The 72,089-nt window shown below is 41.5% G+C and overlaps 1 protein-coding gene and 1 pseudogene across 3 annotated transcripts; one reads left to right on the top strand and one right to left on the bottom strand.

The window, feature by feature from the left end:
* Positions 1-18,652: 18,652 nt before the first annotated feature.
* On the top strand, positions 18,653-44,742 carry LOC147459645 (putative aquaporin NIP-type). Of its 3 annotated transcripts, none has more exons than XM_086510856.1 (5): positions 18,653-18,994; positions 42,859-43,089; positions 43,277-43,471; positions 43,678-43,778; positions 44,307-44,742. In XM_086510856.1, the coding sequence occupies exons 1-5, from the start codon at positions 18,848-18,850 to the stop codon at positions 44,560-44,562; spliced, it is 930 nt and encodes a 309-aa protein (XP_086366982.1). In that variant the 5' UTR covers positions 18,653-18,847; the 3' UTR covers positions 44,563-44,742. The 3 variants fall into 3 exon arrangements, with proteins under 3 accessions (XP_086366982.1, XP_086366984.1, XP_086366983.1); XM_086510857.1 differs by having other exon boundaries at positions 18,660-18,994; positions 43,717-43,778; XM_086510858.1 differs by lacking the exon at positions 43,678-43,778 and having other exon boundaries at positions 18,655-18,994.
* Positions 44,743-45,061: 319 nt separating this feature from the next.
* LOC147459644 (uncharacterized) lies at positions 45,062-58,750 on the bottom strand (annotated as a pseudogene).
* Positions 58,751-72,089: the final 13,339 nt, after the last annotated feature.

Raw genomic sequence — 72,089 nt, 5'->3', positions numbered from 1 at the left:
GGTATATGGCCAAGAAGAAGTTATGCCATGGGAGTTTGTAATTCCTAGTCTACGGGTAGCTTCACAAGAAGGTTGGGATGGTAAACCCTTTAGTGAGCGTTTATATATCCTTGAGAGGTTAGATGAAGAGTCAAAGAGAAATGCTAGCTAATGGAGCTTAAAGACCTTAGGGTTAGCTTCATCAAAGAGCTCCAAAGGTTAATGTTAAAAGTCCTTTGACCTTAGGCAAGCTAGCTTTGTGCTTGAGGTGGGAACCCGACACAAGCTTGAGGTGCTTGTCGTGCTTGCTCACTAAGGTGAGGTTGAGGTGCTTGCTAACTAAGATGATTGTGGTCTTGTTGTGCTTGCTGACTAACGTGCTTGAGGTGCTTGTCGTGCTTGCTGACTAAGGTGCTTAAGGTGCTTGAGATGCTTGAGGTGCTTAGTGACTAAGGTGCTAAGGTGCTCCATGACTAAGGTTCTTGAGGGGCTTGAGGAGTTCCAAAAGTCAAACAAGATCCCTATTCAAGGGGGGGCGAGCCCTCACTCTAGGAGCATGAGAGAGAACACACACACCCTCACATGCATGCAGGTTGGTGTGCAGGTGCACTGCAACAACGAGGGGCAGAGAGAGAGAGAGAGAGAGTCGGATTGCAGAGAGGAATACCCACGACTGTGTGTGTGTGTGTGTGTGTGTGTGTGTGTGTGTGTGTGTGTGTGTGTGTGTGTGTGTGTGTGTGTGAGAGAGAGAGAGAGAGAGAGAGAGAGAGATAGGTTGTGTGTATGAGGTTGGGGGACTTGTAGTGGTTGGATTCAGAACAAACCATGGAAGTATTTGATGTGCCTATTATACACCAATGACTCGTGCTTGTTGGTGAAAACGATGGTAAAAAAATTAAATTTAAAAAAATAGACAATCGTCAAAATAAGAGGGAGATAGAAAGAGTTTCTACATGAGAAGATGGTAGGCGTTGCAGTGTCCCATGCTCACACCTTTGTGCCAAGTGTTCACCACAGGACAAATGTTGGGTAACTCTCCCACAGCCAACACTCTGACTTGTCCATGCTTTGGCTCTTTCTTTGGATTCACTAATGACTTTCACTACCTCTTGAGTTTGGGTACCATATTCATCAATTGTCCAAAATTACAATCTACTTTCCTCCCAATTAGGTCTTCCTTCAAACTGTAAGTTGTTTGGCCTTCTCCCAAAGGTAAATCTGCCATTTCAAACCGTCCGAGGTCTTCTCTTTCATCTTCACCCTCTTTCTCTTTTCCTTTCTTTTTGAGGGTGAAGATGCAAAGAGGGTGAAGATGTGAAAGCCAAGAGAAAGACTGGAAGCGGCATAGCCTTCCCTCTCTCTTTTGCCTATGGGCAACATATCTGCTTCTTTCTTCATGACCACCAGAGGTTGAGGCATGATTTTCCTGTTCACTACCTTGATCTCCCGTATATCCAATGCATAATCATTAGCCCTGTTAGGAATGTCTGGATCAGGTAGGTTGGAGGTGTCTGGCTCGCTCTCGACAAAGTGAAATTATCTTTGTCCATAGTAGAGTGGAAGTGGATGGGTGGACCGGTTAATCCCTACATAGGGTCCAGTGCTCTGCTAGTCATTTTATATTTTTTATGTTATGATATATCCAGATTTTGTTATTGCATCAATACATGGTTACCTGGTTCATTTAGATGGGGCGTTTAAAGATTCTCTCTTGTCATTCTCATGTGTTTGTGAACTCTATTTCACCCTCCACTATTCTCTCTCTCTCTCTCTCTCTCTCTCTCTCTCTCTCTCTCTAAACTCCATGCTAGGTCGGGTGTTTAGAACTCCTCCCCTATGCAAATTCTTCCACAACTCTGATGTATATTGAAATTTTATGTATTTTGTGCATAGACCCCTGGGGAGAGGTATCTCTCATATGCCATATGGCAGGTGGCCTTCTCTCAGAAATCTCGAAGAGTTATAGATTTTCTTGGGACTTGTAGGTTTTTATCGAAGGTTTGTTAAAGGCTATACTCACATTGCTGTGTCGATGATGGACCAGCTGAAAGACAAGGGAAAAACCTTTCAGTGGAGCCTCGCTCAGCAACAAAGTTTTGATGCTCTCAAGGACGCATTAGCTAAAACTCATATTCTAGCTATTATGGATCCTTCCAAGCCATTTGTTTTAGAAAGGATGCCAATAATCATGCTATTGGAGCAGTCCTTCTATAGGAGGGAAGACCAATTGCATTTGAAAGCAAGAAAGCTTGATTCTACACAGCAAAACTACTCTGATTATGAACGCAGACTCTATGTAATAGAGTTTTCCTCGAAGACATAGCATCATTATTTGTATGGAGCTCAGTTTGAGCTTGTGTTTGACCATGAAAGCATGTAATGGAAATGGCCTATGAACTTTGAGAGCAGTGGAATTAGGAAAATTAGAGAAAGCACTTTTGCGAGGTTACTTTGTGAGCATAGAGGGTGAACTTAATTGATGGTAGCAGCTACTTGATTGTGCTTGCCAGCAATGTGAGCAATATGAAAATTGAATTGAGAAAGAAAATTTTCCCACCTCATTTGTTTGTCGGAGAGTACTTAACACTTTGGTGATCCGTTGGTAGGATGAATGGAGTCCCCAAAAGGTAGTGCTTCCATGTATCAAGGGCATGTAGGAAAACTAGTAGCTTCTTTTTGTAGATGCCCAAGACACGCTCATGAGAATTGAGTCTTCGACTCTCATATGCTATGGCATGCCCTTCTTGAAGCAAGACTGCTCCAAGGCAATCTCCACAAGCATCACATTGGACCTCAAATGGTTTTGAGAGGTTCAAAAGTATAAGCACAGGTTGAGATATAAGCTTTTCTTTAAGCTTATCAAAAGCATTTTTCTCCTTGGCAGACCAAACGTACTTAACATTCTTCTTTGTCAAATCATTGAATGGTCTCTCTATTTGGGAGTACTTAGCTATAAAGCGTCTATAGTATGCACACATACCAATAAATCTTCTTAGCTCATATAGATTCCTTGGGTTAGGCCATCCGTTTATTACCTCTAACTTTGTTAAATCCATACGGATACCATCTTAAGAGATAATGTGACCTAAGTATTGAATCTCTTGAAGGAAAAATTCACTCTTCTTTGGATTAATGAAAAGTTTATTCTCCCTCAAAGCTTGAAAAATTACCTGGAGGTGTTGCTTATGCTCCTCAATGGATTTGGAGTAGATGGTGATATCATCAAAGAACACTCCACTAAACATACGGTAGGGTAGAAAGATTTTCTCCATCAGGCAGTTGAACGTGGCTGGAGCATTTGTCAAGCCAAAAGGCATGACAAGATATTCATAAATACCAAACGTTGTGTGAAACGCGGTCTTTATGATATATTCATTCACTATCCTTATTTGATGATAGCCACTTTTAAGGTCAATTCGACTGAAGTAGGTCGAGCTTTGTAGCTTATAGATCTTCTACCCGTGGTACAGAAACCTGTTTTTGATAGTGATACGGTTTAGTGCTCGATACTCCACACACATGCGGTATGTGCCATATTTCTTTTGCACTAGAAGGACTAGTGAACAAAAGGGAGAGGAACTAGGCCTCACCGTCCCTTTATCTACTAGTTCATGCACTTGCCTCATAATCCCCTCTTGTTAAGCTTGTGAAGCTCTATAAGGAGACTTATTAGGTGGTGATCTCCCAGGTAGAAGCTCTATGTTATGGTCATCATCCCCTCATTTTGGAGGTAGCTCTCCAGGGATGTCTTCGATAAAAACATCTTGGAATACATTTAAGAAATTAGACAACTCTAATTCCTCTTGATTTCTATCATCTTTACCTAAAACATTAGGGTCATTAGTGGTTTCTTTGACAAAAATCATGTACGCAAAAACCCAATTTTTTATTGACTATCAAAAGAAGATGAATTTACAAGTGGTATAGTACGACCACACTTATTAGCATCTATATACATGCTCTTTTCCCTGTAGGTGAAGTAGATTCTCCTTTCACAAAACTTTATGTTGGCAGCTATGCGATTGAACCATGGTACCCCTAGGATATCGTCCTCTTGTTAAAGAGGTGAAATAAAGAAATTCTTCTTTTTCGACATAGCTTTGGACATGAACCCTCAACTTCCCAATTAAGGGCATGATGGAGGCTTGTTGTCCCTTGAAATCTCCATCAGCAGTGACCATATCTTCCATCTTGAAATCTTGTATGCCAGCTTGGTGCCCAACTCCTTTGATATAAAGTTGTGAGTAGAGCCAGGGTCAAAGAGAATAAGGGAATCATGCTTCCTCACCTTTCCCCAAGCATAGGAAAGGGTTGAGCCTTTGCAATGAGTATCCTCTTTTGGAGCTTCAACCATGGAAGCTCTAGGAGTGTCATTGCGTAAATTTCTTTTGGGGCAAGAACGATAACCATGTCCTTGCTTCCCACACTTAAAGCATTTATGGTCTTTATGAAAGGCCTCTAATTCTTCAGAAGAGAGCTTATTTTTACCTTTGTAAGCTCCTTTCTCCTTGGCCTTGTTGTTGTTGGTGTTGCCTTGGGAAGATTTTTGAGCATTGCTCTTTCCTTTAGCTTCATTTAGATCCTTGTTTTCCATGGGCTTGAAATTTCTTCTCACCCCTTGTTGGAAATTGATCCCTGAAGAAACCATAGTGTGGTGAATGACTTCGGTGATAGTGCTAGGCCATTGTGAGTTGACATACTCGATCATTTCTTAAGGTAATCCCACACAAAATTGTTTCTTTTGCTCGATGAAGTCTATCCTACTTTGCCATTCGGTGAGCACTTTGTCCTTGGCATCGCTTGCAAGGAATTTCTTCATTATGGAAACTCGTAGAGTTTTCCATGTTCTTGGGGCTTCGCCATTCCCATGAAGACTAGCCCACCATTGACGGGCAGACTTGTGGAAGTGCAAAGCTACATGGTGTAGCTTGGAGAACTCTATGAAGCCCTCATCTCCAAAGGCTGCATCGAACTGTTGGATGAAGGCCAAAACTTTGTTTGTAGCACCAAAGGTGCCATCATAGGTGATAAAAGAGATGCTCTTTCCTCCCTCCTTAAACTTCTTTAACTTGTAAGACCTTTTCCAAGTAGCATGGGACTTGCGATGTCCTCTCCTCTTGTATTTTTTAGGAGAATAGCCGCTGCTTTCATCGAGAGAGGAGGAAGATGATGAAGATGGAGAAGAGGGTGACCTCTTTCTCGTCTTTTTCTTCCTTTGGTTCCTCCATTCTTGTCAGGATGACGAGGAGAAGGATTATGCGGTGATCATTTCCTCTTAGGAGGAGTTGGTAATCATTGATACTACTGTCTTTGTGGAGCCACATTCTCCAAATCACTTTTTTCTCTTTCAATGGTTTCCTCTTCTTCTTCCTGCACTGGAGAAAGTCTTCTTTTGGAAATCTCATTAAGAGGCTTCCTAAGCTCTCTCTCGTCTTGGGGAGTTTGAAAGGAGTCCATAGCTGCAAAGTTGTTGGGTAACTGGCTTATAGGGCAGGGTTGCCCATAGCTTGCCCATAGCTTGTTGCAGCCTAGTGACAAGGTAGTTCACAAGCATGGGTGCAGTAGCACCTTCATGTGAAAAATCAAAGTTATCAACATTCATTCTACTCTCTTTATCATTGTCACCCATGCTAATTAAACTTATGTAAGTAGTATTTTGTGATTTGGTACCCTCAAACCATAGTTGCTACCCTTCTCGACTCTTGAAAATCAGCTCTCAAGCAACCACACCCTTGGTTTAGAGATTGTTGATTGCAAAGAGTAGTGGAGAGGGTCTAATAGTGCCCGATGGATTATGGTTTCTACCGAGTTTTCTATTAGCTCAATAGTGGTTAAGCCAAAGGCCAAGTCTCAAAAGACTCCATTATTCAGTCTATAGTTCTCAACGATGTACCTCTAAGTAACTTCTTCCCATCGAGAAAATAGATCCTTGTCCCACTTACCCTCTTGCAATTAACAAGTCCAACCTTTCGTGGAACACTTAATGACCTCTCTTCTTAAGCAAGAAAAGGGAAACCAATAGCTCTGATACCAATGTAACGGAATTGGACTTGTAACATGGAAAGTAGCAGAATTAAAATAACTATAGTGATCATTTTGAAGATAATTCTTCAAGAGCATAAATATAAGACTTGATGATAGATAGCAACATATTTATTATATCTAATTAGCTTGGCATTAACAATACTTTGCAAGAGAGAGAATTAGAGAAGTTGACAACAGTTGAGGACCAAATTTACTTGGAGCCGGTCCCCCCTCCAAAAGGCTTTTGTATTATAGATTCTCCCATAATGAGAGACTTGGTACAATACAAGCTTTGTGTTCTTTAAGACCTAATCCATCTTCATTGCATCGAAATTATGCCCTTAATCAACTTAATGAAAGCATTAGCTTGTCCTTGGTCTTAGTCCCAAGACCTCAAACACCTTCAAAGGTGGAGAGAGCTAGCTGGGAATGAGGGTAGGGAAGATGAAGAAGAAGTAACATACAAGAAAGAAGTACCTTCCTCACCATAGATTACTCTTGTAGCTTAGCTTAGCATAGTAATATAGATGGTAGAGAAGATGAGCATGCCGTTGAAGCTTGGCTCTTGCTTGGATTTGCATTCCATAGCCAAGATTTGTTGGTGTAGGCTCTCAACTTCTCAAGCTTGGAGAAGGAGATGGAGTTCGTTGCTTCACACCATCAAAGTGTGTGTGTGTGTGTGTGTGTGTGTGTGTGTGTGTAGGAGGAATTCAACCATCAGAGCAAAAAAACAGCCAATCATCTATAAAAAAATCCAGCAGCTGTATATTTATCATGTAACTTGGGCAATGTACAATCAAGGAAGAAAAAAGAATCCCGTTACACCACTTGCATACGAGATATGGTAAGTCCTTCAAATTTTACATGCCACCATCACAACCAACAGCAAAAAAGGAGTTAGAAGTGGAAGGCAGGTGTCATTAATGAAGGACACTTGTTATCGATGTCCACCATAGCTTAAGGCAAGAAATTTTATGGGGAGGTAATCCTATGATGAAAGCCCATACCTGATTGGGGAGCTCCATATTGAAATGGTGAGGGAGGTATGGCCCAATCACAAAGTCCTGCAAACTTAAGCTCTCAACATCCCACACTGCTACCTTCATATAGATTTGTAGAGCTTCCATTTTTGAAAAAGTAGGCAGGGGTGGTTTTTTTTCACGTAGAGTGGGGTGGTGGGAGCAAGGGGCGACGTGGGAGAGGTGGTAGGGTCACCTTCTTTGATATAGCCTTGCTTCAATACTCGTCATGTAAGGCTGCATGGCGTAGTGGTCTAGTGGAAGTGTGTAAAGGTGATTTGTGGTACTTCCTCTCTGGCAGACAAAAATCACCCTTATGATATTAAAACCACTCATATTAAGCCTTAGTTTCCATAGGAAAACAAATCCGAGGTGTGTGTGGAAAAAACCTCGTCTTTTACACTAGGTCCAATTTGTTTGTAGGAGGGTCCACTAATAAGGGCACTAGGCCCCCATTAGGGACCTAGTGCCCACCCTTTGAGGCATAAGTTGATTTTTTTGAAGTCTATACATGATTGTAGATTTTCTATGGATTATAAGTATTGGTAGATGATTCTCCATAGTCTAATTCTCTCGAAGCCATTCAGACAAAAGGCTTGTACAAGGGTTTTTATATCAAAGCAGGTTTGTTCTATAGAGTGGTTACAAAAGATGATGGGTTTGATTTGGGATAATATGACTTTGTGAGACTAGTTAGAAGGTCTATTGCTACCTCTGTGGATAAACTTTAGAACATGGGCGGGAACCACCAGACTTTTGTCTATCCTGGATCTATGCAGTTCCCCGTGATGTACTTCAAGCTTCATGCTAAGAAAAGTTGTGCTGATACCTTTGCCTTTGAAAAAAATGGTACTGCTGTCATCTATGGATAGGCAGGGAGGATAAATGGGGTTGGTGATAGTGAAATACTTGGGTTGCTTGTTGTTAACCCAAAGAATATCATCAAAGAACCTGAAGGGAGTTTTTAGCTGGAGAAGGTGATGTCGATGTAGAGGATCTTTTAAGACTGAGTTAATGTAATTGTACTCCAATGCATGTAGGTAAAGGTTACACCAAATGGGAGAGCACGCCAATCCCATGGGGATTCCATTGATCTGCCTGTAGACATTCCCATTACATTGGATGTACATATTGTTAATCAACCAAGAGTTTAGTTTTAGGACTTGTCTTTTGTCAAAGGATAACTGATTTTTGTAAGGTTGTTGTGACCAGCTTCCACTTGTACATTTGCTTGGGAAATTTTTAAATGAGATGAAAGGTCCACACTGATCAAAGACATAGCTAATGAGGGAGTTCATAATGGTAATGATTCCGATGCTGCCTTGATGGGGAATGTTCTCATAGCACTTTTTGACATCGGCTGAAAATACAGAGTCTACTTTTCTTGGTAGATTTAGGATAACCTCATAAAGTGAATCCACAACCCACCAAGATTGTAGCTTGATATTGCAGCATAATAAGGCTTTTTGGTTGAGTGAGTGTGCCCTATTTTTTAGGCAAGGGACACATGTTTTGAGAATACATGCTAAGAGCAAAGAAACCTCTGAAAAACAACAATTAGACCCACATGTGATCCACCTAAAGGCGTTTTTATGGGCTTTATAAATAGCCGTTAGGTAGGGTAAGGAGAGAGGGTTTTTAACTGATACGTGGTGAGGAAATCACCAATTGCTTGGAAAATGTCAGTATGGGGCATATGAATGGGCAAAAAATCAGATTCTGCTAGCCTCTTCTTGGCTTCTTAAGTCATGAAGGTTTGGCATATGAATACAGGGTTATTGGCAGCTTTGTCTAAGCATGTAATGAAATACTTGCTTTTGAGGGCATCAATATGTCGATCCATAGGGACAATCAGTTTTGTAGAGTGTTTGGATGGTAGTGTAGTTTCACAGTATGCCCAAAATAGGTTTTTGCTCCTATCTTCTTGAAGATGGGGAGGTAGGGGTAAGATGCCACTTTTAAATATGCTAGAAAGACAAATCCATAGTTCATTTATGGCAATATGTTTGCACAATGGTTGGGAGGGAATATGATTAAGCCCTTTCATGAGAATGTTTCTCATATTCTGATCTTCAATGTACTTGAGATCAAAAAATAGTACATGCTTTAGACTGTTCAAATAACCGGGTGTAGCATCATTGCACTGACATAGGTGAAATTCAGTAGCAGAAAAAACTTCCTTAGCATTGCATATCTGTAGTTTAACGGGGTCCATAAAGGACCAACCAAAACAAAGTTTGTCCCAAAGCTCATTAGTTGGAATATCTACTCCATACAAAAAAAGGCCAAAAAAGGCATGGATAGACCTTACATCCATAAAGGCATTTCTGTAGGTAAGATGTACGAAGGTACGACACTTGGCTGGTTGACTGGATACCAGACAAAATCTACCAACTTCATCCTTGATAACATCCTGCAATCATTAGAAATACATCAGATTCTTAGCACTAGGGGCACAACCTGAGGTGATAGCAGAGCGAGCCCGAGAAGTAGCAGTAGGGGTAGGGGTAAAGCAAGGGGTAGTAGGGGATGGTCTAGTAGCTTGCACCATAGGGCGGTTAATAGTAGAATAACTGGCAGAAGATTCAGAGGGAGAGAAGACTGGGTTCCAAGGGGGGGTAGTAGGTGGTTGAGTCAAGTATCTCGGGTTTTGACCCTTCCTTGGTCTACCTCGGCCTTGATCAACTCGTCCTCTCTTGCCATGCCTAGAGTCAGAGCTAAACTCTCGGGTAAGCAGCACAACTTTTTGAAGGAAGGCCTCCATTTCATTATTTGAAGCATCAAGAGGGGTTTGTTGAAATAAGGCATCTTACTTGATGTAGACTTTGAGTCTTGCTCTGTACATATGGTGAATGAGAAGTGCTTTGATTCCTTCTTGCCCTTCAGTGGATACCCATTTCAAGAATTTGAGGGTGGATTTCTTCAAGGAGTCAGCTGGAAAAAATGAAGCAACTTTAAACATTATTAGCCATATAGCATGATCAAACCAAAGAACGTTGCCGTCTCTGCATTGGTCACCTTCACCATTGAAATCACACCCACATTTGATGAAGGGGCGGTGAATGTTCCATAGCTGTGTAGTATAGCTAGGGTCCCTCCCAGTTAGGGATATAACTCCTTTAACACCTAAGACACATCCGAGAGTTATGGGGCATCTCTGTGTCTCAAATTGTGCCATGGTGAAGGGGCATCCAATAAGATAGGGCTCAATGATATTTGAAGAATTTGTCATGAGGATTTGTTGCAGGCCGATTCTTGCTACCTCTTTGTCCTTATCATTGAGAAGGGTAAGTAGGAATTTCTCATTGATGGGGGCAAGTAGGGCATAATTTCCAAAACCCCAAACTTTCTGATGAGTCCCATCTAACATTGGTTCCAATCGTCTATGTGGAATGAAAGGGTCAGTGTATGCTTCCATAGGTTTTGAAGCTCTTTCCAAAGCTGGCGCTGTAACAACAAATTCTTCCTTGACTGCTGCTTGTTCCTCCTCATCCAATTCATCAGGTATTAGGTTTCTCATGGGGTTAGAGGGAGGTGAAAGAGTGAACATGGGGGCACCCTGCAACGTGCCCTTCTTCTTCTGTCTCACTAGAGGATCATTCCTAAGCTTCTTCCCATGCATCTCCATAAATCTTCTCATGATAGAAGGTGATCCTTCCCACCATTCCCTCCTTTCTCTGGTATCCTCATTAGTGATGTTGGGGATAATGGCACTGATTTCTCTGATTTTCTCACTAGCTAGTGCCGGGTTTTCCTTGTCTAACGCATAAATGCAAAGCCAGGCTGGTACGTCCAAAATAGAGAGAAGCATACTCTCAAAACCTGCACCAGAATTGTGACATGCCAAATCATGCTCAATGATAGTAGTATGGAAAAGAGGGTCTCTGATACAGAGAAGAAGGTCTTGTATGAAGGATGCAACTGACGGTAATTGCTCAGAATAGCCCAGCCTTGTAAGATCCTCATGCCAGGAGTTAGGAACGTCGTCTAATAAGAGAATTAAAGGTTATATAAGCTCATAATTCTAACAAAGGATCTTGGTCAGCTTGGGAGGCCGCCAAGACCGTTAGTGTGTGTAGGAGGAATTCAACCATCAGAGCAAAAAAACAGCCAATCATCTATAAAAAAATCCAGCAGTTGTATATTTATCATGTAACTTTGGCAATGTACAATCAAGGAAGAAAAAAGAATCCCGTTACACCACTTGCATACGAGATATGGTTAGTCCTTCAAATGTTACCTGCCACCATCACAGCCAATAGCAAAAAAGGAGTTAGAAGTGGAAGGCAGGTGTCATTAATGAAGGACACTTGTTATCGATGTCCACCATAGCTTAAGGCAATAAATTTTACGGGGAGGTAATCCTATGATGAAAGTCCGGACCTGATTGGGGAGCTCCATATTGAAATGGTGAGGGAGGTATGGCCCAATCACAAAGTCCTGCAAACTTAAGCTCTCAACATCCCACACCGCTACCTTCATATAGATTTGTAGAGCTTCCATTTTTGAAAAAGTAGGCGGCGGTGGTTTTTTTTCACGCAGAGTGAGGTGGTGGGAGCAAGGGGCAACGTGGGAGAGGTGGTAGGGTCACCTTCTTTGATATAGCCTTGCTTCAATACCCGTCATGCAAGGCTGCATGTCAGCGTAGTGGTCTAGTGGAAGTGTGTAAAGGTGATTTGTGGTACTTCCTCTTTGGTAGACAAAAATCACCCTTATGATATTAAAACCACTCATATTAAGCCTTAGTTTCCATAGGAAAACAAATCCGAGGTGTGTGTGTGTGTGTGTGTGTGTGTGTGTGTGTGTGTGAGTGAAAATGAGAATAAGGATGCCCAAATCAGTCCCCCCCTCTCATGCTTGGTCGACCTCTCTCTCTCTCTCTCTCATTATTTAATTATGTCATTTGGACAAGTGTCCTCTTTTCCCTCTTTGAGAGAAAGAGCTTAATTATTTATTTAAATGCATCTAAATTCTCATTGGACCCCTTTAAAGTCTATCCAATAGGATTCAAGCACATCATGAGGGCAAAATGGGAAGGATCTTGACATGTGTCTTTTATGCTTCTTAAGAGATCATGTTTGAACTGGACACTTCAAGCACTTTAGTCATTTAAGCATGACAATCTTTTATACCTCTTGAGAGATCATGTTTGAATTGAACACTTCAAGCACCTTAGTCATTTAAGCATGACAAGCACCTCAAGCTTGGGCAAGGCTCCCACAAACACCTTAAGCACCTCAGTCAACAAGCATGACAAGCACCTCAAGCTTGGGTAGGGTTTTCACTTCAAGGTCAACCCCAACTTGCTTAAGGTCCTAGGTCTAAGGACTTTTAACACTAACCTTTGGAGGTCTTTAATGAAGCTAACCCTAAGGTCTTCTAAGCTCCATTATATGCGCATGTCTATATTCTACCTCTTGTTCCCATTCATCTTCCCCATATTAAATGATTAGTTCAATATGAGAAAATCTTTTTGGAAAAGGTAGCTATTAGATTTTATGACAGAAAATCAAATCTACTAATTTTTAAGTCTATTTTCTGCTTAATCGATAAAGATTTGAGAAAATATTTAGGAGGTTATAATGAAAGTTGTCATAAAATATAATATCTAACCAACCCAAATGATTTTCTCATATTAAATTGATCACTTAATGTGGGAGAATAAATGAGAACAAGTGTTAAGATATAGATATGTGCTTATAGATCTATCTCAACACGGGGCCAATAGTAAAGGGGCCCAAATGGGAGATGGTCTATCAAGAGCAAGGCTAACCAATGGAGCATAAGACCTTAGGGTTAGCTTCATTGAAGACCTCCAATAATGTGTGTAAAATTCCTTTGACCTTAGGTAAGCTAGGGTTGAGCTTGAGGTGGGAACCCGGCCCAAGCTCAAGGTGCTTGTCGTGCTTGAGGTGCTTGTCCTGCTTGAGGTGCTTGTCATGCTTGAGGTGCTTGACTTGGTGCATGATTAAGGTGCTTGAGGTGCCTTGAGAAGCTTGCCTGAGATGCTTGTGGGAACACCCCCTACTTCAAGTGCTTAGTCATGCTTGATGACTAAGGGGCTTGCTCATCCAAAGTCAAAAATATCCCTACAAGGAGGGGGGTGAGCCTACAAGGGGGGGGGGGGGGGGGGATGAGAGAGAACACACACACACACACACACAAGGGAAGCCCCAGCTTGAAGAGGCAGCAAGGACACTTGTCAAGTTCCTCCCCATGTTGCCCTCATGGTGTGCCTGAAGCCTATTGGTTGGCCACCCAAGGGGTCCAATGATAATTTAGGATATTTAATTAATTGATTTTGCATTTATCAAGTCCTCTCTCTCAAAGGAGAAAGGGGGACACTTGTCCCAAGGCTACCCATGTTGCTTATAATGGCTCCTGCTTGTGATTGGCTAGGCCTGGAGGGGTCCAATGAGCTTCAAGCATGAGCTACAAGGGGGGGTCGACCCAAGCAAGCTAGGGGGGTGCTTAGGGGGTATACTCACCCACACACACTCACAAACACTCTCATTGTGCACTATGCAAAGTGCAAGAACTCCCTCTCCTTCTCCAAGCAAGTAGAGGTTGAGAGCCTACACCAACACTCTTAGCTATGGAGTGCAAATCCATCCAAGAGCCATGCTTCAATGCTTGAGCTTGCCATCTATTTCTTCTTCATTACTATGCTATTATGTATGCTAGCACAAGAGTTATGATAAGTGAGGAACTAGCTCTTTCTCGTATGAAATGTTTCTTCTTCCTCTTCCCTACCCTCATTCCCTGCTAGCTCTCTCCACCTTCGAAGGTGTTTGAGGTCTTGGGACTGAGGCTTGGTATAGTTAAAGCTTTCTTCAAGTTTAGGTTATGCTATGATGGTGATGCATGAAGCTTTCCATCTTCATTGCTTCACCTAGGTCACAAGGAACACAAAGAATGTATTGTAACAAGTCTCTCTTTATGGGAGAAATCATAATACAAATGCCTATTCGAGGGGGGACCGGCTCCACATAAATCCGGTCCTCAACTGTTGTCATGTTCTCTAAATTCTCTCTCTTGCAAAAGTATTGTCCATGCCAAGTTAACTAATTGCTATAATTATGTTGCTATCTTCAATTATGTCTACCCGCTATTCTCACAAAATCATTTCTTGAAAGTTCTCTCATTAAATTCCGCTACTCTCAAATTGAATAGGCAAATTCCATTACAAAAGTCTTAAGCTTTAATGATTAGTAAAACCATTCAATTATTTTTGCAATTTAAAGTGGCAGTAAAACTTCCAGAAGGGATAGCGGTGTTAGATTTTACCCAAATTTAGTTCTAAGAGTTCCTAGCTATAGGTTTGTCGTGCTTAAGATTCTAAAAAGACCAATTTTAATTGCTTTTGAGATAGTGGTTTACCAGTTTGTACATCCAATGCTCTCCATTAAAGCTTTTGGGTTTATTTTTACGCTTTGAGAAAGGTGGAAACCTTACACTAATTTACACCTCCAAAGATTAACGGTGTGATCAACAACCACAATTATCAAAGGACATTGGCTATCGATCCTATTGTGGGAATGAAGAAAAATGGGATCACCAGGACCTCACTGGGCTTTGAATCCACACTGTAATGAGAGCCCAACACCTTACCATTAGGTCACACACATTTCTTGCTAGTTTATAATCATATAGTAAACTACACTTATAGTGTTCAATCAAAGTTTAATTGTGGTTCAAATGTATCACTTGTGAACATATGTGCTTAAAACTCAATTGGAGTTTACAACATGTTCTCTTGGTGTTTACAACAAAGGAGTTCACTTTAAATAAGTCCACTTTGAGTTCACTTTGTGTTCAATCTACCATACATGATCGTACAGATCTATAGTCTCGAGGAATGAATTTTGTTTAACACAGGAGATGTCAATTAGGGTGGGTTTAGATGACTTGGACATAAGTTTGCACGTTTTCACTTACCTTTGCTACCCCCGTTCACAACACAAGATGAAAAACCAAGCCTTGTGATGGTTAATATAAATCTGCCGGTTGAAGGTTTGATGGCGAGAGCGGTTTGCACGGTGGGTCAAGTAGAGCAAAATAGTGCTTCGAGGCCTCTAACTATAGTCTCATCACAAACAGTAACTTGCGTGAATGAATGTGTGCAGAGTGGCAATCGAAGGTGGAGAGTGCTTGCTCAAAGCAATGGCAAAGTAATATTGCTCAAATTAAATATGCAGCCAAGTGACATATAAAATGTAGATGAAGGAGTATTTCAGAGGTCGAACAAGCTGCAGTAAGTGCATGGGTAGGCTTCGGGTTGAGAGGGAAAATTGCAGTAGGAGTTGGGGTCTTGCTGAACTGCTATGTGCAGGCTTCGGGTGACAGAGGATGATTGGGTAAGGCAACACAAAATGTGACAACAGATTGGCAGATGTGTAGTCGGGCCTGAAAGTTATGGAGAGCCAAAGGTGGGGGACACATGTGTTTGCAGAAATCTCATTTCTCAAAGCTCGATTGAGCCTTAGCCACTCTCAAAGGAGTAACACACATCAGAGGGAAGGCAAAGACCATCGTGGCTCTAAACCAGCTGTTGGGAAAGCCTATGGCTTACCTAATAGACACAGTAGCAAGAGGGAGGTAGATGAAGAAGAAGATGAATAGTAGAAAATAGTTGTGCACACAAAAGAGAGAGTTTTCATTAGGATAAGGCCTTTTAAAGGCATTAGAAAAATTTTACACCAAATGTGACTGTCCAAGTTGGACCGTCGACCCGCAACACCTCGATAGTGAAAATTGTAATTCCTAGCCAATGAGTGATAGCCTGCATCCTACACTAAAAAAGTGCATGGCAATAGAGGTCTTCCAAAGAGGGGAGGGGGGGGGGGGGGGGGGGGGGGGGGGGGGGGGGGGGTCAATCCTCACTCTCCTCATTGAATGTGAACCACTGTGGACACATACCCCACCGTCGCTCCGTGTGAACCTAGCCTAACTCAGGACTCATGAGGGCTGACCCCCGCTGAGCCCTGTTTGTGTTTGAGCTCCTCCTCTCTTTTGTGCATGTGTGCACACACATACCACAATTTCAGCTTTCAAAGAGCACCTGAATGCTTCCCCCCCCCCCCCCCCCCCCCCCCCCCCCCCCCCCCCCCCCCCCCCCCCCCCCACACACACACACACACACACACACACACACCACACACACACACACACACACACACACACACACACATGACCCGATTTTCATCTCACGAGGTGTGTGTGTGTGTGTAGTGCAACGTGTGTATGTGAGATAAACATTGGAGGCAGCGGGGGAGGATCTTTGGTTGAGGAGGCAGCCCTTACTTACGTATAGCATCAATAATGGAGAGGTGCAAGAGAAACCAAGCCCCTCACCTGCTATCATGGATGAAAATCCAAGCAAGGAAGCTCATCTTCTTCTTCTTTATTAATCTAGCTATGCTAAGAGCTTGCTCATGGAGTAAGCATATAAGAAATTACTACTTCTTTGCTTGAAAAAATACTTCTCATCACTCTCATCTACTTCCATCCTCGTAGTTCTTTCTCCTCGCTGGGGTGTTTAGGGCTTGGGAAGGAGGGTTACACCATGGAACATGACGCTCATCATCTTCTTGATTCGAGGAAAGGTCCACAAGAGCACAAGCTTGTGTTGTAATCAAAACTCTCATTGAGAGAATTATATTACAAAGATCTTTTGGAGGGGGGGACCAACTCAAAGAAAATCCTGTCATGAATAAGTTGTCAATATTAATTGTGTTATTCTCTTTAAGTTATGTGCATGATTTGATGTTCTAGTGTGTGAATGATGCAATGGAATCAGCTTTGCACAATCTTTGGTTTTTCTCTAAAGAATCCTCTAAAGGAAAACTCCCCTTTCATAAATTAATTTCACTATAATCACATAGAAGTACTAGATTCTTTGACAATAAGTATATCGATGAGAAACATCGGTAAGTCGCGCTCACAGAAGATGGAGATATATTTTTACGTGTTTCATAGTATTCAAAAAATCTGAAAATTGGTCCTGCACTTAAGTTTTCTCTTAGATATTGTGGCCCATTCAAAATACTCAAGCGAGTTGGAGATATGGCCTACAACCTTTTTTTACATGTGCACTCTTGTATTCATCTGGTTTTTCATGTACGCCATTTACGTAAATGTTTGCATAGGGATGACAATGTAGTTGATCAATACGTTTTTGTCGATTTAATTGAACCTCCCACCCAATCGCATGAACCTGAGCGCATGCTTGACTATCATGATTTTACGTACTACTCGTCATGTATGTCGATAAACATTGGCTAATGAAAAGATAAACCTAAAGAAGGTACCACTTGGAAAAACATTAGTATTCATATCCTAGCTTTTTTTTTTTGGAGAAAGAAAACGCTTCTCCAAGGTTTTTGGCATGGCCTAGTGGGGAACGACACGAGGCTCAATAGAAGGATGGTTGAGTCACGACACTAAGTGACACGGCTACGCACGTGGGGGTGGGTAAGGGGATCGACGGCGCAAAAGGGTGACGAGCATCTCGAGGTGGATAAGCCCCCCAAAAAAAGGCGGCATAGGTGAGGAGACCGGATCGGAACCCACGACCTCGCACCCCAACACCTGTTGAGGCTTGAGCTAACCACGTCGCCCGTCCGTGCACATGTGAAAACAAAGCCATTTTACATGGTGTTATAAATGATAAACCTGGATTTGCCTAGAACTAAACCCGAATAGGTCCCCTGTCCGAGTTTAGTTTTAATAAGGAATCTACGACGGGCATCGCTTGGACGGCTGCACGCGAGCTTCCCATCCATTGATCCCCTCACCCCCCCCCCCCCCCCCCCCCCCCCCCCCCCCCTCTTAAATGCTCCGTGTCATTTAGTCCTTAGGATAGCTGAGCGGAGTGTATGGATTCCTAACCTTAGGCCTCATATGAGGAGGAGGTAGAGAAGGGTGAGGTACGTCCATGGTGATAGTGAAAATCGTAATTCGTAGCCAATGAGCGACAATCCGCATCCTGCAGGGCTAGACAAATACATTTTTCCTATCCGATCAAAATAAGGAGAAACTTGAAATTCTCCCGGTTGTCATGTCAAAATTTGAAGTTTTTGTCGGTAATTACACTAAAACTTGTGTAAATTTGCCGATTTTCTTGAAGGCAAGCTCAAAATCTAACCGGGATTTTATAATTTCAACCGGTTAAAATACACTAGGGTAAAGGGGCCAATAAGGAACCACCCCCCAAAAGGAAAATGGCTCCACCCCCAATAGAGAGACAAAAAAAAAAGAATATACTTGAAATCTTGCTTAGGTGTCCACATCTGATTTGCTAAAAAGTGTACTACTATTGGGGCTTGAGTGTCTTTGTTTTCTAAAAAGCCCTCAGAACGCTTTTTCAAATAGAGTGCTGAGGCAAAATCAAAAAAATATCAATCTTGATATCATCTAATGCCTCTTTTCATGAGGAATTGAATGCACTCTTTAAATTTCAAATGTGGCTGGATATGAAAAATCCCCCCCAAAAATACTATTTTTTTCTTACATGGCCTTATATTGGCCCCTTTACCCTAGACCCCCGGTTGTTTTCTAACACTGTCAATGACAGGACCTGCACTGAAAAAATGCATGCATTCTTTCCTAGCATTAGGCATGACTCGTGTTCGAGGAAATTGTGGTCGTCCCTCTCTTTCCGTACACGTGCTGACACAGACACAATCTCTCTCTCTCTCTCTCTCTCTCTCACTCTTATACACACACACACACACACACACAAACGTCCCCATTTTCATCTCTTGAGGCGGGTGTGTGTAGATGAAAGGGGTGTGTGCGTGCAGCGTGTGTAAGTGAGATAAACAATGGAGGCAGAGGAGGAGGAGCTCCGGTCGAGGAGGCAGCCCTTACTTGCAGATATCATGAATAATAGAGAGGTGCAAGAGCAACCAAGCGCCTCACCTGCTATCATCTCATCCATGCAACAAGAACTCATCTCTCTTCTCAGAAAGGTGCTTCCACAACCCAGTCCTTTCAGTCTATGGCATTCAACACAGAAGATGGTTGCACATGTTCGATGCATGCGGATGGGTGTGGGGCGCATGCATGCACACACAGAAGCAAAGTTGGTTCTCTCTCTTTTTTTGTTTCAAGTTGTTCTCTTGGGATATGCTCATGATCAGGTTGCAGAACTGCAAGTTCTGGTAAATGAGCTGAAAAAACACTCCTTATATGCCATGGTAATTAAGGCTTCCAGTATCAACTATCAGGCTCATTTGACATGAAGATTGGAGGCCATGGGTGGAATCACTGGTCACTGGAAGCCAGTTTCCCATACAATGTTAGGGAAAAATGTATCTCAGCTTAATATCGTGCCGTTTTCAATTTTAGAAATGGCGGCTGAGGGCAAGGGGAAAGGGATAAAAAATTCCACCTCAAAATAGAGAAAAATACTCTAAAAATTCCCAAAAATAACCTTATTTTTTTCCCCCCTCTTCAAGGAAAGGAATTTTGTATGTTTGAGAAAATGAATTTTTCCGAACATTGTTCCGATATTTCCAAGGTAGGTACTGGTCATGCGATGCATAGGTATCAGTAACTTTTTGAAATAACTGGGCCTCATGCATGGTCACACATGCACCATGTATTTGTTTTATATGCTGTAACTATGCCGACAATTTAGGCATAGTTGCACTTGTAACATACCTGATGCATGCATGACCACATTCTTAATCTACATGTCATTGACTAGTTTTGTATAGTCATTAGCTCTCTGTAAGTGAGCTCTTTGGCACTCTGCCACTTGCCATCCAATTGGCTTGTAAGACAGGCTCTGCCATGACTCTTATTGGTGACATTACTTATGCTTCAAGGCCATACACTTGGCCGGGTAGGTGTATACTCATCAGCATCACGTCACCGCACCACGAGCAGAGACATTGCCAACCTATCAAATACCCTGTGCCATGTTACCGTGCCACGTCACCATCAGGTGGAAGGCTAATGTTTGATGGGTGCCCTTGCCCTTTAAATTTCACAGCTTTTACATATTTTGGTATTTTTTGCAGAGTAGCGTACACAAAATGGTTAAAATGCCCGTCAAAAATGAACCTTGGTTGGGTGGTGAACGATGTAGGTGACACTAAACCATTTGAATTTGGACTATGCAGATTACATAGAATGATACAGGCCTTTCCATTTTACCCACTAAGCATTGGTCATACCCAGTTCCCTAGATATAAATATATTGTAGATGGGAAGATGTGACCAACAGAACACCATCACAGAGAAGATGTGACCAACAGAACACAACAGAAGATGTAATCAAACATTGCATTTTCTACTAATGTGTTTGATGGTGTGTCACTAATTTTGGAAGTTCTTATCTACACCAATACAGTCAGATGACGTGACAGCTTGTATGGTATACTGCTGACATACGCAGATTATTCACGTGGCAGATACATCAGGTTAGGAAAGCTGATGGCGGCAATCTCAAGTTGTGGATACGATCTTAAGTAAGTGAGGAAGAGATTTCTTTATAAAAGCAAAGCAGTTGGAGAGGCATGTGCAGCCAGAAAATTCAAGGGCAAGAGGCTGTGTGAAAAAGCGGAGTTAGAGAGAGATACGTACCCTTGGGAGTTGTACCCTTGTGATCGACCATTAGGAAAGAAATACTGAAAGGGATGCCGGTCTTTGGGGCCAATGCATTTGGAACCGGAATTCTGTTGCTTCTTGTTGACTCCCTCTCTCTCTCTCTCTCTCTCTCTCTCTCTCTCTCTCTCTTCAAGTTCAATTTTGTTGTGGCAGTTTCTGTTCGTGTGTTGCTATTGATTTCTGGCTTGGAGTGTCGAAGCTTGTAATAGTAGTATCATTGCTCAAAAGATACTTCTTCTATGGAGGATCCGATCCTTTTTCTGCAGCACACATGGGTTCTAGCAGTGCATCCTACAGGGAGAGAAGAGAACTCAAATCCTAGCAGGGAACAAAGGAAACCAACAAGTATTCCAAAGGATGGAAGCCTCCTTCCAAGGATTCAGGAGACCATGGCAAGTTTCCAGTAGGGAATCTCAACAAGACGGGAGTATCGACGTCTACTCTTGGTTGACATGTGCGAGAAAGGAACGATCAAGTACTCCAAGGACCTGAAATATGTGAAGTACCTGAAGAATCATCCACTCAACGAGCTTCACTCTAAATGGCAAGAAGACGTCTACTCATCTATGAGCTCGGCCATGAAGACAAAAGCAAAGCCGAGTACAGAAAAGCAGAAGCTGTACTTGCAAGAAGAGTTTGACGACGTTCGTGAGCAAAAGACCGGTTAATTGATGAAAAGCACAAAGCACTCAGAAGAAAGCAAATCAGAGGATCATTGTAACATACTTGGACACTTTAAGTCAAGAATCTACCACGACAGCACCTAATAACACTTCAAAACAGTTCACAGTTCACAATTTATTCGACATTGGCCCAGGGGAGTTCCATGTCTAGAGATATTGGCCCCAAAGACTGGCGCCCCTTGCGGTATTTCTTTTTGTATTAATCTGAGTTCAAAGTACAAGAGTGCGAGCATGCGCTCACACTCAGACTCTGCGTCGAGATGCTCTGAGTTGTGAGAGGCCTGCTCACATATTTAAAGTTACACGGGATGCCAAAAGTAGAGCCCCAAAAGCTGAAAATCAAAAGCTTTCCCATAAAGCAAAGCTCTTTCTCTCTCTTGCTTATAAAAATAAAGCAAGTGTCAAAAAGCTGTCCATATTTAGCTTTTAAAAATAAAGCAGAAAAAGTCTCTCTCTCTCTCTCTCTCTCTCTCTCTCTCTCTCTCTCTCTCTCTCTCTCTCTCTCTCTCCCCTTGCGTGAAAAAAGCAAGTTCAGCTGTTGCCGCAAATCAGGGAGGTCCGTACAGGCTTCCATGTGGAAGCCTTTCCGCGTTTTACGTTGCAGCCGGCCAGTCAGCATTTCAGGGTTAGGGTTGCAACAGAATTAGGGTTTTTGGTAGACACGTCATCACTTTGTGACATACCCCCCTCTTGAAAGCATTGTAATTGCCCTCGATTACGCCTGCAAAATAGACAGAGACCATAAACCATCTTAGCAGCACTGACTGTTAGTACCTACGTACTAGGAAGACACATCTAGCACATGTACCAATCAACAGTCACATCACAGGACATCACATGACATTCAACATTCATTAGGATCTTAGACCATGATTTATCGGCAATGTAGCTATCAATCGCATCTAGATCCAGTCGGGACCTCATTGATGTCCGATTGACTAACCCCTATTGCAACCATGTCTATTCGAGATCAATTAGACTAAAATAATGCTGCAGTCATTTCGTCTATCAGTTCCTGCACTTAAAACAAGTCAAGGACAAATCAGTTTCATATTCCGGAATTTCATTTCATAAAGTCATCCAGCAGAATACTGTCAGCTCTCAGCATCCCTAAAGCTCAAAGAGACATCAGTGACTAGTATTCAAAAGTCGAGGCATCTGTTGACAAAGGAGCGGAGTAACTCCCTTCTTGTGCAAACCCACTGCACCAGATCTCCGGCCAAGCTGAATTTTGGGTTCCATCTGGAATAGACTATGCTAAACCAAAGGTTTCAAGGTAAAGAATCACATTCCGAGGAATATCTGCTAGGTCTTTCTCCTCCATTCGCTTCGCATCCAATGCGAAGTAGGTCTTGAATTTAACCAAGAACCGCCAGTTCGCTTTACCTTGCTTTACCTTCTTACTTACTTTCTGTGTCAATGTCTGTTGTGGAACGAGTATCTGCTCGTTTTCGCCCATTTCGGGTTGTTCATCATTAAGCACATCGCCTTCAAAAGGCTTCAAGAGACTCACATGAAAAACATTGTGAATCCTCCAAGTATTCTAGCAGCTTCAGTCCAAAGGAGATATCATTCATCTTTTCGGAAAACCTGGAAAGGTCCACACTATGTCATGCTAAGCTTACAAAGAAGCCACTTCTTTCTCCTTTGTTTTCTTTCTCGGTCATGCCTTACCATAATGTAAGAGCACCCAATCCTTCTCTTTCAATTTCAAATCGCGACAATGGCGATCTGTTGCCTTTTTTTATCTTTCCTGAAATTTCTGCAAAGCCTTCCGGACCAAGTCCTTCGTGAAGTGGTCGGCTTCAAAGAAAAATCTTATCTTTCGCGATAAGGAAGGGTAGAACCTTCGTAACAAATTCCTCAAATGGCATCTTCTCCATCAAAGAGTCAAACGTGTTTCTGTAGGCATATTCCACCAAAGGTAAAAACCTTTCCCAAGTAGTCTTCTGATCCAACCAAGAAGACTTCAACAAAGCCAGTACCACTGAATTAGCAATCTCTGATTACCCGTCAGTCTGTGGGTGGAACGAGAATTGCAACCGCGTGCCTATGTTCAACCAAATAGCCGTCCAAAACAAACTCGTGAACTTGGGGTCTTGTCGGAGACAATCGTCTCAGGCATGCCATGTAATCTGAAGACCTGGGCAATAAATAATCGTGCCCATGCTGTGTTCTCGGGAGATGAAATCCATTGCAATACTTTCCCAAGGCGGGTGGGTATGGGTAAAAGGCTGTAACAATCCCTGTGCTTTATGCCTGTCAAACTTGACCTTCGGGCATACTAAGCAACTGCGCACAAACTCGTCCACATCCTTCTTGAGTCTCGACCAAAAAAGGTCTCTCTCTACCTCTTTCAAGGTGGTAGCAATGCATCGGCCACCAGTAAAAGGCGGACAGTGGCATTCGATTGGAACCTTTTCCCTTCAATGGCTGTGTAACGCACAACATGGTTTTCTTCATCAAGTAGCCATCCTGAATGGAATAATCCTCTACTATCTCCCCTTTCTGTATTCAACTGAATACATCTGCAAAATCTGTTCTGTGGCGTACTGACCGACCGTATTCTCGAAGTTTCTATGATGTATCGCGAAAATAGCCAGAACCAACGGCTTTCGGGACAAAGTATTTTCCACCAATTTCTTTTGTCCCTGCACATGGACAATCCGGAAGTAAATCGTGACAAGATGTTTGCCCACCGCAACTGCTTTTTCTGATAGCTGCTTTCGTGAGTGACAGAAGTAGCGTAAACTCTCATCATCTGTGAAAACCATAAAATCGGCTCTGAGTAGGTAATGCCGCCACTGAATAAGAGCATGGATAGCCGCCAAAAGCTCTCTCACAAATCTGTGCTGTCAATTCTGGTCGTGAGAACAATCGGCTCTTGTAGGCAATGACATTGGCCTTCTTGCATTAAGACCGCATTTGGACTACGACCACAAGTATCACAATATACTACAAACGACTTCTGCAAATCCTGTGAGGATGAGAGAAAGTGGAACTAGCTGTGAAGACCAAGAAAAAGAAAAGAAGCTTCAAGAAAAATTCTAGGAAATACAGAAAGCAATCAGCAGTTCAGAGGAGGAGACCTCGGCCTCTTCTGAAAGTTCCGACTGTGAGAAGAAGAAAAAGAAGACTAAAGAGTTCAAGGATGGGGGTGTTGGGGGTGTTAAAGCTTTAGCATCTCAAGTGAATAGCCCAATGTGATTCTAATTGTTATTTTGTCTTTAGGTATTTATTTACGTATTTGACAAGATTCTTGGCAAGTTAATTCTTTGAGGGGGATACTTAAGGCCCCCAAGCTAGTGTATAAGAAGCAGCTAGCCCCCATTGTATTATAATCTATTTCATTGCCTAGTTGGTTGGTTCAACAATCTCTCTCTCTCTCTCTCTCTCATGCATTCTCTCTTGGCTCTATGCTTCCACATCGTTGACTTGGTATTTGAGCTCATCGTTGGTTGATTGTGGGAGAAATTGCACTTGGTGAAGAGAAATAGAAGAAGAGCAAGGCAACAACAAGAAGATCGACGCTTATGATTTCCAAGATCTCATCGGCATCGAACCTTGACACTCTATGAGGGACGTTTTGAAACTCTATCAGAGGAGAATCTCATTGCTAGCATTTTCAGGTGCATTCTGAAAGGTAGGCGATAGGGGTTCTAAGGTTGAGCAATCCCGACTTCGTTTTCAAACGCAAGTGTAGAAGGGAGGTAATTGCCTGTGTCTATGGATGCGTCTTGAGATGCTCGCAACGATCACTCCTTTGTTAAACGTGTGTTTTGAAACAACGATTGAAACGCTGAAGGGAGTGGTCACTGGTAGCTCCATGCCAGAGAAGTGGTAGCCCTATGCTAGAGCGTCATGGTCTTTTTGGATATTCTTCTATGGAACTGTTTCCAGGGTGGCCACTAGCAACCTCGATGATCATTACCACTCGGTACCAATGAACCTTGATCAACTAAAGGCTATGGAAAGTGGATCGACTAGTGCTCAGTTAAGCCGCCTCGATACCCGTGAGGTTTGAGAGCCGTTGTTCTAAATGCGAGAAGATGCTTTGTTTGGCTTGGGAATGGGAAGCCAAAGATAAATGCAAGAGCTCGAAAGAGGACAAAAACAAAGCCAAGCTTGACAAGAATAGGGCAGATACGGATTCCACTGAGGAGATCATCATGGCACATGCGGTGGCGGCCACAATGGCCGCGATGGCAGATTTATAGCCAGGTGGTGGTGGTCGTCGTTACTGCAATATGCTTCAGCCAGAGAGAGGCCTATGAGTTGCAGAGGGGGGCAAAAGGAGCTCCCTATACATGATTTGGACCCATATGTTGGAGTTCAAGCTATCGGTGCTTGAACCCGTGGGTCGGAGCTCAAGGCACTTGCATTTGGCAAGGAACCAATGCGACGTATACAAAATACTTTGGATGTGCATGCAAATTCATTGTTGTCGGCCATATTATGGATTGGATGTGTTCCAAAAGTTCATTGTCTAGGAAAGTTTGGATGTGATGTGTTCAAAATTCATGAATGGGGATTGGACGTAGTGTGGTCTATAGTTCAATTTTTTGTGAGGCAATCGATGCTCATGATGGCATTCTTCTCAAGTAAAAGGTTGGTGGTAGCAAATCCCGAGGTGTATCTAGTATCCCAGTGTCGGTGTTGGGCTGTCCATGATAACTTCTTCATCAACTTGGTCTTCCTACATATGTCCACTATGGGTTGCATAGAGGGTGCTAAAAGTTATAGCATCTCAAGTGAATAGCCCAATGTGATCCTAGTATTATTTTGTCTTTAGGTATTTATTTTACTTATTTGAGAAGATTCTTGGTAGCGCAATTCTCTAAGGGGGTACTCAAGGCTCCCAAGCTACTTTATAAGAAGCACCTAGCCCCCATTGTATTATAATCTTTTCATTGCCCAATTGATTGGTTTAGTAGTCTCTCTCTCTCTCTCTCTCTCTCTCTCTCTCTCTCTCTCTCTCTCTCTCTCTCTCTGTGCATTCTCTCTTTGCTCTATGTTTCCGCGTTGTCGACTTTGACAGTGGGCCAAGCAGTAAAGTTTGACACTTTTTCGGGCTTCAAGGATTCCCATTGAGCTCTTGCTTAGATACAACAGTTTGATATCGTTATTTTTGGGGGTCGTTTTTCCGAAGCCTCCAAGTACTAAAGGCTCCGTCTTTTTCGAAATGTAATGCACAGACATGGTGGTTGACCTTGAGAAAGCACCCAAGAAGTGGGTAAAGTTCAAAAGACTCTTCACTTCAGCATGGTTGACAGAGGTGTATGAAGAGGATGCCGCCATCATGACGTGGACCCATCTGAGGAGGACAAAAGACGATACTTGTTTGCTAACAATTTTGGGGTATCTTTTTGCGAGTTGCTTCTTTTCGGGGGATCCCTTTTCTAGAGCAGAAAGAGTGGTTTTGTTGTGGCCTACCAAAAGAGATCCGGGGATACTGTTTGAAGCAAAAATCCAAGAGCATTTAGAAGCTCGTGGTACATGCAAAGGACATATTTTCCATGCATTCAGGCTCATTGACTTATCCAAGGGATAGGCCAATGTCCAAGTCAACGGGAAAGGAGTCTTCCAAGGAAAAGAGAAGAGCAAGTTGCAGAAGAAGAAATCCAAAGGGCCCAAATTGATAGAAGAGCAGTGTGCCGAGTACTTCAAAGAGGGCAAGTGTTATGGTTTTGGTGAATAGGGACATGTCTTCTTGAAGTGTGCAAAGAAAGAACCAAGGAGACCAGCTCATATCAGGTCCCAAGGCACAAGAACAGAAGGGGAAGCTAGGTCTACCAATAATTTGGACAAGGGCAAGAACTTTTTGGCTGTCGTTGCAAAGTGGATGGGGGAGGAGGACCTCATAGATTCTCCTCAATTTTGAGATATACCTTTAGGATCTTGGATTTTTAGCAGTGTATTTTTTAAGTGCACGTCTGGTGCATGTTGCACAAGAGGGGAGAGGGGAGCCACTGTAACGGGAGGCACCATGTGCCAACGGAAAATGATAGATTGAACAGACTTTAGACACTTCAAGACGACTAAATTGAAAGAGAATCATGACACAAGAGACACAGAGTGGTAGACTTCCACCTTAAGAGAGCATTGGCTCCAAACCCGGGTGCCCCTTTCGGTATTTCTTTATATTGCTTCAACTCAGTACAACGGTGATAGCACTCCTGTTGTCACAAACGGGAGCGCATAGCAATATAGAATATACTTGGATAAAATAGAATTTATCACTTAATACTGAAGCCAGAGGGTATAGAGAGAAATAGAGAGAGAAATCGCTGGTTGGTTTTTGCTGCTTTATTTCCCAGGTGGCTGCCCACTTATTGAGTGGGCGGTCGGTGTATTTTAAAAATAGTATGATTTTGCCCAAAATCTCACTAAAACCTCATAAGTTAAAAACAATGCTTTCACAACACTTCCCATACGTCCTTGGATGCAATCACATGCACAATTGCAATGTAGACATAGACTTCCTTGCGGGAAAGCATCTGCTTTTCCGAAAAGCAACCTGCTTTCTTAGAAAGCAGTTGTGTAAGGATTCTAGACGCTAATCCTTAATTAAGTACTTAAACTCATGATTAAGACTTAAGAAACTTTAACTGTACTCGAGACAAGACTTAGAAGACTCTGCGTTTTTTTTGATTGAATGTGTGATACAAGGGCTCCTTATATAGGAGACGAAGAGACATAAATGAAAAGACACGTCTCTTGGTGAAGAGACACGACTTTAGACGTAAAGACACATCCTTTCGGCGAAGAGCTGCAACCATTGGGCGAAGAGTCGCACCCGTAGGGCGAAGGGGTGTGACCAGTCGTCGAAGGAGTGTGACTTTTGGCGAAGAGATACGTCCTTTGGGCGAAGGGGTGTGACCATCCAAGCGCAGGGGTCCTCCTTGGCATGGCACTTCGCGTATCTGCAACTAGGAGTAGATGTATTGCTGTTAACATAGTCACAATCGTGACATTCCCTCCCATTTAAAATGAGAGCCCGTGTCAAAGAAATGACTTCTGATGTTGATAGAACTCTGGAAAAGCATTGAATCTTTGAAAATTTTCAGTCTTTGAGTTATCTGAAGTCTGTCTTGAACCTTTGCTTCTTGCGAAACCTTTTTACTTTGACTGTTAAATCCCATGTCATTGCATTATTCAAAGACTTTTTAGAGGAATCTGGCATAATCAGGTTGACTGCAACAAGAGGTTGATCTTCAAAATCCTTCGTGCGATGTAAGCCTTCTGGTTTAAAATCTTCCAATAACTATGAAATATTTGGGGAAGAGGAAATCTTCTCAAGGTACTCTTCAGATGGGGTAACTTCAACTTTATGAATCACTGGAGAGGATTTTGGCTTGAGACTGTAATCATCTTCCAATAATGAATCCCAAAATTCTTCAGAATCATCTTCTGGAACTGTAACTTCATGACTTGTAATTGTCATATCATCATCCAGTAAAGAATCAAAGAAAGCATAGTCGTCTTCAGACTCGGAATCTGCAACTATATCTTTATCTTTGTCTTCATCAATTGATTCGGGAGAAGTTAATGAATTCAAAAATTCATCAATAATAATATCTGCATCTGCATCGGAAATCATATTCTCTTCATAATCCACTGTATCATGTTGTTTGACTAGTACACGTGAGGCTTGAATCACTCTTTCCGCACGAGAAAGCCCATGTAAAGTCAATTCACGTCCATCTTTGAACAAATTGATAGTATGTCCTCGAAAGCTAATTGCTGGATCATATTGAAATAACCAATGCTGACCAAGAATCATGTGGTAATAAGATAAAGGCATGACTTCAAAATCCAGTTGATCTGCATAAGTTTGAATCTCGAACTGCAAGTGTCGAACTGTTTGATCACAAGTCAAAATTGATCCATCTGCTAATTCCACATCATATAAGTGAGATGTCTTTTGAGTTGGTAAGCCAAGTTGTTGAACTATCTGAGTGCTGACGAAATTATTCGAGCATCCGCTGTCCACCAAAATATTTATGGAGCGACCATTGAGTAGTCCAAGAAGGCTCAAAACTTGCTTTGAGAGAGGCTCCAAAACTGAAGAATTGCATTGAGCATGCTTCAGAAGAATACTCGTATCCTCTGAGACACGAATCGTATTGACCACAGATTTTCCTTTATCCTTAGCAAAATCTGGTTGTTCAAAATTCGATGATGTTTCCGCGTTGGAATTTCTTTTCAAATTAGACGGATTTGGTCTCTTTGGACATTGATACCATCTATGGTTACCATTGCAAATTGTACATAATCCTTCCTTCTTTGAAGTCGAAGATCCATTTAACAAGGAGCCTTGCTGAGTATTGGAAGGTCGATCTTGAGAAAAATCACGTTCTTTACCACGATCAAGTGGAGGAACATGTGAAGAGGATGTGCTTTGAGATTGTCGATCTTGAGAATAGAACTTTGAAGTTGAATAAGGTTGCGTTGCTTGCTGTCTGAACTGAGACTGATGTTGCTGACTTTGGCTATAGTTGTCTCTGCGATCGCGCTGTGAAAAGCGAGCGCTGTTTGAAGATCTATCACCAGGGAGAAAATTCCGTGTAGGGCGCCGTTTATCGCCAAGACGCTCCACATAGGAAATTGCAGCATCCAAGGTGGTAGGGTTGTATATGTGCACATCGTCCTTCAGGTTGGGTTCAAGTCTGTCGATAAAGCTGTGAAGTTTATTAGAGGGACTAAGGGTCTCTATCTCCAGAGTTAGTCTTTGGAACTCTGTGATGTACGCGGCCAAGGAACCTGCCTGGCTCAGGCGGCGGAGAGGACCGGGCACGAAAATCCGCATTACAGGTTCGAATGCCTTGCGAATAGCAAGCCGGAATTTATCCCAAGAAGGTGTGTGTTTACCATCAGCAACCCGTCGTTGCCACCAAAGAAATGCTGTCCTTGAGCAGAGAACTAGCAAGTGCAACTTTTTTACTCTCGACCAAATCCGTGTTCGATAAGTAAATATCCATTTTGAACAGCCATTGGTCCAGCAGGCGCTTGTCGTGGCGACCATTATACGGTTCCGGCAGTTTTAACATCAAGCTTCTTCTTCTGTGCAGCATTAAAATTTTTATAAAGTAATTGAAGTTCGTGATTGTCTACCTCTTTAGTTGGATCTGGTTCGTTTGGTTCGTCCACTGAAGCTTCGGATGAAGGTGTCGAATCAGCATGTGTAGTTCGAGAAACAACAAGTCGACTTCGAGAAGTGTTTTACGTGTGCATCACATCCAAGCGAGTGTGAAGTGATGCAAGGCTTGCGGAAAGTGTGGCCATCTACTCCTTAATAAGAGTAAGGGCATCGTCAGATTGACCACCTCCGTCCTGAGAATTTGGCATGGTTACGCCTCAAAAGGAACTCGAACAGGTTTTGGGATGAGCGGAAAATGCGTCGGGAATAATTTCGCGCTCTAGAATCGGGGAATCGGGAATAATTATTACTTCCGGCTCTGAGTAGAGAAATTCATCCGTAAAATTTTGTCGAGGAATTTTGTCCTACAAAGTTATACAACTGCTCTCATCGGCGAAAGGTACCGCGTGCAGTGTGTGCACAAGGCCAGCGCGGATGGGTTTTCTCTTTGTTTTTTTAAGTTAGTTTATTTGGGGGTTTTTTTTATGAAGTGAGTGAGTTCTCATTTGTTTTTAAAAAAATTTGGGTGTTTTCACATGGGTTAAAAAATTTCGGTCTTGGGCAGCCAACTTAAATCACTTGACTTAAGGGCTTTAATAATTTGAAAATTGACTTGTGCCATAGTAAATTACCCAACGTAAAAAACAAAGGCCAGCGAAAAGGTGTAAATCTGCCAGCGCTTCAGATTTTCAGCCAGCGTTTTACCAATTCAGCCCAGCGCACCGGGAAGGGAGGGGTGCAATCCTCTGGAAGGGGTGCGAAACTTTGGGCAGCCACCAGCGGGTAGAGGTGTCAAGAGGTGAGAGGGTGTGTCCCTTCACCAAGGGGTGTGTATATGAAGAGGTTCACGAATCGGACTCTAGCACGAAATTTCCCCCGAAAATCACCAGGTACGCGGCACGCCGCACACACACATCTACGTCTTCGTCTGTTATTTATGTAATTGAAACATAAAATTTCATGTTACCTCATGCTCGGAGGTGTGTGTACCACCTTTCTTCTGCTTCCATGCAACTCTTGGAAAAAGGGGGGGGGGGGGGGGGGGAGAGGGTAGCGGTGAGGGTGAGAGGTTCACAACCTTCGGGTCTCGGAAAAAATTTGCTCTGATACCACTGTGAGGATTCTAGATGCTAATCCTTAATTAAGTATTGAAACTCATGATTAAGACTTAAGAAACTTTAATTGTACTCGAGACAAGACTTAGAAGACTCTGCGTTGTGATACAAGGGCTCCTTATATAGGAGACGAAGAGACATAAATGAAAAGACACGTCTCTTGGTAAAGAGACACGACTTTAGACGTAAAGACACATCCTTTCGGCGAAGAGCTGCAACCATTGGGTAAAGAGTCGCACCCGTAGAGCGAAGGGGTGTGACCAGTCGTCGAAGGAGTGTGACTTTTGGCGAAGAGACGTCCTTTGGGCGAAGGGGTGTGACCATCCAAGCGCAGGGGTCCTCCTTGGCATGACACTTCGTGTATTTGCAACTAGGAGTAGATGTATTGCTGTTAACATAGTCACAATCGTGACAAATTGTATTTCCTCAGAGTTTCCTCTGAACCCATCTTCATTCAAGTGCTTGCTCTTCCTTGTGCACAATTCTAACACAGTTCGGAATTTCCTCCTAACTATGGATATTCCCTTTCCGATGCACCCGTCACCCACCTTGTGACGCATCAGGAATACCCATCACCTAGTCTTTTCCTACCGAACTTACGGTACAATCTCCTTCGCGATGCTGTATGTCATCCATCCTATGACGCATCAGAGATGTCCGTTCCCGGATGGTCGAATTATTCTTCCCAATGCTCACCCATCCGATGTGACGCATCAGTAGTACCCGTTCCTGGTGGCCTTATAGATATTCCCTTTCACAGTGCTCCCGTCATCACTCTGAATGACGCACTAGAAATATTTGTACTCGGATGTCTCCGGTGAGAAAAACCCTCACTTAAAATTCCAATAATTCATTTAGAATTATTTTTTCCTGGTGTTAAAAGCGAGAAAACCCTCTCACTTATAAATCCAATAATTCATTTAGAATTATTTTTCTGTCAGATAAAGCCAATTTAGCAACATCCCTCTCACTTATAAACAATTGTCCTCAATTGTAGAGGTCCAACTGAACTGCCAGGGAGAAACCGGAAAGGTTCCAAATCTTGCTCAATGGTAAGTTGAGCTAGTCCTTTCTCAAAAGAGACTTAAAAATTAGATTAAACAAAAATTCAATAATTAAATACTTACCTTACCAGTTCATGTCGTTCCTCTAGTACCTCGAGGATATCCTTCACCAATCATCAAACTTACGAGCCATGTAAGAACTCGTCATTCGCGTCTTTCCAACAGATCGAAAGTTTCCTCATTCGAGAATCTGTTAACTCACTTTTGCCTTCTCAACCTCGAGAAGAATGAGCCTCCTAGAAATCAATCTAGGTATGTGTCCTTGCGCATAATCCTGCGCTGTTAGTCTTGAGGGTATTAAATGAAACCGGCCTGTTCAATCCGAAAAGGGCGGTAGACTTTAAACTTAAACCTTATTTAGCTTTCACCCATTTAATTTGTCGTCCACTTTACCTGTACTTTCAAGACACAACAAAGGGGAGAGGGATATAGGCTGCTAGATTGCACCTGTATGAGTAGACCGACACCAGATTGCCCCCTAACTTAGGCGCCCCTTTCGGTATTTCTTTATTCTTCAAAAGAGGGAATAAACACTGTGGATCCCTACAAGCTACCCCGCACAAACTTGGCTGAATTTCCACTGTTCCGGCCCGATTTCAGCAGCATAACTGTACTAGGACCCTTCACAGTCAGTATTCCACGCATTGAATGACTTTCACGACGCATACGGGCACTTTGCAAAACCTGGCGAGAATCTGCAGCACGCTGAATTCTCTGTTTTCAGCCCCGAAAATGTGCCAGATCACCTGTACAGCAGTCCCCTCGCGTCCCCGAACTTCTTGGGGGTATTAGGGACCATTTAGGGCCAAAACCCTAAACCTGCAAAAATACACAGCAGGCTGTAATCTACTGTTTCGGGCTCCGTTTTGCGTGCCGGTCGCATCCGTAGCAAGTCCTCGAGCTCTCGCATCTGTAGGGCTACTTGCCCTTTGAATCGGACGAGATTTCTGGTGTGAAACCTCTACGAATTCACCTGTACCTGCGGGGGATTAGGTGCTAGCTAATCCAATACCTGTGCAAGAGGCTCTTGCCTCGGCAATCGCGCATGAACCCACACAACTGTACATTGGTCAAATGAAAAGCCCACTAGAGGGGCATAACATACTGCCATAGGGGAGAGAGAGGGTAGTGCGTAGCGTGCAGGACATCACTCCTAGCACTGCACTGTACATAGGAGGGAAAGCAAGCACTCCATAGCTCTTAACCTGTGACAAAATCTGAAAATGAGGCTCTTCTCCCTTCAAATTCAGCGCCACCTTCTCTTGCATGAGGAAAGTGCACCAGAATGTGCCACTTGGCACATTTACAAGCATTTTCCCGTTTCGGGGTTGCCGCCTAAAAATCTCCCAACCGGTTGCCCAATTGACTTCACGGCAGAGTAAGAAAATGTTCCCTTTGTCATTCCGGAGGTAATGACGCCAACACATTTTCAGGTCCCAAAATAGTAGTTCCCTAAATTTTAGATGCTGCCATTGTATCTTTCTAGGTCATCTGACCCTCTTTGTACACTGCAACCACACCCAGAACTGAAATGTAGCCTTTGTAGCAAAGGATTCCACTTTGGCTAGTCAATGACCCCGCTTTGGCTAACCATAGTCTTTGTCCAACCTTAGTGCTCTCTTGCCCTCAGGCCTAGACTCCCTCTGGACAGTTCCACACTAGCTATGCAATGCAGGGCAATTAGATTTCCCGAGGGGTGTTTCCAAAAAGTGAAAGTAAATAGATAATAGGAAAGAAATCAACAAAAAGGATAGATAGTAGTCACACGCTGGTGACATTAAACCTCTTGTGTCTTCCCACATAGGGAATACCCAAATCATAGAGCATTAATCTCGATGTCTTTCTTCCATAAACAGAGTCTGCAATCACATTAAAGAAGGTTCTTGTCCCAGGCCGTCGCTCAACTTAGGTAGACAGTTCCAATCCGAAGATTCCTTGTGCACGGCGGCACTTCTTTCCAATCTTTTCCTCGTGCGAGTTATTACCACAAGCAATGTTTTCCCAACGTCCATTAGTGTCTCATCCTTGCAAAATCATAAAAAATGATTCACCTTGCAAGCGTCAATGACGGCTTTGTAGAATCTTAGGCAAATAGGATTCTAGCCATAGCATTTTCTAAACGTATGTTCAAACTTGGTTCACAATAGAATGAACCTACTTTGGATCTCAGGGATGTTCTTCCATATGTGGTTAAGGTCTTTCTTTCCGTCTTTGAACTCCCGAACATAAGAGTTCATGCTCATACTGGTAGTATACGAGCAGATTGTACTACCATACTTGCTACTTTAGTGGTAGCGTTCTCGATGATCAACAACCATCAGAAAACCTCTTCTCCGTAGAGAAACTCAAATTCCTTCTACCGAACACATCTTAAATGGACATTCTCGTGCCGGAATATCCTTCCGCGCAAAAAGGTGCTCAAGAGAGTATAACAAGCTCCCGTCCAGTTCCTTGGCATAGGTCTACATCTTCGTGTGTTATCCATGTATCCAAAGGTGTACATAATTCTTAAGCTGTGTTAGAGTTTCGGTGAACCTGGGAAATTACCTTCCCTTCGTAAGATCCTTAGACCGAAGACGCTCGACCTGACGATACCTTGGCTCGATCTTAGAGCAAAACCCGCTCATCAAATAAACTAGGATTTTAGTCCTTGGATTCCTCTAGCACAGGCCGTAGTCGTCGCTTGTTTCTTCCCTCATAATGAGAGTGTTCATTCACTTGTGCGAAAAACACTACCATAGCTTCTATTAATTGGTTTAGGCTTCAAGCTTAGCGAAAGCTTTTACTCTGCTTGAAATCTCGGAATGGTTCCTTCCTTTCTGCCGTCCTATCCGCAATAGCAGGTAATTTGTTGGAGAATTAGTGGATACCAGATCAATTATTGACCTTTTGGATCGTTAGCAAACTAGTTCATCTCATAGAACAATGTTCCAACTTGATCCTACTCTCATAAATACTCGAGAGTGATTGTCCTAGTTAGACACATGCATAAAAGCAATACGCGGTTTATGAGTTCCTCAAAGATTTAACTTTGATCAAAGACCTGCCCTCTCACTTAAAGTTTGAGGGTCTTCTATTCAAAAAATCAGGAGTTAATTTGAATTACCTTACTCCAAACTTTCTCCGAATAGCAACGTATCCTTCGAGGAGAGGTAACAAAAATATGCCAATTTCTGTGTTCAATGGTTCCCGTCCCACTACGGGGATTAGATTCTATGTACACTGAGGTGTACACTTTTAGTTTGTATTGCTGACTCCACCATCCGTTGCAAAGTATCTTGCGGATGCGTTTACAAAATTTGGCCAAAAGTCCTTCGTTAAACTTCTTTATCGTTTCTTCCTCAAAGAGATTCAAGAATGGAGCCACCTTGGAAAGAGTGAACCAATACTTATTCACATGATCCATGACTCGCTTGTGCTCCTATCGGGCAAACCGATCCCAATCTTCTTTGATGCCTTCCTCAAAGCGTAGAGGAAAAAAATTTGTCCAAAAATTCAGCTTTGAATTGAATCCAAGTCTTGTTTTGAATTCCTTGCAGAGCTTTGGTATACCACCAAGTACTTGCAATTCCCCTTGAGGTGTTTGGTCACATGCCTCACCTTCGACGCTTTTGAGAAATTGCCATTTGCGAAGGCAACTTCAAACTGTCGAATGAAAGCGCTAAATTTCGGAACATCTTCCCTTGCGTCAAAAGTATGAAACTTGATTGGAGTGTTCCTAGGTCTAGAGACCTTCTTCATATCCTTCCCGGAATGACGGGATTTCTTGGCTATGGTTCTGGATTGATGTTCATGGATATTTTCTAGATTCTGAAGGATCTTGAGCATTTCACTCCTTGGATTCTCTAGGGTCTTGAGCATCATGCTCATGTTGCCCTCTCAAAGAATCCCAAGTCTTGTCGACTTCTTGTAGAGAGAGGAAATTTCCCAACTCTGCCAGCTCTTCCTGCAAGACTTAGGGTTCCGCCTGCTTAATTCTCTCTTGGCTTGTCATGGCTTCTTCCCGTATCTTCCTAGAGTCGTCCTCCTTTACAGAGAAAGAGAGGAGACTATGCTCTGATACCACTGTCACAAACGGGAGCGCATAGCAATATAGAATATACTCGGATAAATAGAATTTATCACTTAATATTGAAGCCAGAGGGTATAGAGAGAGAAATCAATGGCTGTTTTTTGCTGCTTTATTTTCCCAGGTGGCTGCCCACTTATTTGAGTGGGCGGTCGACGTATTTAAAATAGTCTGAATTTGCCCAAAATCTCAATAAAACCTCATAAGTTAAAAACAATGCTTTCACAGCACTTCCCTGGCGTCCCTGGATGCAATCACATGCACAATTGCAATGCAGACATAGACTTCCTCGCGGGAAGTCACAAACGGGAGCGCATATCAATATATAGAATATACTCGGATAAATAGAATTTATCACTTAATATTGAAGCCAGAGGGTATAGAGAGAAATAGAGAGAAATCGCTGGCTGGTTTTTGTTGCTTTATTTTCCCATGTGGTTGCCCACTTATTGACTGGGCGGTCGGTGTATTTTGTAATTAGTTTGAATCTGCCCAAAATCTCAATAAAACCTCATAAGTTAAAAACAGTGCTTTCATAGCACTTCCCAGGCGTCCCTGGATGCAATCACATGCACAATTGCAATGCAGACATAGACTTCCTCGCGGGAAAGCATCTGCTTTCCCGAAAAGCAACCTGCTTTCTCAGAAAGCAATTGTATTTCCTCAAAGTTTCCTCTGAATCCATCTTCATTCAAGTGCTTGCTCTTCCTTGTGCACAATTCTAACATAGTTCGGAATTTCCTTCTGACTATGGATATTCCCTTTCCGATGCAAGCGTCACCCACCTTGTGACGCATCAGGAATACCCATCACCTAGTCTTTTCCTACCAAACTTATGGTACAATCTCCTTCGCGATGCTCTATGTCACCCATCCTATGATGCATGAGAGATGTCTGCTCTCGGATGGTCGAATACTTCTTCCCGATGCTCCCTATCACCCATCCGACTATGACGCATCAGAAGTACCCATTCCCGGTGGCCTTACGGATATTCCCTTTCACAGTGCTCCTGTCATCACTCCGAATGACGCACTAGAAATTTTTGTACTCGGATGTCTCCAGTGAGAAAAACCCTCACTTAAAATTTGAATAATTCATTTAGAATTTTTTTCCCGGATGTTAAAAGCGAGAAAACCCTCTCACTTATAAATCCAATAATTCATTTAGAATGATTTTTTTGTCAAATAAAGCCAATTTAGCAACAAATGTGCATCTTCCACGTTGTAGGATGCTAGAGAGTGAGCCTTTGGCACATATTTAAAGGCTCCATTGGCCATGAAAAGCAGTTTGCATGAAAAGCTTCAAGTCTCAAAAGCATCTGGTCGAAAAGCTAGCAATTTGGACATCAACGCAAAATCAGGAAATCGGTACAGTTCTGCCACATCAGTAGCGTGAAACACGGGTGTCCGACCATTCTGCCATGTCAGCATGTCAACGCGTTTTTTGGGTGGTCCATACAACTACCACATCATTAGCTAACTACCACATCATTAGCTGGCTACGCAAGGCATTTTGTGTGTACGAGAGTCCTTTATTTTTAGGTCACATCAGACGGGGTCCTATAAGTTAGCTGGTGGTTAGGATTATTAATCCTAACCTATCTTGTTATTTGGGCCACTCGTGAGGACGTGTAAGTTGGTGAAGACTTCTTATGCTTCTACTTCTACCAGGGTTTAGGCCCCTTGGTCGGGATCTACAAGTTGGCTAGGGTTAGGCTTGGGGGGCACTAGTTTGGTAACCTAATAGGACATAAAAGTGTCCGTTTGGGGTTTTGGAAAAAAAATCAATACTCCTATCATATGTATGTGTTTGTGAAAGTCCTTACTTCAACAACTTCATGTGGAAAAAGTAAGAAACACTTATAACTCTTGATTGTATGGCCATGAGGAGCTCTCAAAGCCAAAGGAGTACTCAATTTGACCAAAAACAACATATTTGCTAGGTGAACCCTATTATATCAAGGTACAAAAATCTCCACACAATCCGTAAACATCAATGAGTTCTTGACCAAAGTCTATGGTTGTTGTAGGCCCAAAATTTTTCTTTTGAATGTAGAATTAAGAACAAAAAAAGTGTATTTTTTGTATTTTGCCCTATGCATACACCTATGATGTCATAAGACGGGCACCACGTGCCAATAGAAAAGAACAGACTGAACAAAATTTTAGCACTTCAATAACAATTGAACTTAGAGAGAGAGAGAGAGAGAGACGACACGCGACACGGAGTGGCGGAATTCCACCCCAGAGAGTATTGGCCCCAAACCTTGGCGCCCCTTTCGGTATTTCTTTATATTGCATCAACACAGTACAAGCCGGTACTCCAGACTCTGCACCTTCTCCAGGAAGCATGCCAGAGAATGAGCCCTAACCTCATATTTAAAGGCCTTTGGCCTGAAAATCAATTACAATGAAAATCCTTAAAAACTTAAAAGCATCGTGAAAAGCGAAAATCTGTACAATTCTGCCACGTCATCAATCAACGTGATTTTTCGGAAATCTGCCACGTCATTAGCCTGCTTCGCAAGTTCTTGTGTGTGTGTGTGGATCCTGCTTTATTTCCTTTATGTCACTTGGGACCCCATCGGACGGGGTCCCCATAAGTTGGTAGGACTTCTTCTTCTGTTACTTGTTCTTATTAGGGTTTAGGCCCCTTTGCCGTCATCTGCAAGTTGGCTCCCTTCTTTAGGGCTTTGACACGTCAACAGTTTGTGACATATCATTACCTTTATAAATGCTCCACTTTACACACTTTGATTCTCTACTTTCATGTTCAAGCATAGAAAGCATCAAAAGCATCAAAACATATGTTACTGAAACAATCTGGAACACACGTATTCATGTAGGGGATACTAGATTAGGGCATGCATGCATATGCATAAATAGCTTGATCCAAACATGAATAAATTTTAATTATGAGCTTCTTATTAAGCCGTATTAAGTACAAAAATTGCATGGGTGAAAAAACCTGGCTTCCATAATGTGGCCTTTTGTATGGCATATAAACTTATCAAGTTGGTGCCGAATTGGAACTGCACGTTTATATATGGACCTAAGCTTGAAATGTACCATGTTTCTTGAGTGAAATTTAGCAATTTGAAGACAACATAATATTAACTCAGAATGAGTATGATTCCAGTAACATAAAAAATCACTCCCATCTTTGTGTTGTTTGCTGTTTAGGGTATTAGATGCTCCAAAACTCAAGGAAAAAGAGTTACATAGTGATAAATCCATAAACACACTTAAAATTGCCTTTTGATTGCTAAGACATCTCTAAAATATTCATCAAAATGTGAGATTTTACTAGCAAATAAGCACAGATAGCTTTCAATACACATGCTTCTTATTTTTTAAAAGCAAAACAACACCTTTAGAACTATCTATGCTAGCTATGTGCCACTTTAGAGGTCACTAGGCTATGTTTTAGGGTGATCTAATGCTAATCTCATGAAAATTGGCAAAAAACAGCGCACATTTTTTTTTACTTAAGTTAGGTTTAAAAATGTTATTCAAACCCAAATTTTAAGGCGGAATCAGTAGCCCAAAAAAATTTCAAGTGTTTTTCAGATCATAAGCTAGCTTTGTGGATATAGATCACTTAAGACCTCCTTGGCATCTCAAGCAGTTATTCTAGGAAGTTGCTTCGTTAACAGGATATAAAAGTGTCCAAGGGCATAAAAGTGTCTTGTTACCAATCTAGTAGTGGTTTGAAAGTTGACACGTCAACACTTTGTGGCATCCCCCCTTCTTGAAAGAAGAGTAATCGTCTGCGATTACATCTACAAAACAACTCAAGTTAGCTCAAAAATATCCAAGGGTCATTCAATTTTCTCATTCCACATCTGAGCTCTTGACATTTTGGCATAGAAAATTTGTCACCCAGACCGCGCAAATCTGTAACGGGTGTCTTGATGAACTAAAATTACATACCTAGGCAATCTCACCCAATTAGGAATATTCAGCGGTTGACACATCACAATGCAACACAGTATGCTTACATATGCATGTTACAAGACACAGAAACATATAGTCGGCGATGAACACTCCCCTTGCAAATAACCATCTTGATTTGGGCCTGCTCAACGATTCCCTTATCACTCCTCTCACAAATAACCTAAAGAATTTCAGGCCATGAGATATAGAGGCCTTTTACAACCAAACGCTCCCTAGCAGATGGTAGCCTGCGTCGCTTGGAGGTGCTGAGAGTAATCACTGCTCAGACTATTCTTCAATACTCCCCTCGTAAATAACCATCCAGGTCCTGCCATGAGTAAAACATCAGTACTTTTCAAACATTTCCATGCTTGCATCACTCTCTTCCCCCCTCTCACTTGATAGCACACCCCCCACCACACACCCCATCTATATGCACCCCACACACCATCAGATACTTCACATGATGTGTCTGACATCTAGACTCAACATGTCTATGATGGCATTTACGAGCTAAACTCCTCAACAACAGTTGAGGCACTTGCTACCTAGCTCTCCTCCATTTTGCACACATCAACCCCTAGTAGCTTCCCACACAATACCCACTTGGGCAGCACTACATGCTCTTGGACTATGCCCCAGAATAGATGGTATGATGATTAGTGTAGAGAGCTATCCAAGTAAATCTGTATACAGTTTGCATCAGTTGAGATCATTGAGCAAGAAGCTATTAGAGAGATGAGGACCCTCATCCGCCGTAAAAAGTGGGAGTTTGAGGAGACTTACGAGCTAAAGTTGTACCACTTACCCATGAGCGGCAATTGAGCTGTGGCATGGCACCGACTACGGCAGCCCAACCCCCGTTGAGGACCCACGGAGACGGCATGACTGCTCCCAGAAACTCTATCAGGTACCTGGACAGCCACCGCTCCAGAGCCTCTTGACCCACGCTCAGCCACATCCACATTCATTACAGTCGTGATGGTGCAGAAGGCTATTTATTGTTTGCAGCATGGTTTCTCCGCAAATCTCAGAGGCATGCAGAGTGAGCACCTCATATATGCCACAAGCATCCTCGCGCACCGTTGATTGCCTTGTTCTTTAACAAAGCACTGATAGGGACTACCGACATAGTGGACTAGGCACACCATTGTGCCTATTCACAAGTCGGGGGACTCTCTAGTTGACTCGGGTAACAACTGGTCCATTATGATTGGCCCAATTCTATGGAGCAGTGGCAGAGGTATACTGCAGCTCATATACAGAGAGCAAGGGCCTATGAGCCACAAGAAAGCTCGGTTTCAGACGAGCATTCTCTACTGCCGACCACATCTTTGTGTTGCACGATTGGTCATGCAATTGAAAGAGGCGACTACACTGTTGCTTTGTGGATTTACACACAGCCTTCGACAGAGTCCCTCACTACCTACTCTTATAGTGCCTACAGACACTTGGTGTGCCGTTAGCGATGATTTGGGGAATCTATTCTTTCTACGAGCTGGGTGTGCTACCAAGGAGGCAGCTCAGAGCCAATTGCTAGCACTATTGGTGTGAAGTAAGGATGCCCACTCTCGCCTACTTTGTTTGCATCGATGAGATATTAGAGTACATTTTCACACGTGAGGCACAAGCGTGGGTTTGGCAGGGTAGTAGGTACTCCACATGATATTATGCTATATATAATGATGATATTGTCTTAGTCTCTTAGTCATAGGAAAGACTATAGCTCTATTTACAGGCCTTGATGAGTTTTGTACACAGAGAGGACTCACATTGAACCTTGGGAAGACCGAGCATGGTGGCATGTTACTTGTCACCTCTCCTTTGGATAGTTGTGATAGAGATGATATTTTCTCTAGCCGCATTGATGAATCAGTATGAGAAGGGCTTGCCATAGCTTGCTTCTGATTGAGTTGTTTATGTTAGGAAATTCGAGACATTGAAAAACAAGGTGTAGCCTTGTTTTGCTCATTGTATATAACTGTTGGAAATTCCTCTGATGTACTTTGTATCTTTTGACTTGGGATATGTTCCCTCCAGATATTTATGAATAGAAGATGTTTTCCCTGTAAATAGAGAGAGAAAGGGGGAAACTATGAACTAAAGGTGTGAATATGCATATAAGTGTGCGCGCATGTGTGTGTGTGTGTGTGTGTGTGTGTGTGACTTTAATCAGGTGAAAGTAATTAATCTGTTCTTTGAATGAGTGGGCAGTTAGTAGGGGAAACATTGGCATGTTTCATGGTGGTTTTCACAATAATGGCAGTAAAGATAAACACGTATGCTCTGGAGAGTGATGGGGCAGCATCCTTACTGGCCCTTTCTGTGGCAGGGGGGATGGCAACCATGGTGACCATCTTCACACTCGGGCATGTGTCGGGCTCTCACATAAATCCTGCGGTCACTGTTGCTTATACCTTGATCAAGCACTTTCCTCTTCAATTGGTAAGAAAAGTATTCTCTTCAGCTAAGCAATTTAAACCACCCCCCCCCCCCCCCCCCCCCCCCCCCCCCCCCTCAACACACACTTCCAGGTGTGTGTATGCGCACGTGACGCACGCTGATACACACATTTGTGCACTTGGTACTCAAACTTGCTATTTTGTGGCTCATTGGTGAGTTATACTGGCAGGCTCCATTGTACATATGTGCACAGCTAACTGGTGGGATTGTAGCATCCTTGGTGCTAGAGGTGGTGTTCAAGCCCCAGTGGCCAATTGTAATGGTGACCCGGAAAGGAACTGCTCTACAAGCTGTCGCAGCTGAGAGCATAGCTGGTTTCCTTTTACTCTTTGTCTGTGCGTCCGTGGCAACCGATACTCGAGCTGTATGTGTTTTCTTCATTTACCAGTGAATATGCTTGCATCATTCTTGTGAGCTAGTGTTTTGTTTGTACGCGTGCGTGCGCGCGCACACACACACGCATGCATGCATGCAAACACGTGAAATGCCCGTTTTGCATGACTTTCCTTGCAATCTGCTCTATAAAATTCAGGACTTGCAACTTCACAAACTGTATACTCTCTGTTGCAGCAAAAAGTTTGCCAAGACTTGCCTTGTCTCCTCTTGCAGATTGGCCAATTTGCTGGCTTGGCTATCAGCGCTACTGTAGCTCTCGACATAATCATTGTTGGGTAGGTGACTTCAAACACTATCAGAGCATTGAAAGAGGAAATCATTACATCATATACTTGCAATGTGGTGTGTGCTATAGAACTACCGCTCGTTTCCAGCGGCTCGCAACCACATTTGAGGCAAATATGTAAATGTAGTACATGAGCTCAATAGAAGGGGGTTATTTAGCCCCTTATTTTTGTACATATTAAACATCCAGAAGGGTACCAATCAAAGGCAACAGACACATATCAAATTAGACAAGGGTGTGTTATATTCATGAAAAATTTAGGGGTTTTGAACTTAGGGAGTGATTGCCGCAATATGGAGGGTTTACTTGTAGTGATTCCCGTGAGCAACCAAACAAGATACGAAATATTGCGTGCGCGCATGCACGCACGCACGCACGCACCCACCCACGCACGCTCGCTCGCTCGCTCACGTGATTTACACGATGTGAAGTTAGGCAAGGGTAGCTTTTCAAGTATTGGAGCTCTGAAGTCCAAATTCAGCTCACAAATCTTGATTCTGAAATCGCAATTTTGCAGGCCTATTTCTGGTGGTGGCATAAATCCAGCAAGGGCTTTGGGGCCTGCACTGGTGAGCTGGAATTTTACGGATTTGTGGATTTACATGGTGGGTCCCACGGTTGGTGGTATATTCGGAGCTCTCATGTACTGGCTCCTAAGGCCAGAAGGGGTGAAGAAACAAGGGGTCCATAAAGAAATCAACATAAGAGCGGTCGCCAAGGGGTTCTCTTTTCGCCATTCCGAGAGTAGAAATCGGTCATCTTCAACAATGTAGCTCATGTGACGAGTCTTGGTCACAACTTCCAATCCTTTCTTTGTATGGCTGGGATCTTGTAAAGGGTTCTTTACTGCTATGTGTATTTTAGTCCCAAAATATATCATAGCATAGGTTGCTTAGGGATAGTATGTTATTTGTGCTACATTATACAGAAAAAGAAATGATTTTATTTGAAAATTTACAAGTCCACTATCAGAAGTAAATGTCATCATTATGTACATAAAGAGGCAATATTTAAAGAATTTTGAGCTTGCTTAGAAGTTATTTGATCTAGAAAATTTAGTAACATTTTATGTGTCTTGATAATTTTTTCCTTCAAAATGGCTATGGAAAGACCTTCAACCTTAGTAACATATTCTTACAATTTTTGATCCACTCATATTGTGCATTGATAATATTTCCTTGGAAAGGGGTTTTTGTGTAGACATCTTGAAAAGTATTTTCAGTTCGTTAGAAAAGTCTCTTAAAGCCACAAAAGCAGCTTATAGGAGTAGTGTTACGGTGTAGGGAAAGAACCTGCAGTATCCTTTCCCCGTAAAACGAACGATCGCATGGCGATTGGCAGAGGTCGGGAGCCATGGTGGGAGCACATTTTACGAGGGAAAGAACACTGTAGGTCCTTTCTTGGCCATCACAGTCGGGGGGAGGGGCCAGTAATTCTGAACGAGCGCATGCAGTCTTTTGTGGATTCAGTGCTTTTGCAGTGTATTTTGAACGTCAAACGTCAGCAGTGGTTGACGTTTTGTATGCTAACATGTCAGTACCTCATGCGATCCCACATGATGATGTGGCAACGCCTCATGCCATTTCGTATGGTGATGTGGAGCTTGCTCATTGCATGCAGCTGAGGCACATTCCAAGTGTTGAGGTGTCAGCAATCGGAGAGTTGCAGCCTATATTCCGGCTAGGAATGCAACCTAGATGGATGGTGTGGATGCACTGCCCCGCGACCCCCAATTATGACGGGTCTTGAGCACCCTTGTGAATCACCATGCTCAAAGAGAGAATGAGATTCAAACATCATTGCACATTCTTTTAGCAATTGACACCATGGACCTCTATTTGATCATGCTTCATTTTGAAAGATATAGACAAAGGACATAAAATGCTTTTTAGACATACAAAAGGGAAATAATTACTTCCTTTAAACATTCCAAAATAAAATTATAAAGTGGAATGAAGGTAATAAGGGATATTATATATCCTTTTTATGCACTTCGAAGTTTGAGTTACATGGACCTGTGCATGCGATACATCGTCCAACAAAGTGGAGAATGGGCCTTTTGGATGAAGGCTTGGACTGGTACAATGCAAAGCATTTATACTCGTCTTTCTTGGCCTTTCCTTAAATCTTCCAATCATCAAAGATTGGTATGCCAAAATATTTGTTTGTCCAATTTTTCCATGGAAAAAATATGCATCTTTACATCCTCATTTTGGTACATCAAACCTATGCTATGATCAATCACAAAAGCACACCCTTCTATTGTGCACCTACCACTAACTTTATATGTGTTTGAGCATGCTTGGTGTTTCCCTATGCATACAGAGTGACTCATCTCCATGCATGATTATGTATTGAGTAAGGTAGGAGTGAATGCTTGTTTTTAGTGTGGTTCTTTGTGTATTTATAGTTGCTATAGTTGCTACGTTGCTTGAAGACACACTGGTCTCTAAGCAGGGTGTTTTTAAGGCAAAGGACTCTTTGAGAACCCCCTATTAAAATTGACCTCTGTATTGTTAGGGTAACGACCAGGCGCCTGGTCGGACAACCCACATACTCATCTACCGTAACTCTATTCTTCCTTATCAATAGAATAAAAAGGTAGTGAGAGGTTTGTCACTATTGGACTCCACCCACACTCTTTCTCTTGCTTCTCCATTGCACGCACTACGTGCCCGGTTCCCACTCTTGCACTCTTCAATTGGTATCAGAGCTAGGGGGAGTGGTTGTCATCATCCCCTTCGCACACACGTGCTCTACCTAGCAAGCTAAGGCTCACAACTTAGAGTGGGAGAATTTGTGCAGGTTCTGTATTGTATAGACTATAGAGCATTGTTTGTGAGCTTTGAGCACAAGAAGATTTAGAAATTTTCTCATGTAGGAAAACGGAGTTTTTTCCAGTGTTTTTCATACAATGAATAACATCATGAGCTTCTGCTCGAGAGGCACCGCATACCTAGCTAGGTATGCGGTGCCTCCCTCACAGAAGCTCATGATGTTGAGGTAAGTCAGAATGTGGGAATTATTGTGAGAATTTGTCCAAAACTTCTTGTGGAGGGAGTGTGGCATCGAAGGCACACATTCAACAAGGACATTTTCCTCTCTCATAGCGTTACAATTTCAACACACAACAAAAGGAATCGCTTGCATCTAAGAGGGGGTGGCGTGCAATTGCTCCAAACTGTATGGCAACACCCAACTACACACGGCCATAAAGCTCAACAAGATCACGAGAGGAGCAACCCGAAGGTTCCCATAGGGCCGTGCAACATCCAGACAACAATCAAGGGCTCAAAGGGGCTAGTGTACAAAGCAAAGAGAATATGGGTGATCTGATGGCATAAAAAAGAGAGTCAGACATAGCCAAAGGCAGTCAGAGGATCTAGACATGACCACATACAAATTTGGAGAGTGGATTTTGGCGTCGAGTAGGTGATCTAGGTCAAAGGATCAGACCCGATTGAGGAGGAGATTCGACATCGGCATTATAGGTGGAGACTTCCATTCACGCTCATAGGGGGGTCACACATTTGACCTCCACACAGGCATACAAACACATTCTTTTGCAGACGTACATGCATAGCCGCCACGCTGGGTGTGCTTTTCTTAGGATTCTAAGAGACTTTTTGGAGCCATATTAGTTTTGGATTTTGGATGTATGCCTCATGTGGCTTATGAGACTGAGTCTCTAGTTTGTGCATAGCTAAAGATTGGCTTTGTAAACTGCTTCTACAAGTATTTTTGGATAGAGGTTTATAGGGACATATTATAAGTTTCCTATACTTGTAGTTTTAGAGTCTTGTAGTATATTTCATCTATTATGGGATGCATATGAGCATCATTTTGCTCAAAGGTTTATGGGACATATGCAGTTTTGATTACAATTGAGCTCTTTTGAGAGTAGTTTATCCCTACAAGGATTTGGCTTATGCTTACATCTCTATTGGTGATAGTTTATGCACACAGATCCTGCTTTCTACAATAGTAGTTTATCCCTGTAGGGATGTGGCTTATGCTTGCATCTCTATTGGTGCTAGTTTATGCAGATATCCTACTTTCTACAATAGTAATTACTCCATTTTGTGTACATTGGGTTATGGATACTGGATTGTATGTCATTGTAGAGCCATATTGAAATTCACTACAATTCCTAATCATTTTTGAGACTTGATCAGTGGATCGTCTTTGTTGAGCTTCACCTTTATCTTGAGTCTTTGCTGAGCCTTGGAGGGTTGTGGTGAGGTTTATTAAGTTGTGGGATTCTCGAACGTTGAGATCCTTTCGGTGATACAAATTGTTGAAGTACCCTTATATGAGGCCTTGTATATGAGGCCCTGCCATATGACATGCGTAGAGAAGACTAGGTGCTATTGATATCGTGTTGTCAATCTCTTTTGGTGAGTGATTGATCGATTCTATAAGCATACTAGTCAGAGACATTATTTATGCATATTGTTAACATTTTTGGATCATTTTTATAATCATTTTCATTTGAGATTTTGCTAATTTAGGAAACCTTTGTTGAATATTTTCTAACATTTTGCCATAGTTTTGATACTTGGCAATATGGCTTATAGTTCTAAGGAGAACATTTATGACATCCAAAAGTTTGATGGCACAAAATTCAGTATTTGGAAGAAGAACATTTAGGATGTTTTGATACAAAAATGTCAATTGGAACCATTGTTTGAACCCAAAGAGGGTGATCGTTACACATGCGCCCAATGAAAATCACTTGATGCTAAAGCTAAATCCACTATTCGCTTACATTTTGCAGAGTCAATGCATTTCACTATCTTTGGTGAAGCTACTTTTCATGCCTTATTAGGGAAGTTATGCAGTATATATGAGAGCAAGAATGCAAGTAATAAAGTTTACTTGATGAAGAATCTCTTTGAGCTTTGTATAAAAGAAGGTACCATTGTTACTAGACAATTAAATGAGTTCAATGTTATCTTCAATAATTTGACATCACAAGGACTTAAATTTGATGAAGAGGTTTAGTCTATATGCTTCTTCATGGGAAAATTTTTGCACATCCATAAGTAATTGTGCTTAAAGGCAACTTGGTCTACAATGATGTAGTTGGTAGTTTTCTTACGGAGGATTTGTTGGTAATCTCTTGAGTCTACCAAGAGTGGTGATGCTTATGTTGCACAGTCTTAGAAAGAGAGGTTGCACTTATGATCGTGCCAAGTTGAAGGATCACAAGAACTCTCATAGTAAGTCTTGTGGTTCCATGCTAATGTTGGATACTAATATTTCCATAAGAAAGGGCATGTAAAGAAGGATTGTTGTGCCACACAAAGAGACAAGGAGTCTCAAGAGATTAAGGATTTCGACAGTGATGCAAAGTGCAAGGCTAAGCTTGTGAAAATAAACATTGTCGTTTCCTAATACTCATGATGTCTTTGAGAGGACTCATACCTCAGACATCTTGGTTTTCATCTTAGATTTATGTGTAGATGTCCTTCTCACACAGGATGTCAATTATGCACAAAAATGATTGATAGATTTTGATGTCAGTTTCCATGTTACTCTGCATAGAGAGTAGTTGTCCTCTTATGCAAAGAGCTACCAAGGTATATGTCAAATTGGTGCTTGAGATGGTTGGAATTGGAGACATAAAGCTGGTACTTCCAAGTGGCATATGGACTTTATGCTAAATAATGAGACATTTTCTTGAGTTAGCTAAGAGTTTAATGTCTTTTGGACTAATAGATGACTTGGGATAACAACTATATTTGGGATTAGTTCATGGATTGCCAAAAAGGAAAATTGTGTAGTTCTCAAAGGTGGAAGACATGGTCCTTTTGTGCTCTTTGTGTGTGTCTTTTGTAAAAGGTAATTTTATTTCTATAGCCAAGATGCCATCGATTGAGTTGTGGTGTAGCCAACTAGGCCATATGAACCAAAAGAGAATGAAAACTCCAACACGTTTTAGATATTTTCCAATATTTATTTTTAGTGATTTCTCTGTCTGTGGCAAGAAAACTAGGACTGATCATTTTCCATTGAATAGAAGACATGTTGAGCCGCTAGAGCTTGTACAAATAGTGACATATGTGATCCTATGCCGACCAAGTCTCTAAGCAAAGCTAGTTACTTTGTTGAAATTGTTGAAAATTAGCCTAAATTACAAGATTCTAGAGGAGCTATGATCATTTACGTGTCTTTGGTTCGGAGACATATGCTCATGTTCCAAAATATCTTAGAAATAAGCTTGATTCAAAGTCACACAAATGCATCTTTGTTGGGTATGGAGTAGATAAAGAGACGTGCTTTCGTCTTTGACACCCAAAATATTGTAAAATTATTTACAGTTCACATGTGATTCTCAATGAATTAAAGATGCATACAAAACTTGTTAAAAAGGTTGACTACAAAAAAGTCACATTTTAGAATTTTGCCTCAGATTTGGTAAGAACTCAGAAGTCTATTGAGGAGCCTTCCGCTAACAATGTTCCAAAGAGAGCAGCGAGTAGTAGTCAACGATTGAGACACTCTAGTAGAGCTTCACATTTGCCTGAGTGGTTTTAGCTAGGTGTGGATTATGTTATGATGACCGACCTTACAGAAAATCATGCTACTTCTAAGAAGTTGTGGAGATGGATGGTAAGCTATAGTGGGAGCAAGCTATGCAATCAAAGTATGATCCGATTGTAAATAATGAGACTTGGGGATTGGGCAAATTGTGTGAAGGAAAGAAAACGCTACCTTGCAAATGAGTTAACCAGAAGAAGTATGTATTAGGAGACCATAGGCCTAATAGGCTAGACTCGTATCTAAAGGTTTCAAGCGACAAAAAAGTGCAGACTTTGACAAAATTGTCAAGATGGCTACTTTGCATATGGTGCTTAGTCTAGTAGCTATTGAGGACTTGGAGTTGATCAAAATGGATGTGAAGAGATATTTTTTTCATGGTGATCCCCAAGGGGATGTGAAAATATTGTATGTAGATGGAGAAGGCACTTTATGGATTGAACCAAGGATTCAGGCAATGGTATTAAAAGTTTGATACATTTATGTAGTCTCACATACATAAAAGGAGTCAAGAGGATCAATGCTTGTATATGAAGAAACTCAGTGATGGATCGTTCATTCTTATTGTGTTAAATGGGGATGACATGCTTATCGTTGGGAAGAAATCTCATGAGATTTCCAATTCAAAGAAAATGTTGGTTTAGACTTTTGCTATGAAGGATTTGGGAGAATCTAGTCACTTTCTTGGTATGCGTATCAAACATGATAGGTCAAAGCGAATTCTTGAGTTATATCAAGAATTGTACATACATAAGCTCTTACATCGTTTCAATATGTAGGGGGGAAGGCATCAAGTACCCCAATGCAAGCATATGTAAAACTTAGTAAGGAAGATTCTCCTAAATTGAATGTTGACAAGGCTGAGATAGCTAAGATTTCATATTCCTCACTTGTGGGTAGTCTCACGTACGTGATGGTGGCTATGAGGCAAGAAATTGCATTTGTAGTGGGATTGGTTAATTTTACATGGCTAACCCTTGTAAGAAGCATTGGAATGTGAAGTATATCTTTGAGTACTTATAAGATACAATAAGTATGTGCTTATGGTTGGAAACAATGATGCATCGAAGCCGAGAATCGCAGCAGCCCCTCTCGGTCTCTTCCTCTCTTTGGTACACTCAATCCACCATCATTGGTCATTGAGGTTCTTTTTCCCACACTTGAGTGCCCAAGGCTCAGCCAGTTTGTGTTGGGATTAAAGCCCAAGTGGCCTCTTATGCGGATATGGCCGGCCGCCCGCCTAACTCACTTACCTCTAACTCTTTGTATATACTAACATATTCTTTGTGAATACTAAGGAATTGGGAGATAACCCTTCTAACAATTCTCTGCGTACTGTGTACTGTGTAAGCTCACTGTGTGTGTGTGTGTGAGAGAGAGTCGACCCACGCTCCGCTCCGCGACTTCAATTGGTATCAGAGCCTTGGTTCAGTGCGGATTTGCGCAATCGCGCGCGCGCGCACTTTTCCGGCAGATTCTGGATCCGGAGTTCGAAAATTCACACTCGGCGTTCCGGGAGCGTTTCCAGAAGGCGACCTGGGGTTTTACCCCCCTTTCGAAGCCGTTTATGCCCTCAGAATTTCGTTCTGAGCACTACAGCAGAAGATAGATTTCAGCCGCAAAGAAATCCGTCTTGTGTAGATTGGCAAGCAGGAGGTGGTCGACATCAATATCGACATCGACATACATCACTTATTCGTCTTCAGAGCATCATCTATAGACCAGGTACACATATATATCATCAGATATATATATTGCAGTCTGCATTGCTACTTCTTGTGCTTGCCAGGTTCCAGGGGAGGTGTGGCCATACGACGGCTTGACACCACTGGCATGTATTGCAGATTGATGTACTGTGATTGTGGGTCTGCTAGTTGTGAGTCACGCTAGCAGACAGACCGCCGCAGCGGTCATAGGACAGTGATTGGTCTATTATAGGATGTATGCTAGTTCTGGGCAGTTTGCTGAGCCATCTGAGAGGGTCGTGTGTGAGGTTTTTTGAAGCCAAGCACTGGGGGCTGGGTTACCCAGTGTGAGGTGGATTAGGTTGCTGGAGTTCCCCTCTACACGCATCCTCTTCGGCGACTTTTATCCCTTAGGATGTATGACTTTGTGTAGACACTGGATTGCATCTTATGCGTCAGGCCGTTGAGGCATTGTTCAGAAGTTCAGTCTTGAGACAGATACAGGTTCTGTCATCGCCCAGAGAGGAGACAGTGTATGCTTACAGGACAGCATATTACAGGGATTTTTTTTTAGATTTGTCATTGGTCAGCTATTTATGATTGTTTCTTGAGCTATCTTTTGGTTCCCAGAGCTCAGTTTACAGGGGAGACTCTGTCAAAAATTTTCAAAATACTGACAGTTCCTGAGGAGAGGTGTTCAGCTTGTTGATTACAGCTTGTTTACTGTGTACAGAGGCCAGTTTACAGGGGAAACTCTGCCGGATTTTTCTCAGGAGTAAACAGTTTGGCAGATATGGCATCTTCTCACAGTGAGACTCTTTACAACATAAAGAAGCTGGATGGCACAAACTTTCCATTCTGGAAGAAGCAGATTTGGCAGGTTTTGGTGCAGAAAAAACAAGTGAAGCCACTGAAGCTCAAAGGGGAGAGACCAGAATTTATGGCTGAAGATGAGTGGGAAGAGCTTGACGAGTTAGCTTGTTCCACAATCATGCTGACACTGGCAGAAAATGTTTACTTCAACGTAGCAGAAGAGACTACAGCGTATGGCGTATGGCAAAAGCTATGTGATATGTACGAGAAACAAAGTGCTGCTTCTCAGATTTACTGGCTCAAGAAATTGGTGGATTTGAAGATGAAGGAAGGGACAGCCATGTCAAATCATCTGAATGAATTTCACTCAATTTTCAGCCAGTTAACAGCACAGGAGATAGTCTTTCCAGATTCAGTGAAGGCTATGTTTCTCTTAATCACTTTGCCAGACAGTTGGGATACTTTTCGTACAGCGTTAAGTAATTCTGTCGCGCCAGAAGGTCTTACAAGTGCCAATGTAGAAGGCAGCTTGCTCACAGAGGAAGTGAACAGGAAGAACATTGACAAAGGCAAAGGCAATAGCGCTTTGGTCGTTCGAGGGAGACAACAGTTTAAAGAGAAGAAGGGTAAGAAGGCACAAAACCGAAGTAAGTCTCGTGATTCGAAGTCAAAGGATGACATAGAATGCTACCATTGTGGCAAGAAGGGTCACATGAAGCGAGACTGTACGAAGTGGAAACAAGAAAAAGGCAAAACAAAGAGTTCTGAGCAAGATGAAAAGAAGAGTTCAATGAAGATTGAAGAGGTGAATGTCAAAGGATCTGGTTCAGACAGTGATTCTGGTATAGCAGGTGGTGACATCTTCCTTACAAGCAATCTTGATTCTGTTTTCTTGACTGCAGAGGATGGACATGCTATGAGTGATTGGATTATCGACTCAGGGGCATCTTTACATGTTTCTCCGCACAAAGAGTGGTTTACATCATATGTGGCTACTAAAGACTATGTCAGACTTGGCAATGAGCAGGTTTGTGACATACTTGGAGTGGGAGATGTGCAGTTGAAGTTTCAGAATGGCTCTTCTTTATGGCTCAAGAATGTCAGACATGTTCCAGCAATCCGAAAGAGCTTGATTAGTACAGGGAAGTTGGATGATGCGGGTTATGTGACAGTTTTTGGGAACAGCGCTTGGAAGATCTCCAAAGGTTCGATGACTGTAGCACATGGCAGCAAGTCAGGAACTCTGTACACTTTACATGTTTCAGAGGTTAAAAACCATGTAATTAATGTGATTGAGCAGCCAAGTGTGTCACTGTGGCATCGTAGGTTGGGACATATGTCAAAAAGAGGAATGGAAATACTTTCTCATTATGGTTATTTGCCTGGCTTTTCATTTCAAGATTTCGAGTTTTGTGAGCATTGTGTTTATGGTAAGCAAACACAGGAACCGCACAGATCAAAGAGGAATCGTAGGGACGAACGGTTAGCTCTTGTACACAGTGACCTATGCGGACCAATGCCTAGTTTGTCACTAGGGGGAGCAGCGTACTTTTGTACATTCATAGATGACTATTCTCGCAAAGTATGGGTTTACTTCTTGAAGCACAAGGATGAGGTGCTCAAGGTCTTTAAGACATTCTTGCAGCTGGTGGAGAATCAGAGTGGTCAGAAGCTGAAGTGCTTGAGAACTGACAATGGTGGAGAGTACGTTTCCAAAGCTTTTCAAGACTTTTGTGAAGCAAAAGGGATTAAGCGGGAACTTACTGCACCATATAATCCTTCACAGAATGGGGTTGCAGAACGTATGAATAGGACCATACAAGAGAAGGTCAGAAGCATGTTGTCAAATGCTGAGTTGCCTGATGGATTTTGGGCAGAAGCAGTGGCTACAGCAGTCCATTTGATCAACAGGTCTCCTAGTAGGGTTCTGGATAAGAGTGCAATGGCCGAGATGCTATGGATAGGCAAGGCACCTTCGTATAAGCATCTCAGAGTCTTTGGTTGTGAAGCTTATAGCCATATTCCTAAGGAGTTCAGAAATAAGTTAGAACCAAAGAGCAAGAAGTGTATATTTCTTGGCTACGGAGAATCGGGCGAGATGGGTTACCGGCTTTGGGATCCTGAGTCCAGAAAGCTTATTCGTAGCAATGATGTGCATTTCAATGAAGCCAAGTTTCACGCTAAGCCAGAGAAGACAGAGGAGATCAGAAGAGTTGTCTTCAGGGAAGATGGGCCTAGTGCTAGCACATCAAGACAGCATGGTCAGGCTCAGGAACAGCCTATAGTGGCTAGACAGGCAGAATCAGTTGTGGTGAGACGTTCTGAGCGTGTCTCCAAACCACCTGATCGTTATGTGCCATCTCTAAATTATGTCATGCTCACAGATTGCGGAGAACCATCTTGTTACAAGGAAGCATTACAAGTGGTTGACTCGAAAAAATGGCAGTTGGCCATGCAGTCAGAGATGACAGCTCTGCATAAAAACCAGACATGGAAGTTGGTTAAATTACCACAGGGCTAAAAGGCTCTACCTTGTAAATGGGTTTACAGGTATAAGATCACCGCTCATGATAGTCAGCCAAAGTACAAAGCAAGGCTTGTTGCCAAGGGCTTTAAGCAAGAACAAGGCATTGACTTTGATGAAGTCTTCTCTCCAGTGGTTAAGATGACTACATTGAGATGCTTTCTTGCATTGGTTGCTATATTGGATTTGGTGTTGCACCAAATGGATGTCAAGACAGCGTTCTTGCATGGTGATTTAGATGTGGAAATTTACATGCAGCAGCCAGAAGGGTTTGTTGAGAAAGGCATGGAACATTTGGTATGCCAGTTGTTAAAGAGTCTTTATGGCTTAAAACAATCACCGAGGGCATGGTACCATAAGTTCCACCAGTTTATGCTTTCTCAAGGCTACAAACGTAGTGACTTCGATCACTGTCTATATACAAAGAAGGCTCAGGATGGCAGTTGGCTGATCCTTATTTTGTATGTGGATGACATGTTGATTGCCGGCAAACACTTGGAAGAAATTTCAGCTTTGAAGTCAAAGATGGCAAAATTGTTTGACATGAAAGACATGGGTGAGGCAAGTCATATACTTGGTATGCGCATTGAGAGAGACAGATCAAAGAAGTTGATTTGGTTATCTCAAACAGAGTATATTGACAAGGTTTTGCAACGTTTCAATATGGAGAAGGGAAAGGCATTGAGTGTTCCATTGCCACCATATGTGAAACTTAGCAAACAAGATTGTCCTGTGTCTGAGGAAGAAAAGGCTGAAATGGATAAGATTCCATATGCGTCTGCAGTGGGTAGTTTGATGTATGCAATGATTGCTACACGTCCGGATATTGAATTTGCAGTGGGAGTGGTTAGCAGATATATGTCAAATCCCGGCAAGAAACATTGGGAGGCAGTGAAAGGTATCATGAGATACTTAAAACATACAAAGAGTATGCGCATATGCTATGGTAGTCAGGATTTGAGTGTCAGAGGATACACTGACTCAGATTATGCAGGAGACTTGGATAAGAGGAGATCTACATCAGGCTATGTCTTTACATTGGCTGGAGGTGCCATATCATGGCGATCTCGATTACAAGATTGTGTTATGCAGTCTACTACAGAAGCTGAGTATGTTGCAGCAAATGAGGCATGCAAAGAAGCTATTTGGCTTGGTAGATTGGTTGCAGACTTGGGAATCAATGCAGATATGCCAGAGTTATATTGTGATAGTCAAAGTGCTATACAATTGGCAAAGAATCCAGTGTTCCATTCGAAGACTAAGCATATTGATGTGAAGTATCACTTCATTAGGGAAGTACTTGAAGACAAGCAGATACAACTGTTGAAGATCCACACCAAGGACAATCCTGCTGATCTACTCACAAAGGGACTTCCAGGAGAGGGCTTTGTGCATTGTCGTGAGTTATTGGGCATTGGATAGATGGCAGCCATGTAAATCTTTGTACATTTATGTTCATAGATTTACAGTTACTTAAAGTGCCACATTGGACTTTAAGTGGGAGGTTGTTGGGATTAAAGCCCAAGTGGCCTCTTATGCGGATATGGCCGGCCGCCCGCCTAACTCACTTACCTCTAACTCTTTGTATATACTAACATATTCTTTGTGAATACTAAGGAATTGGGAGATAACCCTTCTAACAATTCTCTGCGTACTGTGTACTGTGTAAGCTCACTGTGTGTGTGTGTGTGTGAGAGAGAGTCGACCCACGCTCCGCTCCGCGACTTCAGTTTGGTCTTTTTCAATTGAATAAGGGTGCCTTCACACACTGTAGTGGAGATAATGTGTCGTGCTATTATAGTGGGTGCTCCTCAGTGCAATGTGCATGATATCTCACTCCACAGAAGACAAAGAACAACAGAGCAATCAATAGTGTGACTCAGCAAAACGTGAATATGAACATCGACAAACTCAAATAAACCGATACAGACTCTGGCATGGAAGCACACTCAGCTCCAGCCCAGATCACATAGGTACAATGGAGGTGTTGAGGTTAAACTGTGTGGGGATGGTGTAGACGTGAACATGAACATGAACATCGACAAACTCAAAGAAACCGATACAGACTCTGGCATGGCAGCACACTCAGCTCCACCCCAGATCTCATAGGTACAATGGAGGTGTTGAGGCTCAACTGTGTGGGGATGGTGTAGACGTGCTGTGTACAACTCAAGATGAGAGACTCTAGACGACTAACCACACAAAAGTAGATGACCCCATAAAACCCAAACAACTACGGATATATACAACCATAAAGAGCCACCAATGTCTCACCAATATCTAATCCAGCTAAGCCTATCTCTGAACTGTGGTGGTGGTGCACTGACCACGGTGTCGACAGGACCACCACCGTATCCATGCCACATGTCATCAACCCAACAAGAGAGTTCGTCTAGTGTGGAGCCTGGCCAATTGTGACTAATTGCCTGTCCGTGCCAGTGACACTGTAGCCCAGCCATACAGGTTGCCCACCACAAAACCACTCACAATCTCGGTGAGAGAAACAACTGAAACTACTAAAAGATCATAAGATTGCAAAATAGCCCACTACTACACTGCACTGCCATGGTGAAAAGACTATCATGCAGTCACCCAAGAGAAAGATTAGTCGCCACAGCATCCAAACCATAAGTCTCTGGAGGTGGAGCCATCAAATCAATGGTGTAACCCTGCTATTGATGGGCTCTGATGTCCATAACTGGGCTGCCTATGAAGGAGGAGCCACTTGCTGCAGGGCAGAGGGTAGCGCCTATCCTGTAGTGTATTGAGGACGTCAAGTAACACAGCCATGGCGGTGTGCACTAGCAACACCGTCACAACAGATACTTCCGGATACCTGGTTGGGCCGGAGGAGAAATTGGAGCCACAAAATCTATGCCCCATCTCTCAAAGGAGACCTACAGAGGACGGTTGGACTATTTGCTTGGTTTAGGTCCACAACGCTGACACACATCACATACTTTTACATAGGCAATTGCAACCCAAAAAACAAGGGCCGCCATAGATCATTCTGTAGAATCTTTTCGGTGGCGAGGGACCAGGGTAATGGCCACCAGTGGGACCACTGTGCGTATCCTCCAAAATATTCTCAACTTCATGAGGGGAGACACACCGTCTCATAACACCATATGGTCCTAACTTGTAGATCTAGCCTCTAATCAGAGTGAATGGCCTAGAATTCAAAAGCAATCTTCTCTTCTGCAGTGGAGACATATTCTCACGGTACAGACCAATAGATAGCAATTGCAAGACATCGCCGTACCATTCCGGAGTGGTTTCCACCTTAAAGAGACTGCTATCAGGAAATTCATCTGCAACCCTTGTGGCTTCTTCACACGTGTGAATGCAAGAGAGGTGGTCAGCAAGGACATGATGTTTGTCTGGCCTGAGTACCATCTCGAAATCAAACTCTTGAAATAAGAGTAGCCACCACCAAACTCGACCTGCAACTTGCAGCTTATTAATCAGATAGCATAGGGCATGGTGATTAGTAATAATTGTGAAGTGGAACCCTAATAAAAAATGGAAATTTTTTTGTAGAGCATACACAATAGTCAAACCTTCCCTTTCTATGGTGCTATAGTTGCACTCTGCTTTGGTGAGCAAGCAACTTGCATAGTGAACATGGCGATCCAGGTTGTACTCCTTACTAGGCTGAGTCAGCACAACACCCACAGCCAATTGACTGGCATCAATATGCACATGAAAGAGGAGAGACCAATCGAGAGCCACTAGAATAGGTGCTTCAGTGAGGCGTTTTTTGGGGTATGCAAATGTTTCAGCCTCAGGTTTGGACCATTGGAAGGGTACTATAGAACTGGTGAGTCGGGTCAATGATTGACCCACCTGTGCATACATGCGTATAAAGCTTTGGATGCCTTTGATGGTTTCGTTCCTCCCCAATCCCCATGTAAAGATTACATATCTACTTAGAATGGAGGCTAATTCAAGCATAATTCTTCAAACTTAGCTAATTTTTTATACAGATTTCCATGGTTTGCTTCCCTAACTCTTTTCCATAGTTATGTTGGCTAACCTTTGTCTATAGGTGAAATTCCTTCCATTCTCTCTTTGGAATCTAACACTATTTAATCAATTTCTTTTAGTGGTTCAAATGGTTTAGAGTGGATTAACTACTTGACCTCCGATTCCATGATATCCTTTCTTTCCAATGTTTTTTGAGATTCCATGAGTGTTTGGGTGATTTTTACCAATCTCCAAAGATTCAAGTTTTGCTACTCTAAGCTTTGGGTGTGGATAGTATTTCCATCTGTTTTCCATGTTTTTTCTTGCTTGTAAGCTTACTTGGTATGATTTTGGGGCTGCACTTATGGGTTTATAGATCTTTTTTACCAAGATAGATCCTCCTGAGATTGAACTTGGATTTGGTTTTTTTTTTTCCACAATCTCTTGGGATTTACCCTTTACTTGAGCATTAAATTTTGATTTTCTCTCTTTGTACTTTTGTCTTCTGAATTTTTGAGTTTTCCATTTGATACTCTTACCCGAATTCTTTGTTTTTTTCTATTCTTGCAATTTTGATTTTGCCCTTATTACTACATTAATGGGCAAAACCAAATGAACTTGATGGAATCGCTTCTACCAAATTCATAGGCATTTTTTCTTTGTTATTGGGATTTATTTAGTAGTCCTCAAGGAAATGTCCCTCCTTTTGGCTACATTCTATGCAATAGACTAGTAGTGGCACCAATCTTTATTGATCTTGTGGATACTAATTTTTCCAATGGTTAGGTGATCTGCATTTACTACATCTCCCACTCCTCTGCTGAGTTGGAGGAGCTCTCATCATCGGTGGTCATGTCCACCTAGTTTGCAATGCAATAAAGTGGAGGATTTTCTCATTGCACATAGTACATTGGCTCATACAAGTAGAAGCTGGTTGTGGTTCATACCAATCATCCTTTAATGCTCTTCAAGAACTAGTTTCTTTGTAGGGAGTTATAGGCATAAGTTCATACTACTCTTTCGGTTGCAACATTTTGAATTGGATGAGCTCTCTCCATTCCCACCCTTGTGTTGGATGTGGTGGATATATGTACACATGTTATCCCTATTGTCCTCATGGCCACGTACTCCACATTCGCGTCATACTTTGGTCTATACTAGCACTCATGTGTCTCATTATTGTTCCATTTTCACTCTATGGAACACCATTTGTTGTTCTTTTTGACCATAGGTTGAGCTAGTGGTGGGACAAAGAGTTGTCCTTGCCCTTGTGCTTTCATAGGCATCTATTTTGTAATTGTGCTAGAGTTTTCATAATAGTCTTCAAGAATTCCTCTTAATTTGAACTACTAATTGGAGAGGTTGTTATAGCCGGTCCAACTAGTGTGAGTAGCATTTTTGTGGTCCGCTCACTCCTTGTGTTAGATCCCTCCTCCTAGTCAGAATAGATCTCACAATTGTCCCCCAAATCTATAGCTTCATGTGTATTAGCATCGAATGTTGCATGTTTCATATACTATATATGCTAGCATGTAGGTTTTTGTTGAGCAATCCTTCCGAATACAAGGATGCTAATCTTTTTTGACCAGGTATGCCTCTCCTATGACATCATGCAACAAATTGTTCAAAATTGCTCGTACAATCTCATATAGTTTTCCCTATTTTTTACTTAAAGCTATAGATTTGAGCAACATTATTATGTTTGATCCTTATTTTCAAGAATGTTGCAACAAATCTGCTGGCCAACATGGGAAGGTCAATGATTGTCCCATTTTTATGTTTTGAAACTAGGTCAAAGCTTTCCCTTCAGTGTTAACTCAAATCCCTCATACTGCATATAGAAATCATATACTTTCTTGGCTTTGAGAAACTGTTTAAATATGGCCAAGTTATTGTGGGAATCTCCATTTTCATCTTATTTATTCATCCGTTTTGGGTGATCTTGTTCTTCTCATTATTTGTGCAATTGGTCCAATATTATCAAACAAGTTAGTTGATTGGATTGACTCGTTGAGCCCGCATTTGGTTTAGATATCACCATTTGCATTCACATCAAGTGTTGCATGAGTTTCCATTAATCCAATCTCATGATATCAAATCATCTAAGTCTCTGAATTGTGCTTTGGCTGTTAACGATGACATAGCTAACCTATGAATAGATAGCCTCACCTATGAGCCCTATTGTACATCTTTGCTATTCATTTGAGCAACTTGGACATTCACAGTCTCTAATTTATGTAAATTGTCATTTTTTGAGTTTATATGAGTAATTATGAGCCTAGCAAAGAGGGGCCTTCCAGTTGTATCAACTCGATTCTAGCCACATATAGACTTAGAGATCATCTATTTTGACCTAAAACCTTTTGGGTAATGTATAAAATCCACATGTAGACCTAGAGATCATCTATTTTGACCTAAAACCTTTTGGGTAATGTATGAAATCCACATATAGACTTAGAGTTCATCTATTTTGACTTAAAACCTTTTGGGTAATGTATAGAAGCCACTTTCTATAAAATGTCTTTAAGTTTTTGGATAATGAATTGTACACCACTATCTCTAAGCATTGTGTACTCTCCCTCTACCTTTTGATTCTTGTGTCTCTCTCATGGATTATCTGTTTGGAGTAATGTCTGCTTCTCTGTCTCTGTCAGGTGAAAGATTTATGTAACAATGTAAGTCTCTCATGATGGTTTTTTGAATTTTCTATCTCTAATCCTCTTTATAATCAGCTCATAACTCAAGATTTAAGCATAATGATTGCATTTTAGTCATACGAGAGGTATTGGTGTATCAGGGCTAAGCTCTAGGTTTATTTTGACTGAAATTGAATAGGTCAAATTTTCCCTGCCTAATTTTTTTTTGCAAGTGGTTGTGTCTAGACCCTGCCTAGTTATCCTATAAATTTGGTACATAGTGGACTTTGGTGGCTTAGTGTATTGTCATGCTTTGATGCCAATGTGACAACCAGCTTTGGTTGTCTAACATACAATTGTGAGTGTTTCCTTCTAGTATATTGGGATGTAGTATGTTTTACAAGAGATTGAAAACCTCTTGTAGCCTCCATGCACTAGGCGTGTTAGCTATGTCCCATGGATTGACAATTTTGTACGTGGTTCTTGCTATGTCTGCAATAAGATAGAGTGAGAGTTGGTAGTCTATTGTTGCCAAGGATGAAGTGACTTAAACCACGGAAAAAATCAATGCTTGGATATCATTGTCCATCACTTCTTCTAGGTTTACCTAGAGAAAAACATCATCTTTTAGAAACGTCATGGTTAAGGAGTGTCAACTTCAATTGTGTAGAGGTAATTTGGGAGTAGTTGTACTTACCAAGGACCTTAGTACGCATAAATTAGGCTGTTTTGTGAGTGTTTGACGAGTTAAACTATATCAAAGTCTAAAAGTTGACACTCAATTCATGAAAAAAAAAACCAATTTTTGTGAATATTGTACACTACCCATGTTGTCAATTAATTAGGAGTAAGTTAAGTAGTCATCACCACAATGGATTTTTGACCTATCTCACTCTCTAACAATCATTCAGAAATTGTTTTTTGAATTTTTAGAGTTTCAAGTTCCAAACTCCTAGGGTTGTAATCCTAGGATTTTTGACCCATCTCACTCTCTAACAATCAATTTTAGTTGTTAGAGCTAATTTTTGAATCTTGATTTAGAGCTCAATAAACACTTCCTTAACCACTAGATATCATCAAAAGTATAAAAAAGCCTTTTCTTTGGTTAGTAGATAATATTCATGCTTATTATCTCCTACCATCCAAAGAAGGAATCTTTGAATTTTTTTGTTTGTCAAGGATAGAGAGTCTATCCCTCAGATAGCTTGCAAAATTTGGAGTTATTTGGACATTGTTTGCCATTGGGAACCTAGTTTTACAAAACTTGAAGATTGTTGATTTGTCCTTTTGCTATTTCTTCAATTAGGGAGGACTGAAAATTTTGACCATCATTCATTGTACATGCTTGCAATTGATAGACCCTGAATTGTTGTGATAGCATAGGAGCAAGAAACTGGAATCTTATTACATGATATTGGCAACTTAATAGATTAACTAGCAGAGTGTTTGGTTTTGCAAGACTTGGTGAAATCATGCTAGAACTCGTAGATAGTGCAAAAAAAGAGACTTTTTACAATTCAATTGGGTTGGTATTTGATCAAATGGTCAGGAATTCAATTCCATGAAGCATTGTTGCTCTTATGTGAAAATCAAGGATTTAATAGAAATATTGAGAGTAGAGTGTTAACTAAGGGGATCCCTAGAGACCACTTTTAAAGGAGTGTTAGACACTTATTCCGAATCTACCTCAAACAAGTCTTCCTTTCCCACCCATTCAAATATTGAAACCTTGCTACAATTTAAGCATATCTTAAATTTCTATAAGACCAAGACGCATGGGCTCAAATCTTTTTGCATCCTAATGAGGAGTATGTGGCATGAGTTGATGGCCATAGTGTTGATTTTGAAGAGTAGGCTAGATCCAACGAACATAAAATATTCTACATGGGTAGAACTGGAATGCAATACTTGAAATAGTAAATCTTGACACTATGGATAAATGGGGATTGGAAGTTGATACACTAATTATAGACATGACCACCAAGGAAGGAGTATTGGTACTTGATTTGAAGGGTCATGATCAAGTAGACATAAAGTCTTTGAAGCATATCCCAATTGATAACCCACAACTAGGATTCTACTGTTGGGAGGAAGACAATGCTAGATACTTTCTATGGATAGCTCGTGCCAAGCCAAGATACTTAACACCTTTAAAGATCATTTATATTTTCAAGATTAGGGAGAAAGGATCAATAGACCTTCCTTTGCATCTCTTTAAGGATTGTTTTAGCAATAATTTTGTTATGATGAGATCTAAGGATATAGGACAAACCAAATATTAGGGCTATTTGATTAGGGATATGATCATGGAAATGGGACTTGAAACAGAGAAAAATTAGTCCAACAAAAAAAGCATTTGGTAGTATGGCTAATGAATAGGGTAGTATGGCCCATGGAACTCACCTAGGGATAAAAACAAGGTCAGAGGAGCAAAAACTACCTTAAACAAAAAAAATGTTGGGTGACACTAGAGCCAGTAAAGGGATACACAAGTCACTACTACCAAGCAACATGATTGAAGGCTTAGATGGAGGACCATCGGGTAGGAGATCAGATGTTGAGCATAATCAAAGAGTCAGATCAGTAGAGTTGCAAATATAGGTCAAAAATTAGAATGGATCTAGAAATCTATATGATCACTTAGAAAGCTTCAAGAAAGTGTAAGAGAAGAGAGGCTTTCTGACTTCCATACTCAATTTAAGAGATTTGGAATAACCTTAGAGGGAAAATCTTTGACTCAGTTTCAACCCATACCTCTTGAATTGATCAAACTTAACAACATTGGCTAAGAAATTTGTTGCTGATTGTTCAAAAATGGGAATCAAGCATAGCATGGTAGCACAAATTTATAGCTTTAAACAAAAACAAGGAGAATTTGTCAGAGATTGTGTGAGTAGAATGAGAGAATACATTGATAGATGCCCATAGTTGGAAACTCCAGATGAGGAGAGACCTCATAAGGTCTACTCAATATGCTATAATTTATAGAAAAAAACACACAACCTTGGGAACGTGCATTCTCAATGCAATAAACTTAGGTGACAACTGCAAAATCTTCAACAAAGAAAGCACTGCAAGAGACACTCAAAGTGAGAGGACTACATGAATTCTGACAGCACAAGTAGGACCAACTATGGCAGCTCCTCAAAATTCCATAGAGGACATGCTCAAGTGGATGAATGAAATGATGAGAAACATGCAAAGAATGCTAGTGAGAGAGCAAGGACAAGGTCCACCACAAGGGCAACCCATGGGACCAACAAAGCCACCTAAATGGTGTGCTATTAAGGGAAAGTGAATAAATCATGAGACAAAGGAGTGTTATTACTGACCAAAGTATGATGAGAATGTTCAACATATACCAATGAGACCGCAAGGACAACCTATGTATATGTATTCACCTAGCATGGGCCAAACACAAAAACCACCCATGGCTATGGAGAGACCACAACAATGCAAGAAAACAATGCAATACTAGTTAATATATGCATCCTGAGGGACAAGTGGATGAGTAGGCCTTAGTACCCGTCATGCCATATAATGAGACTAGTTCATCTACCATAGTAGCCGAAAAAATTGGCAATCAACCACGACCTCGTGTAGCTATATCAATTTATTAGGCACATCCAGAAGCAGCACCTATATATCTCATTGCCAACCAAGGGGCTATGTCACCCATGATGAAACTTATGCCTAAATTGAAAATGAAAAATTGTCATAATTGTGGATCAAATGATCAAAATTATTGCCCAAAACCTAATATAAATGTCAAGCTAGTTGAGGCTTCTTGTATGAAATGTGACAAGAAAGGGGGTCATTATCTCGAGGGTTTTCCTAAGAACCCAACAAATAAATGAAAACGGTAATAAGCATAGTCAAAATATTTCCAGTTAGCTCCTTTGACAGCAAACAAATATTCTTGACCAAAGTAGTTACAAGGGCACAAGTCAAAAGGCACAAACAAAACATTGCAAACTGAGTCCGAGAGTAGTAATAAATTATCTCAAGATTCTAAGAGAAGGAGACATCGACATTACAAACTTAGGAAACAAAAACAAAGAAAAGAAATGATAAGTGGTTTTTGCTTACATAATCTACCACTAATTAATGATCTTTTAGAAAGAATACATGCAACAAAAGTACGTAGGATCAAGTGCCAACAACAAGTCATTGATGAAGCTCAAGAAGATGCTTGCATTAGGGTATTGAAGAAAAAATCTACAATGCAACCAGCCCAAGAACTCATGTGAGCATATCCTAGATTCAAGCTCTACAATTCACCACCACTCTAGCAAAGGATAAGGTAGAAATGAATGATGAATGGTTAGATGGACTTGACATGTGGATCACGATGATATTGAAAGATGGAATCAAAGTCAATGCCTTAGAAGATACATGTGTAGGATAAATTATGTGTGCTACTCCACTTACAAGAAAGCCACTACACAACCCTTGAAGTATTGTACAACCAAAGTGAAATCTTGTCACAAGGAATTCACTCCAACTTTGGGTATGATTAACCTCAACCTTTTAGTGCATGAATTTCCCTATCCACACGCTTTTATCTGTATCCTAGATGAAAATATGAATGAAGACATGGCATTGGGAGTTCCTTGAATGAGGACTTACAAGGCAATTCAAGATTGGGACACAAAGATCTTGGAACTCTCTCATGGTGAACAACTAAAAGTACATATAGTAAAGAGAGTGGAAAGTTGAATTATGAGTTTCTAAGTTAGGAAAACCTTGTCATGATCACACGGGCATCCTCATCTCAATGCCAACCACAAGATTTACCCTCATCCAATAGGCATGCATGGACCCAGGCAATATTAAGTACCAAAATCTCAACTTCAATCAAACCCTGAACAAATTTGGGTGCCCAAGAAATTTTATTCCAATAATAACCAAGCTACATATAAACTCTAGATCCCACCATCTACTCCGGAACAAGCAAAGAGTGCAATCAATTGTGACCATATGGGTTTGGAAGCCAAAGAACATGCCAATGGAGAGAGGTTATAAGTAGCTATCAAAGCTTCAGTAATTGGACACTCAACAGTCAAAGCAATAGCCAATCTCTCAACCAATTGGTCGACAAAACCATGATAGTCATTCATAGTTGACTACTATCAAAGACCGTGTTCAATTACCACAAAATCTTATATTAAAGAGAAACAACATGCAAGAATCCTTAGCATAAAAAATCCTTGAGCACTCTCCTCAAGACCCTCCTCTTGCACATCATAATGTTTTCAACTAAATTGACATCATAAGCATGGCAGAGCCAATTTGTGCTCTCTGTAGACATGATTTTCCAGGACCGTGGACAACATTTCCCGGATCACACACTATGGTCTTGAAGGACTCCATTTAGGAGGGGATGACATTCTAAATGTGAACCAAACTGCATGAAAACTACTATTAAAAGGGCAATGTTTTTCAAGAGTCATTCAAGTGTTTATATGTTAAGGTTTGATTTTATAACAGGTCCACTTAATATACCCTTCTAAATATAGATATTGGGAACATACAACATAATAACCCCTATGTGTGTGTGTGTGTGTGTGTGTGTAGTGTAAATATGATTAGAAAAGTTAAAAAAGTTTACAATTTTTACTTTTTATGTGTGTTGTTTTATCAAAAAAGCAATCAAATGGAGCAACCCACAGAATATGGCCAACGTGGTATTTAAGGTGTTTTGATAATTATTGGCTTTGATTTCTATTTTTTAGTTTGGAATTGTAATCTTCTTCTAATTTTTTTAATAAAAAGATAAAATATAATAGTTAAATAGCATATAAGCTCAGGTTGAGAAACAAAAGGTATGATGATGATCAAGAAGATAGTATAGATAAGCACTATAAATCTTGTTCAATTTTGACGATGGTGATTGAAAGCCCAAATTAGGCCAACAATGATTAATTTTGCAAAATTTCTAAAAACTGGGCAAATGGAGTCCAAATGAAAGATTTTCTAAAGGAAATTGTGATTTGCAACTTATTGGGACTAATAAAGAGGTATGAGAGAATTTGGATTATGGGGTCCAAGATGTATATACTAGGTAAGCCAAAAATAGTCTCATTTCACTTGTCACCTTTGGGGAGAGCTCGTAGAGACCTCTTTTGGCGTGCATTTACAAGCTTCTTTTGGACTCCACACTGCACAATTCCACATGAAATATGAGGAATAATTTCCTAATCTACTAGTGAACTTTTTTTATTGCGGGTTCGTCAAATGGGTAGTCCAAAAAACCATAGGTAAGCAAGGCATCCTCGAGGTAGAAAGACACAAAAATGAACATAGCGATTGATTTAATATACCAAAGTGAGCCAAAATTGAATGCGATCGTAGCATAGACCTATAGAACACTCCTATAAGCTCATGTAACCGTGAGGAGTCTATATATAATAATCTCAAATTTTGCAAAGTGTCAAAACTGGATTTTGACTTCCCAAGGGGCTTCTACATGAGTCTACATACAATGCACCTAGTTGGGATCTTGACAAAATATCAAGTGATGTCTATGGCATTAGAAAATGGCTCAGAGGTACACAAAGCGTCCATTTTTTACCTAGGTCATAAATTGTCTCCAAACTGATCCAAATTCAATACGCCAAATCTATACCACCTACGGGACAAGCCCAAACACTTGAAAGAGAGCAGAGTCACCAATATCAAGAGTTGAGGACAAAACCACAAAGGTCAAAGAGCAAAGTGGGAGAATCTACCTCAAGTCATTAGATTCAAGTTCAAAAGGGTTAAAGCTTATGTACTAAACATAGTTAGCATGTGTGTAACCTTAAATTTTAGTATTGGTAAACAATTTCAAGCTTAGATAATGATTGCACTTATCATCATTTTGCCAAGAAATGCACCAGTTTGCCAAAACTCCTTCACATCTTGCTTGGTATAGGTTGTATTGACCTCATTTATCAAGTAAAATTGCAAAAGTCCATTTACACTTGGCCTCTTTACCAAAAAACACACATGGCTTCAAATTTTCAAAATTTTACCGAAGGGACACTTGGAAATTTCCAAACTTTACCAAAACCACATTTAGAGCTTCATTACTCATGGTCTATTATTGTACAATGTCAAACTTGCAAAAAAGTTGAAAAAGGTGTCATGAGATAATCATCATGTTTATTATCTTTTAAGCCAACATGAGCCTAGCTTCACACTTTTTTGACACCCATGGTTCTAACATACTATCACAAGTGCACACACAAAATTTGAAACAATTTGGACTCCCATAACACTCCATTTTACAACTAGCCATTTTAGAGACCTTCTGTTCAAAAAATGATCCTAACCATGTATCAATTTATCCAAAATTTACCAAAAGCCAATTATGATGCCCTAAATCCATGTGCAAGGCCAACGCTCATTGTTCATGCCAAAATCAAGTCTTAAATAATAATCACAATTACAATCTTGCTTTGATATTTTTGTTCAAAGTTGGATTTTTTGAGTGTTATCATGCTTGTATGAGTTTTAGTGATAATCTTTAAGCAACAGAATTGAATTTGATATTTCCAAGTTCAAGCACTGGAGATGCATAGATGATGGAACTTTGAAATGTACTTGGATTGCAAATTCTATGTGCTACCTACAGGCTCAATGCAATCATCACCAAGTGCTTCTCAAAAGAAGAAACCCATGAAGCAAAGACTACAAGAACTCCCACCCTTTCAACTAGAAGAAGAATGCCTTAGAGTGGCCAAGAAGACTTATGTAGGAGAAGCCCAACTAGAAGAACACCATGTGGCAATATTTTATTGGAAATTTAAGAGTAGAAATTTATGCAGCTAAACCCCAACTAATGCATAAGGATCTCTACAATGTGGCCAAAGACGGAAGCTCAAGGGAAACCAACTGCAGGTTAGGGTTTCTACCATTCTATGAGATGGATCCATGCAGGGTGGACTTGCAAAGATCCTACCAACTCTTGAGCACCATTCAAGAAGATGGTATTTTCCAAGATCAATGACTCCATAGGATAAGCCACCAAGGTGAAAATTTTGAAGGCGATAGTGGCAGGTGCTCTACGGCTGCCAACAAAAGGGATCTCTATGGGATCCAAGGAAAAGAAGAGAACAAGAATGTTCACTAAAATACTACTACCACCGACGCGCCGCCTTCTCTGCCATGATATCACCAACACTTTCATTTTACAAAAAAAAAGGCCACCACAATACACAACACCAAATCATGCAATTGCATAACCATTCACCACTGCATTGAAGACAAAGTAGCCAATGCATATAGACCATGTAGATTGACCTTGATGTGCACCAAGAAGAGCAACAGAGTCTCATACCTAGGAAATTGCCTATCATGCTATCTGAATGGCAGATAAGCTATCGCCGGTAGTAGACCAAAATTCTTGGCTTATAGTTGCGGAACAAGGAGGCCATACTTCACTGTCATTGAGTATTGTGTACTCTCCCTCTACCTTCTGATGCTTGTATCTCTCTTGTGGATTATTTGTTTGGATCATCCATAAGTGAAAGCTCTATGCTACAATGTAAGTCTCTTGTAATGCTTTTATGAAATTTTTGTCTCCAATCCTATTGCTAATTAGATCATAACTCAAGATTTAAGCATAAAAGTTGCATTTTAGTCATAGGAGAGGTATTGGGGTATCAAGACTAAGCTTTAGGGGTATTTCGGACCAAAATCAACTAGGTAAAATTTACTATGCTTATAATAATCATTTTTATTTTTCTACTGGTTAAAAAGTGGATTTGAGGCCTTAGGCATGTATGTGTAGACCATATCTACTTATCCTATAAGTTTGGTATAGATTGGAGCATGGTATCTTAATGAAATGTCATGATTTTCTTACCAATGTGACTACGAGTGTTCGTTGTCTGACATACAACTGAGTGTTGCATTCAAATAGATTGGGACTGAGTGTGTTTTCCAAGAGATTGAAAACCTCTCATAGCCTCTAGTTTTTGCAATAATAAGATAGAGTGTGTCTTGAGAGTCCACTTGGCATTGGATTATGGTACTTTCTTTGTGCATATTGTCAATGGAAGGTTGTGGGACATCCACTCTTCTTTCTTGCGGTTTGTAATGCTTCATTGAGTATCCCTAATATACCATGGTATCTATATATTTTTGCATCGTGAATGCAAACCCATTATTGTATTTGTCTCGAAACCTAAAGATGAGCATGGCTCCATCCTCCTTCCTAAAGATATATATGATCTTGCTATTGGTAAGGGTTTTTGGTCTTGGACATGAGATAGTCAAGTAGATCAAGCTGCCCACAATATTCTTGTACATGGTAGCATTTTCAAGCACTTGACATGTATCATTCCCCAACTTCAAATTATGATCTAAGGGCATTGCAATTGTCTTACATACCAATTTATGAAACTTTGTTGCCTCTTTTTAGTGGTGGAAGTTTGAAGGTAAATTCAAATAAGGCAAATGTACATCCTATGGGGATTTCAAAAAATGTTATAGATCAGCCTATTACTGATGCATATGTACATGATGTACTTGATGAGGAAAGGGCTGAGAATGAGCAGGCTAGAGGTATGCCAAAATGGCTGGTGCATACTTTATCTAACAATAAATTGGATGCACCTTTTTCTAATTGTACTTGTTCACGTTCTTGCCATGCATCTTATGCATCAGATTGTTATGCTTTGACTGTTTCTAATTTATGTGATGTTAAGGAACCTCTGTATTTTGATGAAGCACATAATTCAAAAAATTGTGGATGGTTGCCATGCAATCTGAATATGAAGCACTTATAGAAAATGACACATGGAATTTATGTGATTTGCCTCCTAGCAAAAAGGCCATAGGTTCAAAGTGGGCTTTCAAGTTGAAATGCAAGCCGGATGGTGAGATTGATCTCTATAAGGATCGACTCGTTGCAAAGGGTTATGCACAGCAAAACGGCATAGATTATGAAGAGAATTTTGCTCCCACATGTTGGGGTATAAAGCCCAATGTGGTCGCCCAGGTAAGTGGGCGGGCCGCCAGGTATGTACACATATTCTTTTGTAAAAACCTAATAAGAACTCACTATGCTCTACACATTATAGTAGAGCGAGTTCACCATATCGTCGTGCTCTTCTTCTCGCACTCTCTCTCGCGTCGCACTTTCG

This window comes from Adiantum capillus-veneris, chromosome 4 (genome assembly GCF_014529385.1).
Source record: "Adiantum capillus-veneris isolate H3 chromosome 4, ASM1452938v2, whole genome shotgun sequence".
Lineage (NCBI taxonomy): Eukaryota > Viridiplantae > Streptophyta > Polypodiopsida > Polypodiales > Pteridaceae > Adiantum > Adiantum capillus-veneris.
The sequence above is the reverse complement of the archived record's forward strand: the minus strand, read 5'-3'. Positions and strand labels throughout refer to the sequence as shown.

What these genes read in the sequence shown, in the direction of transcription:
- LOC147459645 (XM_086510856.1), top strand. Translation starts at nt 18,848, where the DNA reads ATGGAGGCAGAGGAGGAGGAGCTCCGGTCGAGGAGGCAGCCCTTACTT. An exon ending in TGGCAACCGATACTCGAGCT is followed by an intron (nt 43,472 to 43,677) that starts GTATGTGTTTTC and finishes TCTCTGTTGCAG; the next exon opens with CAAAAAGTTTGCCAAGACTT. An exon ending in CTCGACATAATCATTGTTGG is followed by an intron (nt 43,779 to 44,306) that starts GTAGGTGACTTC and finishes GCAATTTTGCAG; the next exon opens with GCCTATTTCTGGTGGTGGCA.